Source organism: Lathyrus oleraceus, chromosome 1, assembly GCF_024323335.1.
Source record: "Lathyrus oleraceus cultivar Zhongwan6 chromosome 1, CAAS_Psat_ZW6_1.0, whole genome shotgun sequence".
NCBI classification, from domain to species: domain Eukaryota; kingdom Viridiplantae; phylum Streptophyta; class Magnoliopsida; order Fabales; family Fabaceae; genus Lathyrus; species Lathyrus oleraceus.
Window position 1 is genome coordinate 441,411,503 of NC_066579.1, and position 72,089 is coordinate 441,483,591.

The window sequence follows — 72,089 nt, forward strand, 5'->3', positions numbered from 1 at the left end:
CCCCATAGAAGGTCAAGTCTACCCCAGAATCCCTCCAAACTTAAACTGGAACACAGTTGCCGCTTTCGACCTCTTTAGGAAAATATCAGGTGTAGATGCCAACAACTGGGAAGAGCTCCTTGTTTCCCATATACATAACCCAACTATCAGGTACTTTATCCGCATCCTACAAAACACAGTTTTTGGAAGACCGAACAACAGCAAGGTCAACGCAAAGGAATTGTTCTTCCTCGAATGCGTCTTCGAACCAAATACTAAGGTAAACGCCGCCTCCTTCCTATTTCATCATATCCGCACCTTATGTGCTAGAGGCCGTCAACCTTTTGTAATTGGTGGATTAATCACCACTATAGCACTTGGCTTAAACCTAGGGGACCGACTCCAAACTTTAGAATCTTTACCTCCCCTATTCATGGATATAAGCTACTGTCGGTCCAACCGCCTAATTAAGAACAGAGTAGGCGAAAAATATTACCTTATGGTGAACAACCAGGCAGTCCCAAGCGTTGTTCTCCCCAACATTGCCCTAACAGATGTCACCAACCCCAACCGCCACCTCTATGATCTGAATGCTCCCGAAGCCACCGAGCCTTCACATGCAAACCCGTCTACAGACGAGTTCGAAGAAATGGAGCAAGGTGATCATGCTCCTGCACAACAATCAGTCCCGCTCAACCCTTCCGACAATGCAGCTGGCCCATCCTCCCGACGTCGTCGACGAAGAAGGCCTGCAACCAACGACGACATCATGGATGCTATTGATGGTATGCAAGCACAGAATCTCGAAATGATGCAAATGATGCGCCAAATGCAACAACAACAGGAAGCGAGGAATGCCATAACCGACCAGCGGTTCACTGAGTTGTTCAGCAGATTTGACGACTTAGAAATACGTCAACGATCACCAGGTCCAAGAACAAGAGGCGGAAGGCCGCACTGACTTTCGTTTCCTCTTTCTTTCTTTTTGTATTTCTTTTCCTTAAAACATTGGGGACAATGTTTCATTTAAGTATGGGGGGAAACCGTGTTCCTTCTATCCTCCTTTTTCTTTTTCTTTTTCAAGTATGTATCTTTCTTTTCATTGTTATTTTCTATTTAAAATATATATATATATATATATATATATATATATATATATATATATATATATATATATATTATAATATAGATTTATTTTAAGTTAAGTCCCAAGTGTGAAAAAAAAATTCCTATTATCTATTCCCTCAAAAATTTCCATGAGCCATAACAAAAATTTAACACACCCAATAAGTATAAAGGTCGCTTATTTTATAAAACTTGAGTGAAATCAAAACAAAAATTATTACCATAACAACGCTCTAAGAACCTCAACATGTTAGATCAGGATAAGTACCTATTATACCAATCCCTTGAACATTTAGTCTTATAGTAACCCCGAGTAGTTTATACGAGAAGTCAGCACCATCTTAATAGCAAACTACGTGGAGGGCCGATGAATATAAGTGAATGATTCCCAAAAATAAAAATATATAAAAATATATATATATATATATATATATATATATATATATATATATATATATATATATATATATATATATATATATATATATATATATATATATATATATCAGGAAATGCACTAATTAAGTTAGGTGATCCTTACCAGATCATTTAATCTAAAGGTTGCAGATCATAAAAAAGCATAATATGAAAGATCCATTATGAGTTGGTTCAGCAGGTATCTGGTACTGAACTTGGTAGGGCGGACTACGGTCCGATCCCCCGCAATTTGCAATGGACTGAATAACGAAGTTATCCGACTTATGTACCAGAACTTCTAGCAAAAAGGGGATCAGAATCACTAACCGGTTACTCCACTATGTGCGCGAAAAGATAAAGGGCTTAATGTGATTTCGCTAGAATGAAAACGGGTGAAATAAGAGTAAAGGAACTAGGATAGCTATAATGGCATTACTCGAACTGGTTTGCATAAGGTGGGCTTATCTGAGGTTGTGACGGTGGTTGTTGATGTCAAGATTAAACTCAGGTTACTTCTAAACAAGGTTTACATGCAACCTAGTACGAATTGATGTGTGTTTTGAAATTTCATATGGCTAAAAATTTAAAAACAAGTTCTATACTGTATTTTGCTTGAGGACAAGCAAAGATCTAAGTATGGGGGAGTTTGATAACATGAAATAGTATCACATTCTAGGACTCAATTTAATTAAATTATATTATTATTTACTTCAATTTATTTCATTTTATTCGACATTACGCGGTATTTTCTTTCTATTTATCTCAGGTAGTTTATTTGAAGCACAAGTGAAAAAAGGAAGAAAAGGAGGTGAAAAAGGAATGAAAAGAAGCAAATATCAAAAGCCAAAGCCCAGCCCAAAAGCACAGGCGCTGTGCCTGTGACGAGCGTCACAAAGGCTGTGACGAGCGTCACGCTTTACCCACAAGCTGTGACGAGCGTCACACATGGTGTGACGGACGTCACACCATTCTCCTATATTTTTGGCACCAGGAACGCAACAGACCACGTTGAAGCTACTTTCACGCTTGACCCTTGGAACGTGAACACCATATTACGGAAAACCCTTGGAAGCAGTTACAAAAAGTAGCAGTATAAATAGTAGCTTTTTGGAAAGCTCTCGGTTCCTCTTCTTCGTTCCGTTTTCTTCCCAGCCGTGCAAAACATATTCTACAGCATTATTTTTACAGTTTTAATTTCTTTTGCAATTCCTATTTTTTTCAGCAATTCCTTTCAGCAAATTAATTAATTTTTCGCGCAATAGTTTCTACACCGGAAACTATTGTGTACCTTTCACCGATCTAACCTTACGTTAGAATCTAGTTTTTTTATTCCTTCGCTTTTATTTTTCCGTCTGATTGAAGAATTCAAGAACAAATCCAACCGGCCTGTGGTGGAGTGTTCAAGACTGCTATTTAATTTCTCAGGTTCTTTAATTATTGTTTAAATTTATATATGCCCTGTTTTATTGTTGAATTATATTATTTGCCTGAGATGAATCTGTTTATGCATGATAATTATTTAGATCTGTTTAGTATGTCTGGCTAATTTATTTAGGTATCGGTATGTAGAGTAAGCGGAATAAGGAATCAAAACTAAGTTGGTTTAATTAAGTTTAAAATTAAAATCACTCTTTTTACGGTCTCAATTTACAGGTTTAATAACAAGGTTTTTGTACGAAAGTAAAAGACATAAAGAAGTTAAAAGCAATAGAACGAGAGTTTGAGTTTTTGACTGGACAGTGTAAATTGGACATTAATTCTAGATCAGGGCGAGAACAATTTTTAGAGTTAATTAAATTCTAATCTTTTCCAAAAAGTATTTTTAAAGGTTGAATGTGAGGACGAGAGTTAAGCATTTGAATTTAATTATATAACCTAAGTCAACAGAGCGAGAGTTTGAGATAAGGGTGTTTAAACGATTAGTGTTTTCTTAAAAAGAGTTTCTACGGATTCTGTTGTTTTCAAAAGGTGATTTTGGACTTAACCAACAAGTGACAACTGCGTTAATATAAAGTCATAGTCTATTCAACAGAGCGAGAGTTTGAGAAAAGACTTTTAATCAATAGTATTTACTGAAAAGATTTATTTTAAAACCAAGAAACCAACGAAGAATTGATTCCCTAATTACGACGAACTACATACCGATATCCGTTTAATTGATATTTAATCTAGATCTTAGTTTAGTTTTTAACTTTTCCCCCAAACAATCAAAGTATTACCCGCCTTAGCTTTACGAAGTAACCTTAGAAAACGGTATATCGATTCATAAGTCCCTGTGGGATCGATATCTTTTAAAACTACGCAATAGAATTGTGCACTTGCAGTTTGTACCCCAAATTCGACTCATAAAGTCGCGATCAGTTCCTACAAGTGTTGTCAACGGGGATGGGACACCAAAGATTAAGAGTTCATGGGATGAAGATGATAAGAAAAAAATCCTTTACAATAAGAAAGCAATCAATATACTTCAAAGTGCACGTAACATGGATGAATTCTTCCGCGTCTCTCAATGTACAATGATAAAGCAAATATATTATACATTGGTATAAACTCGTGAAGGAACCGTTGAAGTGAAGAGATCTAGATTTAATACTTTAAGTTAAGAGTACGAGATGTTTAAAATGAAGCCAGGAGAATCAATCCTCGAATTACAAAATAGATTTGTTCACTTGATCAGTCACTTGATTTCTCTCGGTAAGACTTTTACTAACAATGATCTTAATCTTAAAGTGCTTAGGTATTTAACCGGGCAATGCCAACCAAAGGTGATGGGAATATAGAAAAAGAAAAGTCTTTCTACCATGACGTCCGCATCCTTATTCAGAAAGCTTCAAAAGCATGAAATCGAACTTGGAAGACTTGAAAAGAATGAGAATAAAGAGAAGAAATCCAAAGGCATTGCTTTGAAAGTTGAAATAAGAGAAGAACAAGAAGAAGATGCTCCAGAAGAAGATGAAAACTTCATGCTCCTTGCGAAAATACTTGGTAAGTTATTTTGCAATAATAAAAAATATTTCAATTATGCAAAAATAAAGAATTTTTTCAAGAAAAATGATGTTTCCACTTCAACACCAAATGTCACTTGCTATGAATGTGGAAAGTAAGGACACATAAAGACAGATTGTCCAAAAATCACCAAGAAGAACAACTTCAAAAGTAGAAAAGAGACCAAATCCAAAAGAGTGTGCATTGCATGGGAAGACAATGAAATAAGTTCATCATCGAATCTGAAAGTGAAGAATGTGCAAATCTTGATTTGATGGCATCACACCATTCCGATGGTGAAGATGAAGAGGTTAGTAATGATTTTTCCCTTTATGATAGTGATGCACAAGGTGTTATAGATGAACTACTTAATAAGTGCAAAATTCTGTATAAAACAGTGTCAAAACAAAAGAAACAAATTTTATCTCTTGAAGAAAAGATTGACATCATGGAAAAATATTTTGAAGTTTAAAAACAAAACTTTGTCAAATAATAAAAACACGATTTTGTATGCAAAGGGTGTGAGTCACTTTCTTTCGAAATTATCCAATTGAAAAGTGGAGTTGGAGGGAGTCCTTAGTCAACAAAGGTTTTCTAATGATAAAAGTGGAGTTGGTTATTCTAAATTTGATAAACCAAGTTCTAGAAAAACTATCTTTGTTAAGGCTAGTGACCAATCCACTAAAGAGAAAGTGAACAAAGCAAAAATTGTTCATCATTATCCTAAAACTAAAAGTTGTGTTAAGAAGAAATATTATGTCCCTAGATATAAAAGTATATTTTTTCTTACTTGTTTTTATTATGGTATAGTTGGTCATACACCTAATGCTTGCTATGTAAGAAACTTTAGTGTGGCAAGTGGACACTATGTGTGTGTCAAGAAAGGAACTAATTATGAAGGACCCAAGGCAATTTTATACCTAACAAAACCTAATTTGTTTTGTAGGTATGCTTGAAAACCACTACAAATTTATGGTATCTCGATAGTGGTTGTTCTAAGCATATGACAGGAGATATCAACAAATTTTCAAAATTAGTGCTTAAAGCCAAGAGATATGTCACTTATGGAGACCACAACAAAGGAAAAATTCTTGGCATATAGGCAAAGTAGGAGCACCACCTTTCACATCCATTAAAGATGTTTTTTATGTTAAAGGACTAAAGCACACTCTTCTAAGTATAATCCAACTTTTTGACAAAGCTTTCAAGGTCAAGTTCACCGAGAATGCATGCTTGATTGAAGGTGAAGTCACTCATGTGGTAAAACTCAAAGGTAAAAGATTTAATAATATTTTCATGATTTCTTTTGATGATTTATCTTTGAAAGTAAAATGTCACATGGTAAACAACAATGACTCATGGATTTGACATAAAAGAGTTGTACATATTCATATGGAACATTTAAATAAACTAGTCAAGCATGATCTTGTCATTGGCTTACCTAAGATAAAGTTTGTCAAAGATAAATTATGTGATGATTGTCAAAAGGGAAAATAAACTAAATCAACTTTAAAACATAAGAATATGGTGTCTACTTTAAGACCACTACAATTGTTGCATATGGACTTCTTTGGTCCATCAAGAACGAGAATCTTCGAAAGTAATGTATATGCTTTAGTTATTGTTGATGATTTTTCAAGATTTTCTTGGACATTCTTTTTAGTGCAGAAAAGTGATGCATTCAAGGCGCTCAAGAGGTATGCAAAGCAAGTTCAAAATGAAAAATCACTAAAAATTGCCTCCATAAGAAGCGATCATGGTGGAGAGTTCCAAAATGCACCATTTGAATATTTTTGTGAAGAAAATGGGATCTTCCACAATTTTTCAGCACCAAGGAATCCACAACAAAATGAAGTGATGGAAAGAAAGAATCGGTCTCTAGTAGAACTTGCAAGAACTATGCTTAGTGATCCGAATCATTTTTGGACAGATGCGGTAAACACAATATGCTATGTAAGTAATCAGGTTATTATAAGACCAATATTGAAAAAAAATCCATATGAACTCTTCAAAGGAAGAAACCCAAACATTGCTCACTTTCACATCTTTGGATACAAGTGATTTGTCCTAAAAATGACAAAGACAATCTCGGTAAGTTTGACGAGAAGTACGACGAAGGTATTTTTCTTGGTTACTCACTTACTAGTAAATCTTATAGAATTTATAATAAAAGAACTTTAACAATAGAAGAGTTAATGCATGTTTCTTTTGATGAATCTAACCCCTCTAAGAAGATATAGTTGTTTGTGATGATGACGATGATGATATTTCAGAAGTTCCTATAAAAGATGCTTCCAAAGTCAACAATGATGATCAATCAGAACATAAAGAGGAACCAATTCAACAAGAGAAAAATCATAATGATCTACCTAAAGAATGGAGAACCCATCGTGATCACCCCATTAACAAAGTTATTGCCGATATAAGTCAAGGTGTAGCAACAAGACTAAATCTCAAGGATGTTTGCTTGAATATGGAATTTGTTTCTCAAATAAAACCTTCCAAAATTGATGAAGCCTTAGAAGATGACCAATGGATACTTTTCATGCAAGAAGAATTAAATCAATTTGAAAGGAATCAAGTTTGGGAACTTGTTCCTAGACTAAGTGGTAAGCACATCATAGGTGCCAAATGGGTGTTTAAGAACAAACTTGACGAGAATGATATAATTGTTCGAAACAAAGAAAGGTTGGTGGCTCAAGGTTATAATTAAGAAGAAGGAATCTACTTTGAAGAAACATTCGCTCCGGTTGCAAGGTTAGAAGCTATTAGTTTATTACTGGCTTATACTTGTTCATTAAATTTTTAGTTATTCCAAATGGATGTCAAGAGAGCCTTCTTGAATAGATACATCAATGAGGAAGTCTATGTCAAACAACCTCCTGGTATTGAAGACTTCAAGAATCTTTCACATGTCTTCAAGTTAAAAAATGCTCTTTATGGCTTAAAGCAAGCACCAAGAGCATGGTATGATAGATTTAGAAACTTTCTATGTGAAAAAGGATTTGAAAAAGGTAAAGTTGATAACACTTTGTTTATTAAGAAAATAAAAAACCATACTTTATTAATTCAAGTCTATGTTGACGATATCATATTCGATTCAACAAACAAAGAACTTTGTGAGGAATTTTTATTGATGATGCAAGAAGAGTTTGAAATGTCTATTATGGGTAAGATGAACTATTTTCTTAGACTTCAAATAATGCAACTAAAGAATGGCATCTTCATCAACCAATCCAAGAATTGCAAAGAGTTGTTAAAAAGTTTTGACATGGACAATTGCAAAGCAATGGCTAATCCAATGGGATCCGGAATATATGTAGATCAAGATGAATCCAGTGTTTCAAATGATATCATAAAATATCGAGGTATGATTGGTTCATTATTATATTTGACGGCAAGTCATCCTGACATGATATTTAGTATTTGTCTTTGTGCACGGTTTTAAGCCAATCCGAAGGAATCACATCTTGCCTCCGTGAAGAGAATCATGAAGTATATCAAAGGAACAAAAAACGTATGCTTATGGTATCCTAAAGGTAGTGTATGTGACTTAATTGGTTATTCTGACTCAGATTATACAGGCTATAAAACAGACCAGAAAAGCACAAGCGGCACATGTCATATTCTAGGAAACAATCTCGTATTGTGGTCCTACAAAAAGAAAGCATGTGTGGCTCTTAGTACGGCTAAAGCAGAATACATTGCTGCAGGAATTCGTTGCACTCAAATACTTTGGTTGAAACAACAATTTTATGACTATGGCGTAAATCTTGGATGCATTCCATTAAAGTGTGATAATACAAGTGTCATAAACATAACCAAGAATTCAGTCATGCACTCAAGAACAAAGCATATCAACATTCAACGTCATTTTCTCCGAGATCATGTGCTTAAAGGTGATGTTGAAGTTACATTCGTGGATACACATAGATAACTTGTGGATATTTTCACAAAACTGCTTGTAAAGGAATCATTCTACAAGATTCAAAGAGAACTAGGCATATTGGATGAGCATGATGTGTAATTCTCTATACAAAGGCATTCTTCAATCATCCTTAACAACATCAAGGTACATGTCATCTCAATAAATTTTATGTCAATTCACAATTCCATTTGTAAATTACTCTTGTTAGTATGATGATTCTTCATTTATAGTATGAACTATGTTCTATATGTTGCTTCTATATGACTTATGTGTGTTAGATATCTTTTGTTTTTCATTTATAAGTGTTTTTTTAGATTTCAATTAGTATGTCTTAAATTATGCAGTCACTGTTTTTTCTTGCATTTTTCAAAAAAATTCTGCATGTAATCGGTTACCTGAAATGGTGTAACAAATTACCAATTCGAAAATTTCATTTCTCAATTAAAATTTTCCTGTCTTCATGTTGTGATAAATGGTTAACAGGAATCCTGTAATTGGTTACATTGTCCAAAAATCACTTTTCAAATGAGATTTTTAATGGCTTTTATGATTTTGGTCAAAATCTATTTCAATTTTTATCTTGGTGACAAAATCCAGTAAATCCTATTACTTATTACCCACTTATAACTCAATAACTACCAACAAAATCTATTTAATCTCCACTCATCAAAATCCTTCATAAATCATTTTTACTTCTCAAACAAGCCCATATCTCTCAGAAAAGCTCAAATCCGAAAATCACTCACACAAGTCAGCAAACCCTAACTTTTCATCTTCCCTCTCAAGCTCTATCAATGGCTCCATCCAGAAAAGACAAAGGCAAGGGATAAGTTTATGAAGATTCCTCAGTTCCATATCCACTTAACCTTGGAAGATTGATTGACACTCCAAGAGAGAAGAAGTTACTACTCAATTTTAGAAATCGCCCTCTCACTTCTCCAAAGTATGGTAATATCTCAACTTTTCCATCTTTATGCTTTGACTTTCCAGCTTTATTTCATTTTCAAGGGTTGGATACTTTGATTGTTGACTCACGACCAATATACCATGATTTAGTTAGAGCATTTTATGCTAGTCTTTCTATTGGTAAGGGTTGTATTTTCTCTTCTAATGTTAAAGGAAAAGATATTATTTTAACAATGGAAGAATTTGGGAAATGCCTAAATGTTCCATCTGAAGGTGAAAGAATTTGTCATGGATACATGATCAGTCACCATTTATAGTAAGTTTTCATTACTCATCCGACGCAAAACAGAGACATTTGACACACTGTGCACGCATTTAAGGTACAATTCGAGTAATTTTACTTCCGTTATGTCATTTACACATTTTTAATCTTTATTATGTTTTATTTTGTTTATTTTGATTTTATGCGTGGAATAGCTGTGTTTTTGTCAGACAGATGCAGGTAGAAGAACCGGAGAACTCAGAACACGACAGTGCGAGAGTCTGGTATGAAAAAGAGCAGAAAATCCCAGTACAGGAGGCCTGACACGGCCACCCGTGTCAGCTGACACAGGCCGTGTCAGGGAAAGGGAGACAGAGGAAGAAAACAGTAGCCTGACACGGCCACCTGTGTCAGCTGACACGGGCCGTGTCAGGCAGAACTTCACCCCGTGTTAGGCATGCCAGGGGCGTGTCAGGATAACCAGTAGGCTGGCACAGCCACTCGTGTCAACTAACACGGGCCGTGTCAGCCCAAGCCCAATTTTTCCAATTTTTCCGGGCTTTTCATTCTTCGGGCTTTGTGGAGACATCTTTGGACCTGTCCAACTGTTGCTGGGAACTTTCACTATAAAAAGAGTTCTTCTACCAAAGGAAAGATCATCCTGGAGTACAACAAACCACAGTATTATGAAGCAATCAAGTATTACAGAGATCAAGGCATTTGGAGAGCTGAAGAGATTCATGAGCGGGAGCGATTGAAGATCAAAGTCATCCAATTACTTGTAATGTGTAATTTTTATCTTGCATTGGTTTTAAACAATATGAGTAGCTAAACCCCCCAATGTTAGGGGGGTGTCCCTGATTTATAATTGTAATGAATTTGAGTTTACATTTGCATTTATAATATTTTATTTACAATAATCTTTTGATGTGTTTATTGCTTTCTCTTTCGGACCAATCGAGATTGATCTATGGTTATCACCTATGCTGGACCGCCAGTGATAACGTTTTCATCAGGTTACTCTGCAGTAGATATCACCTAGGACTAGGGATACCCTGTATGAACCAGAGCATTCTTGATATTATACAGCTTAACTTCACCCTCATTGGCTATGGACATAGGAATGAGGGTAGATTGATTAAAGGTTTTCTCACCAAGGACTTGGGAGAAAATACCCTTGAGAACTGGTAGTAATTGATATTTGTTGATGCAGTAGTAACTCAGAGTTATTACAGGGATAAATCATACACCTTTCCCTGGCATTGTTCCTTTTTCTCCATAAACCCTTATTTTCTTATTGCTTTATTATTTTCTTTTTACACTCAAAAAACCCCAAATTAATACTTTTTGTTTAATTGAATGATAATTTAAACTCAATACTACATGCAGTCCTAGAGATCGACATTCGGGGATTTTCCCCATTATTACTATAACAGGCAAAATAGTACACTTGCTATTTTCCCGATCAAGTTTTTGGCGTCGTTGCCGGGGACTGCCAAAAATATAGAGTTTAATTTTATTTCAATTAAAATTTTGTTGCTCTGCAATAAAATTATTTTTCTGTCATTTATATTTTACTAACCAATGTATGCGAGAAAAACCCTCAGCTAAAATTCCTTTTGACGCAGAGATCGAGAGAACCCTTCACAGAAGACGCAGAGAACAAAGAGTGGATTCTACAGAAGAAAGTACCTCGGATCAACCAGAAGTCAAGGAACCAATGGCTGAAGTTCCTCCAATCCCACCTCCTCCACCTCCGGAGAGACTCCTAGGTGACTATGGAGGTGCAAACGCACCGGGTGGTCGACTGACCATAGTTAACCAACCGGTGAATGTGACAAATTTTCAACTGCATCCTAGCACGATCAATCAATTGGAAAGAAAACATTTCACCGGAAAGGTTAATGAAGATGCTAACAAACACCTGCAGAGATTTCTGACCATGAGCACCACCTTGAAAATTGATGGTCACACTAAAGAAGCAAAAAAATTAAGAATGTTCCCGTTCACTTTAGCTGAAGACGCGGAAGAATGGTTCTATTCTCTCCCTGCCGGTAGTATCACTTCCTGGGAGGAGATGGAAACTGCATTCTTAAATGAGTATTTTCCAGCATCAGTATTCCTGAGAAAAAGATATGAAATTCTGAATTTCAAACAGAAGGATGGTGAATCATTGGGAGACACTTACAAAATATTCAAAAGGATCTTAGTTGCGTCTCCCACTCATAATATGGATCAGACAGAACAAATGCAGATGTTCGTTAATGGGCTGAAAATAAAGACAAAGCAGTTGATTGATACAGCAGTCGGTGGCTCAACAAATTTCTCAACAGCCACTGGTATCAAGAGGATTATTGAAGCAATAGCTGCGAATGAGCATCTAGAGCTATATGACAAGTGTACCAGTAAACTAGATGGGGTGATTGATCTAAAATTGGAGACAAATAAAATCCGTCTGGAAGACACTGTTGCTGCCGAAATAGACAAAAAGCTGAAAGCTATGAATATAGGTATCCAACAGATAGCACAAGTTCAACCAGTTCAGGAGAGCACTTGTGAAATCTGTAATGAACCTCACCACACTGTCTATTGTTTTGCAACTCCCCAACAAATTGAAGAGATCAAAGTCTTGAAGCAGAATAATCCCTACTCTAACACTTACAACCCAGGTTGGAAGAATCATCCAAACTTCTCCTAGAAAGATCAGAGAGGAAATGTTCCGCAACAGGGTACAACGCAATATCAGACTCAGTATCAGCAACAACAACAACAACAACAACAACAACAGGCACCTAAGAAGGCAGATTGGGAGATTGCCATTGAAAACCTGGCAGCTCAAAATAGGCAATTTGAAGAAGAGACTAGAAACAATCAGAAAAACACCACCGCCTCCCTAAAGAATCTTGAAGTCCAGCTGGGGCAGATAGCACAACAACTAGCAAGTTCTCGAACACCAGGTTCCCTTCCAAGTGAAACAGTTCAAAATCCGAGAGGTCAGGAGAATGTTAACACTGTCACGACAACAGGGGAAAAGGCTGCTAAAAAGAAAAAAATTATATCACCGAGCGAGCCGACTAAAGAAGAAACTACAAAAGGAACTAAACCGGTGATTAAGTTGCCCTACCCTCAGAGAATGACAAAGAAGGAACCGAGTGAGTCAGACTTGGAGAAATTTATGACAATGTTTAAAAAGATTGAGGGTCATATGGCCTTGTTTGAATCACTTGAAAGGATGCCCATGTACAAGAAATTCGTGGAAAAGGTAATGGCTGAAAAGAAACCAACCACTGAAGAACAGGTATCCGGTAAGGAACAATGTAATGCAAACTCCCTGGAGCAGAACATTCCTAACAAACAAAAGGATCCAGGAACTGTCACAGTACCATGCACAATCAAAGAAAGGACCTTTAAAAAGGTACTGATAGATTCGGGAGCGAGTGTGAATATGATGCCCTTATCGATCTATCACAGGCTGGGTATTAAAAATATCAGTGATATAAAGACCAATCTGAAGTTTGCGGATCACTCAAGAAAAGATGCATATGGTATAGCTGAAGATGTGTTGGTAACAATAACAGGCTTGACTTTTCCAGTCGATTTTGTAATCCTAGACATACCTGAAGACAATGAGGCACCCATCATTCTGGGTCGACCTTTCATGAAGACGAGTCGATGCAAGCTCGACATGGATGAATGCATGTTAACCTTGAAAGTTCACAACAAGGAAATAACAATGAATGCTATTGAAGACCAGGAGATGGAGGAAGATACAGAATCTCAGTATCAAGTAGGCTTAATCAGGACATTGAATACTATCAAAGTCTCACCACTGCCAGTAACCATCCTGAACAGAATGATTCCTAACACCGAAAGGAAGGTTAAAAAGGAATCGTGGCACAAAGGAGCCCACCCTGAGAAAAGAGACAATGTCCGAGTTGTAGACAAAAGATGCAACAAAGTTTTGAACCTGAAATACCCCCCATGATAGAGGAAATGAACCGTCGAGCCAGGCGACGTTAAATGCAGCGCTTCGTGGGAGGCAACCCACACTTTTTATTTCTAAGCATTTTTTTATGTCTGTAGGTATACAAGAGTCCCACGAGGAGGAGCCAGAGGAACCAGCGATCGACCTAACAAGAAAACCAAAAAACGGCCAAAAGGACAGCCTGACACGGCCACCCGTGTCAGTTGACACGGGCCGTGTCAGAAGAGGAAAATTTGGAAAGGATATTTGGAAAAACAGTGGCCTGACACGGCCACCCGTGTCAGATGACACGGGCCGTGTCAGGACCATTGTAAGAAAACTGATTTTGAGGACGAAAAAAAACAGTGGCCTGACACGGCCCGTGTCAGGACCATTGTAACAGAAGGTTGGAAAATGGCAAACATTGTGGACAATGTTGAGTTCAAGTGTGGAGGAGATTTTATGTCTTTCATTTGCAATTTGTTTGTGTTTTAATTTTGTATTAAATTTGACTGCTGAAAGTAAAGATCGAACGCAACGTACACAGCTTAATCGACACAAGTATCCTGCACACTCTGAAGTAAGAAAGCAATTGCACCAAATTAAGAAGCACTGTGGATCCTGTCAAAGCTGAACCAAACCAAGTGAGTCAGAAAAGGCCAAACACATTAATCATCATGAGCGTCATTCAGGTTTGTCTTTATCACTCTTAATTTGCGTAGACTCTCTGGGACTGTCACTGCATGATCCACACACTGAGGCACATTGTTTGTAATTAACCCCGAGCCTTTCTAGCCATCCCGCATTATTATATCCTTTGTTAGCCCCATTTGAGCCTATATCCATTTTTTGTGTTTAAAACACCATGAATATAACCATTGGCCAAAAACACTTCCTCACCCTGCTCAGAGTCATGAGAATATATTCAAACTGTGTTGAAAAGCTAAGTTTGGGGTAAAAAAAACCCCAAAAGCTCTCAAAGCCCTAGAAGATGCAAAAACAATAGAAAAAGAAAGAAAAATAAAAATCAAATACTCGATGATTCAAAAGAAAGAAGCACGGAAAAGGGTAATCGGTAAAAATTCAAGAAATAAGAAAAGAAAACCGAGGAAATAAAAGAAGCCAACACATGATGTAACATCGACTCTGAGCCAAAAGCCCCTTGTTGTCCTTTTTTGTGAATCCATACCCTAACCCAAGCCAAGCTACAACCTTAAAGACCTCAAAAGTGTGTGTGTTATGTGTAGGTGATGAGAAAAGAGAGACTATTCAAACTTGTGAGTGATATTGTATACTTTGAATTATGAGTGTAAATAGTTAACCCCGAGAGAATTGGTGAGAATCTGAAATAAGCTGACAGGTGAAATGGTGCTTTAAAGTGGAAGTGTGAATGATGACTTACGAAGATGGGTAGGACTTGTGGAAGAAAAGGGGAAGACGTTTGCGAATGATCTCAGCAGTGGTGGAAAGCATAAAGAATTATGGGGAGTGATACCGAAACATTACATGGGATAAGCAATGAGCTAAGTTTGGGGTTGTGATTAGTCACCATTTATAGTAAGTTTTCATTACTGATCCGACGCAAAACAGAGACATTTGACACATTGTGCACGCATTTAAGGTACAATTCGAGTAGTTTTACTTCTGTTATGTCATTTACGCATTTTTAATCTTTATTATGTTTTATTTTGTTTATTTTGATTTTATGCGTGGAATAGCTGTGTTTTTGTCAGACAGATCCAGGTAGAAGAACCGGAGAACTCAGAACACGACAGTGCGAGAGTCCGGTATGAAAAAGAGCAGAAAATCCCAGTACAGGAGGCCTGACACGGCCACCCGTGTCAGCTGACACGGGCCGTGTCAGGGAAAGGGAGACAGAGGAAGAAAACAGCACCCTGACACGGCCACCCGTGTCAGCTGACACGGGCCGTGTCAGGCAGAACTTCACCCCGTGTTAGGCATGCCAGGGGCGTGTCAGGATAACCAGTAGGCTGACACAGCCACCCGTGTCAACTGACACGGGCCGTGTCAGCCCAAGCCCAATATTTCCAATTTTTCCGGGCTTTTCATTCTTCGGGCTTTGTGGAGACATCTTTGGACCTGTCCAACTGCTGCTGGGAACTTTCACTAAAAAAAGAGTTCTTCTACCAAAGGAAAGATCATCCTGGAGCACAATAAACCACAGTATTGTGAAGCAATCAAGTATTACAGAGATCAAGGCATTTGGAGAGCTGAAGAGATTCATGAGCGGGAGCGATTGAAGATCAAAGTCATCCAATTACTTGTAATGTGTAATTTTTATCTTGCATTGGTTTTAAACAATATGAGTAGCTAAACCCCCCAATGCTAGGGGGTGTCCCTGATTTAGAATTGTAATGAATTTGAGTTTACATTTGCATTTATAATATTTTATTTACGGTAACCTTTTGATGTGTTTATTGCTTTCTCTTTCGGGCCAATCGAGATTGATCTATGGTTATCACCTAGGCTGGACCGCTAGTGATAAGGTTTTCATCAGGTTACTCTGCAGTAGATATCACCTAGGACTAGGGATACCCTGTATGAACCAGAGCATTCTTGATATTATACAGCTTAACTTCACCCTAATTGGCTATGGACATAGGAATGAGGGTTGATTGATTAAAGGTTTTCTCACCAAGGACTTGGGAGAAAATACCCTTGAGAACTTGTAGTAATTGACATTTGTTGATGCAATAGTAACTCAGAGTTATTACAGGGATAAATCATACACCTTCCCCTGGCATTGTTCCTTTTTCTCCATAAACCCTTATTTTCTTATTGCTTTATTATTTTCTTTTTACACTCAAAAAACCCCAAATTAATACTCTTTGTTTAATTGAATGATAATTTAAACTCAATACTACATGCAGTCCTTGAGATCGACATTCGGGGATTTTCCCCATTATTACTATAACAGGAAAAATAGTACACTTGCTATTTTCCCGATCAATACACTAATGATTGACCTGGTTATAATAAGGTTAACTATTATTTAAGTATTAGCAGGTTAACTGAGCATGAGATTAACAACAAGAGAGCTCGTAACACTGCCTCAAACCGGCTGATTTTGTTCACCAATAACTTGTCCATTAGTGATAGGATGCTCCATTAATTCATAACTTATATCCTCATGCCCAAGCACTCCAACCACTCACAAATTAATGATACCAAGATGCAAATCATTTATGCGGTAAAGAATCGTTTGAAGGTAAACTGGACATATATCATCATGCACCATCAAAGAGGCCTAAGTGGTGGACTCCCTTATGCTATATTGGTAACAATGATTATGGATTATTGAGGTATCGACTTAAGAGGTGAATCTAAGAAGAAGATGAGTTCAAAAGAGTGTGAAATCCACGTTGGGGCAGTAGGGAAAAATATGGGAATTTACAAAGACAATGGTAGAATTTTTAAGCATAAAGATGTTGCTCCATCGGCTCCACCCAAACCCTATGGCGGCTACACAAATGACCCCATCTACAATAAAATGTGTTATTTGTAAACTCTTGTGTCAACCGACTTCTGTGAACTCTGACTTGAGATAGACTCTTTTAAAAACCAAAACCAAGCGGAAGATAATGAGGAAAGTGAGGAAGAAGAGATGGACGAAGACGAAAGTGATTAAAGGAAATGACATTGATATATGTTGGTGTGATGTTTTTTTATGTCTTTCTTTATGTTGTAGAACTATCTTTATGTTATGTCGTTTCCGTTTCTATTTCACTTCCTTTTATAACGTACGATGTTGATGTTGTCTTGTTATGCTCTATGTTGTAAGACTTACTATGTTGTTGTTGTCATTATGTTCTATCATGTCTCATTTCGTTATTGTTATGTCAAACATTCTGGTTTGCATCATGTATGTCCATGAATTGTCAAGTCTTTTACCATTCTTTTTGCTCATAACAAAGGGAGAAAAGATGTTTGTGTATGTGTTTGCTTTTCTCTAACATTTGCAGCAAGCAACAAATTCTCAAAAACTCACATTCAAAGATCAAGGGGGAGTAAGGATTATCGAAGTTTCAACGGTTTGTCATCATCATAAAGGGTGAGAATGTGAAATCAAGCTTCTCCAACTATTGGTTTTGATGAAGACAACTTAGAAGACAATGCTCATAGCCAAAGAATGGAAAAAGTCTCATGGTCAAAGCTAAAGCATCAAGTGTCTATCACATTAAACATTATGAAGACTAGCTTTGAAACTTAATGTTTGATCACATCTTTTTGAGGTATAAGTTGCAAATACATTATGTTATACTATAGTGCTAAAAAATCATGTCACTTATTTCATTTTAACATCATGTAGAGCTTATTAGAAACTTAATTTTTAAGTATTTTTCAAAATCAAGTCAGGTGTAACCGGTTACACAGTTTCTGGTAACCGGTTACACAAACAAATTTCTAAATTCTTCTTTATCTTCTTCCCACTTTTCTTTCCATTTTCCCTTTCCATCACTTTCATATCCAATCAAATTAGCAAGTTCATCTTCCTTCATCTCATCATACTCATCAGAGTCATCCTCAAAAACTACTTCAAGAGCACTATCATACTGGTAGTTGTAATCCTCATTGTCATCATAATTGTACTCATCATGCACCTCACTAACATTGTTTGATCCCATTCCAACATTGACATCCTTCACTCCAACATTGTCAGATTCCACCCCAACATTGGTTGAGTTCACTCCAACATTGTCATCCTTCAAACCAACATTATCTTCTTCCATACCATCATTAACATCATTAAACTTATCTACAATGTCATCATGTCGTTTATTAAGCAACTCTTCCACACCATCTAAAATTTTATCAGGCCCCTCATCAACAATTTTATTGCACCAAACAAACTCTAAGTAGAATAAAATTTAATAAACAAAAATTTATTAATATAGCAATAAAAAAACATTATTTTTAATTACAGTTTTGATCTCGGTAACTTATTCAAAAATAATTTTTCATTTTGTTCCTCTTGTTACATTATACATCTATATTTTTAATTAATATGTAGCATATATTATATTTTATTTTCCAAGGTCCACAAAATATTTTTTTTATTCCTTCTCAATTATTTACAAATGAAAATTAATGATATGTTTATTTTTATAATGAAAAAAAGGAATATGCACTTACACTGTCAACCATAGAGACTCATGTATCCCGTCACATCACACTTTTATTTTTAAAATACTGTTATGATTTGACAATTTAAAATATTTTGATTGGATGTCAGTGTAATATTTATTTACACTGACAGTACACTACCTTTAACCTCTTTTATAATATTATATATCTTAAAAAATTTATGTTTGACATTTTATAAAAGAATCTATATAATATAATAATTTGTCGTAGTTTACTATTGACGCAATATTTAAAATAGCGAGATCGTTGGTGGATGCAATATGTCATATTTAATTAAACTCTCTTATATTATTTATTACATAACCTTATGCCAATAACAACAGAGTTGTACTTGAGGAAAGAAAATGGAAACATTGATTTTATGTAATGTCCTTATTGGATGGCTATGTGGACAAAGACAAAGTATATTATAAGAAATTTAAAGCCTCTAAAGTGGAACAAGTTGGATATCTTTTTGGTTGTAACTTGTAATGTGAACACTAATAATCCAAGTGGTCATTTTTTAACTTTGTTCAAAAAATGTTGGCAAAAGGATGGGGTCAAACCTATTAATTTTTACGAGAAATCCTCAATCCTTAGTATTACAAGACTACTTGTGTGTGTAAGTTGTAATTAAATACATCTATCAGACACTTTATCTGTTGATTGATATGCTTTTGTGAGAAATATTCATGTTCCTAAACACATCATTTAGAATTTTGATGAAACAATTAATGGAAAAAGTTGAATAATTCTCAAACAGATTTCTCAAATCCTAATATTGATCGTGACATACGTATTATTGTTAGTGGTAAAGATATTAGACCATGTGATTAATTTGATTTCTATGCATTATAATATTATTCGTGATATGAAAGTACTTTGTTTTCCATAACTAAAAAATAGTTGCAAAGATAGAGATAGAGACGACCTAGAGAATGAGTCTCTCTCATTAGGTAGCTTTTAAAAATGATAATATATAGGCCTTTGTTGGGTTGGATTATGATATATTCAGAGATCATTATATGAGCAACCACAATAATGAAAAATACTGCAAACTAACCCAAAACTTTAAAATATTGGGTTTATGAATCGTCTCACTTGTAAAATGTTTTTACATTAACTTTTCCATCTGATGTGAGACTCATACTCACACTTTATATACTAACAATCCCTCCTCAAGTGTGGACCCATTCATTCTTATGGATATGCCCCTCTTGAAATGAAAACTTTTTTTCATTCATATTTATCTGCACCACCCTTGGATGACCTCAATGGAACATTGCACCTGAACACCTTTACCAATAAGATTTTCGATACATGAAGCCCTAGTCAAACTAGACTTTGATACTACTGTTGGATCATGGGGGGAGGGGAGGGGGGGGGGATAAATCGGCCTTTTAGGAGCAACCATACAAATGAGAGAGAGACCGCATATTAACCCAAAACTTTAAGGCATTGGGTTTATGAGTCTCCTCACTTGTAAAATATTCAACATTCACTTTATCATTCGATGTGAGACTCATACTCACACTTGATATACCAGTAATCTCTCCCTTAAGTGTGAATCCATTCATTCTTATGGGTATACTCCCCTTCAAATGGAAGCTTTTTTCATCCATATCTATCTGCACCGTTGTTGGATGGCCTCAACGGAACGCGCCGCCTGAACACCCTTATTAAGAAGACTTTCGATACAAGGAGCCCTAGTCAAACTAGGCTTTGATACCACTATTGGGTCATGAGGGGATTCATGGATCATCACATTGGACTTTAGGAGCAAGCACACAAGTGAGAGAGACACCACATATTAATCCAAAATCTTAATGCAATAAGGGTATGAGTCATCTCTCTTATAAATCCAATATTTTCTCCATTCATAGTCGATGTGAGACTTTAATACTTTCACACTTGAAATTTAACCGTCTCATAATAATAATAATAATAACACGTGAAAGAATAAAATTTAAACATTTCATTTTATTTTATTTCTATATGGTTTTTAGTTTATGTTACTCTCATGATTGAGAGATAGAGAGTGAGTTGAACATCCTCATATTCATTACTGATGAATTGTTGAGAAAATGGAGTAATTCAAGTTGGTGTAGCTAGTCACAACAAAAGTGTAACCGATTACCACCATTTCAACAGGGTTCAAAATCAAAAAGAAATATTATGTAACCGGTTAGAGGTTTTGTGTAACTGGTTACCACCCCCAAGTTTTTAGTTTTAAGAAGTCAGCAGATTCCTACAGGTTTTGTGTAACCTGTTAAAGTTTGTAAAGTTTATATTTCTCATTAGTTGGTTAGCCATATTGTTTTGTATAATTGCTTAAATACCTATGTCGAGTCATTAATGAAATAACACCATATTTTCACCTTAATTCTCTCTATTTCAGTCATTCTCTCCATCTCTCCATTATTAATCATTATCTTGTGATTGAGTTTTCCTCATCATTTGGTATCAAGAGCCTGATTCGTTGATCAAATACTTAGAGTGCGAAAATGATTTCCATCACTAATGAATGTATCTCTACAAATCTCTCATCCTCGACGCGAAGAATTATGATAAGTGGTGCAAACAGATGAATGTACTATTTAGTTATCAATATGTTCTTGAAGTAATCAAGAACGATGTTAGTCTACTTGTAGAAGGTGCAACGACATCACAAAGAACTTTGCACAAAGAAGAGAAAAGATTTCAAAGCTTTGTATCTCATTCATCAACGTGTTGATGCTGGCAACTTTGAGAAAGTTGGTGATTGTATATCTTTAAAGGAAGCTTGAGAAATCTTGGAGAAAAGTTATGTAGGAGGTGTAACACCCCAAATTCAATTAATTAATTTAATTTAATTATTTATAATTTTATTTGATTAATTCGTGTTTTAAATTATTTGTTGTGTGATTGTAGGGGTAAGTATCCTTGAAGTAGATGTTTAGATAGAGTAAGAGCTTGTCATATTTGTTTAGAATTAATTATAATTTTAATTAATTATTAGAATAAATAGTATTTTATTTGAATTAATTAAATAAATAATAAAATGATAGAATTGAGCCATTTGTGAGAATTGGAGGAAATAGGCGGTGGAAATAGAGAAGCTAGTATTGAGTTGGACAAAATTCATAATTAAACAAAGTGGTGGGCGAATATATATTCTAAAAATAGGGAGAAAGTTAGGTTTTAGAGGAAACATCTGACATACGTAGAAAAGAGGCAAAAGTGAGAAAGAGCAAAAATTAGGTGTATTGCATGATGGTGTAGATGAGGAGAAAAGCTAGGAACCATAGAGATTGCTTGATTCATCATCAATTGCTGGAAATATAAGGTAAATGGGGAGAAATAGAATTTAATCTAGGTGTATTGTATGATGGGGTAGAGATAAGAAGTCTTTAATCTCATTAGGGTTCTAGATTTTTGTTTGATAATATGTTATATGATGAAATTCTGAAAATTGGTTGGTTGATTTGTGTTTATATGCGTTGTTATACTTGACTCCATGTTTGAATGATCATGAGTATGTATGTATGAGGTTATGCCATTTATGAGAATGTCGAAGCTTGATTTTATTCATGACTGATGATGAATTTGATGTTGAAATTATTGATGAGACTGTTATGGATTATAGTGAGATAAGTGTTGTTTATATTAATGATTATGATAACATGAATCTCTGTCAAATTCGTTTTTGAATCAATGGATTTTGGGGAAAATTAGTTGGAGATATGTGTGAAGGTTTAAAGGCAAGAGGGGTGGAGATCGTATGATGAAAACTGGAATTTTTAAAAAAAATATGCAGTACAATCGATTGCAAGGGGATTACAATCAATTGCATGCCTTAAAAAAGTGGCAAAAAAAAGCAGTGCAATCGATTGTAGGGGGATTACAATCGATTGCAATGTCTAGAAGTGTGATTTTTACGAAGTCAGTAGCGAAACTTGTTTCTGTGACAATCGGTTGCACCAGATGACAATCGATTGTCATAGGCCAAATAGTGAAAAAAAATGCTTTTGTTTTTATTGCATTGTCCGACGAGTTTGGCCATATCGTTTGATTCGTAGGTCCAAGTGACGCGTCATTTGAAGCATCAGAAAGCTAACACACTGAGCTACCTCATGGTAGTACTTGGTAAAATGTTTGAGATGTAGTCAATTAACTACTGTAGGGATGTTTATGATGACTTGTATGATTGATTAGCGAATCGTTATGTTTATACAATGATGTGTTGTTGTCTTGGTGAAGTAACATGCATGAATGCTTATGAAGTCATGTTTGATGAGTTGTTGTTGTTTGTTATTGTTTATTGATGTTATAACATAAATTGATTATTGTGTATAATGAATGATGTGATGCATAAATTGTGAGATTTGTATGAGGATCCTTTTGGTGAACCTTTTTGTGATAATGCATGTTGTTGAGAGTCATGCATCATGGTGTACGGGCTTCAGTCCAGTTTTGGTGTGCTATGATCTTATGGTGGGGATTGAGAGTGAGTAGACGGTGTCAGGTGGGACTTGGTGAAGTGTTACCTATGGTGATAGTAAAGATTTGGTGCGCTTTGGTCCTATGGTGGGGATCAGGAGCGAGATGAACCTGAGTGTTCATGAATGGTACCACATGCATAATGAGTCAGTTGTGGAGTACATTTACATATATGATTGCATATGTTGTTGATTGTTCATGATATTGATGATTGGGAGTGATTATGTAATTGTTGTCATGAATTGGGTGTGAGAATATGTTGTTGATGGTTGTGTAATGAATGTATGCTTAATGTGTACTCTCTACCTTAGCATTCTTTATACTGTTTATATTAGTTTGTTATTTCTCACCCCCTTTTCTTTCATGTTGTCCACCATGGACATCTTGCAGATATTCAGGAGTAGAGTTTTCTTTTATAAGTGAAAGCTAGCTTCTAGAGTTGGTTTATTTAGTTTCATCGTTGTTTTAGAAGTCTTGCTCTGATCCTGTAACATCGGGGTTGAGAATGTTTGTTTGCTTATTATATTTTTTGGAGTTTAACTATTTTTTTAGTTTATGTTGGAGTTATTCAAGATTTGAATATGATAACTCTTTACTATGAAAATAGTTTATTATGATATGAAGATTGAGACTAAAAGTCTAAGTTGCAATATTTTGTTATTTGAAATAAATTAATATCGTCGCAATGATACCCTAAGTAAAGGTGAGCACGCGATGACAACTGTTGTATGACGTTAATATTTTCTGCTACATGGTTGTTACAAGTTTGATTTATTATAGGTTTTGTTGGTGGTGGAACCTTAGATGGTCGCGTAAAGCTTAATATATAAGTTTCGGGGTTTAGAGTGTTACATGAGTTGACAAGGCAAAGGTGGTGAGGTTACAAACTCACAAAAGGCAGCTGAGATTAATTCAAATGGTGGATAAGGAAACCATTAGTGAATTTAATACAACAATCACAAGATTGGTGAATGAAGTGAAAACTTGTGGAGAGACAATCACTGATCAATATGTGGTTGATAAAATTTTAAGATCGTTGACATCAAGATTAGATAATGTAGTGGTTGCTATTGAAGAGTCCAAGGATCTTTCAACAATGAGAAAAAAAGAGTTGTAAAGTTCTCTTGAAGCTCATGAACAGAGAATGAAGGAGAGGAATATTGACAAAGCAAAGGCTGAAATTGCTTTGCAAGTCCGTTTCATTGGAAAAGACAAGAAGGTGAAAGGAAAGTGGTCCATGAGTAGATGTGGAGGAAACTACCACAACAATGGTGGAAATGGCTACCAAATTTCCAACAATTCAGATGGTGGATCAAGCAATTACAGAGGTGGCAACAATAGAGGAATAAGAGGAAGGTGGAAAAATGACAAGAGCAACATCCAATGCTATAATATTCAAAAGCTTGGACATTCTTCTCGCGAATGTAATGCCAATAAGAATGATCCTCAAGAAGCTAAAGCAAAGTTTGCAAGGCGGAAAGATGATGAAAGTACAATGTTAATGATGATTGTTGAAGCAAAAAACAACACAGAAAAATGCAGTTAAATTCGGGTACACTCGCTTGAAAATGCGATAGTGACTATGCGAGAAGATGCAAAATACAACGATCAATAGTACCATGACTCAAGGTGTTCAATGCACATGATAGGAAAAAAGGATTGGTTTGTTAAAATCAATCAAGCGTTGAAAAGCAAGGTGAAATTTACGAATAATATCACACTTGCAACATAGGGGATTGGTAATGTCTCAATCAAGAGGATGAATGGTGAGCATTTCTTGATTGAATATGTGTTGTATATTTCGAGAATCATTTGTAATCATTTAAACATTGGTCAATTGCTTGAAAGGAATTACAAGATTCACATGGAGAATAAAGCGCTGAAAGTTATGGATGCAAATGAGAATTTGATCCTACGGGCTCATATGGCTCAAAACATAACCTTCAAGGTTGAATTGAAGGTAATGGAGCATAAATATCTTGCAACGGAGGCTAGTAGATAAGAATGGATATGGAACTAGGCTTTTTTTTTGTGTTGCTCTCCTCACATTTTATGTAACATTCGGCGCATGATACTACCTTTACCATGGAAGGTGCATGCCTCTGGGCCAAGGATTCATAAAAATATATGATCCTTAGTTTGTTTTGGAAAGCTCCAACAAACATATCCTAATTCGGGTGGACGACCTTGATATTTACCTCATTGAACCATGCGAGATACTTTTTTAAGGATTCTAAATGACCCTGACGAATAATCAACAGACTGGTGGTTGACATCTTCCTGTGCCTGTTCACTAAGGATTTGTGGATCAACTTCTTTACCATGTCCTGATAGTTGGTGACTTACAATCGTGGCAGACTCATATAAAAACCTCAGTGCAGTGTCCCTGAAGATGCTGGATAGGAACTTGCATTTTAAAGAGTCTGAAGCTCCGATAATCACCATATGTGTTTTAATGGAGGCGACATGCTCTTGGGGATCGCTTATACCACTGAACTCGGCAAGTGAAGGTTGCTTGAAACTTTCTTGTACACCCCCCATAAATCTCGTTAGAGAGAGGTTAGAGATTCAAAAGTTTTGCCTCCTCATTGGGATCTTCCTTTTCTTAGCGTTGCTGGAGGTTAATGATGTTGTCCTCCAAAGTCTGGTGTGATGACATAAGTCCTCCATAGCAGCATATCTCTGCTACGGTCTCATGGTTGTCGCTGAAGCTATTATCGACCGAAGTAGCTGCTTGTCTGTTCACCATATTTAAGAGGATCAGTGAGGGGGCAGTGCATTGATCGTTTATTAATAGAGTGGCCCATGTCCGTTTTACTATGGATCCACGGTGGACGACAATTGTACTTGCTAAAAAGCATAATAAGGATAACCCCTTGTATACCGACTTAACCTACCAACAACATATGCTATATCAGGTCTAGTACATGTCATAGCATACATCAAGCATCCAATTACCTTTGAATATTCAAGTTGTGCCACTGGACACCCTTTATGTGGTTGCAAATTAACATTTTGATCAAATGGGGTAGAAACGGATTTGCAATCCAAATGATCAAATTTCTTAAGCACCTTTTCAATATAGTGAGATTGGGATAAGCCAATATGTTCACCATCTCTTATGATTTTAATCCCTAAAATCACATCTGCTTCACCTAAGTCTTTCATATCAAAAATTTTGGATAAGAAAACTTTATCATCCACATATAAACATATCATCCACATATAAACAAATCATAACTCCTTTTTCATTGTTGAATTTACTATAAATACATTTGTCAGATTCATTTATTTTGTATCCATTGGCCAACATAACTTGGTCAAATTTTTGATGCCATTGTTTGGACGCTTGTTTTAACCCATATAAAGACTTAGTTAATTTACACACTTTATGTTCTTGGCCTTTGATAACAAACCCTTCAGGTTGTTTCATATACACCTCTTCATCCAATTCTCCATTTAGGAAAGCAGTTTTAACATCCATTTGATGAATGACAAATTTATAGATGAAAGCGAGTGCCATAAGCACTCTAATTGATGCAATTCTTGCAACAGGTGCATAAGTATCAAAATAATCAATTCCTTCTTTTTGTGTGTTTTTCCCACCGTGACCATAACCTGTAATTTATATTAAAAATCACGTCTGTTATGAAACAGTAACAACTCTTAGAAAAGGCATGGCATTATTCCAATTGCAACTTAGTAACAACGTTTCGCATAAGAATAGCAAATATTTATTTATACGTTGCAACTACTCCTAAAAGAAAGGAAACCAATTAAATGGCACTTTAGACCAGTAATAATTACTATAGACCATGCAATTGAAATATGAAAACTTTGAATATAATATTTATATTTATATTATTAATTCAAATAATATAATCATACAATTAATTATTATTTTGGAAATTTTCTCACAATCCCCCACCATTTTCAAAATAACTAAATCTCACAATTCTGGAAAAATCATGGTTTCAGATATCTCACGATTTGAACCAATACTTAGTAAGATATGGGTTTCACTCATCCCGAATAGACATTGGTAGACAAGATTTGAACCAACTACTCATTAGAACAAGTGTGCAAAACTTACACATGAAATCTCGATACTATCAAAAGAATTGTAAATATGACACATTTGATAAGACCCTATGTCATGTATCCTATATGAGAATGAAGTAGGCTGCTTCATAGAGTTCAAGGGCTTGACTCTTAAATTCTCATGAAAAGGATACATGACATAGGGCCTTATCAAATGTGTCATATTTACAATTCTTTTGATAGTATCGAGATTTCATGTGTAAGTTTTGCACACTTGTTCTAATGAGTAGTTGGTTCAAAGCTTGTCTACCAATGTCTATTCGGGATGAGTGAAACTCATATCTTACTAAGTATTGGTTCAAATCGTGAGATACCAATATCTGAAACCATGATTTTTCCAGAATTATGAGATTTAGTTATTTTGAAAATGGTGGGGGATTGTGAGAAAATTTCCAAAATAATAATTAATTGTATGATTATATCATTTGAATTAATAATATAAATATAAATATTATATTCAAAGTTTTCATATTTCAATTGCATGGTGTAACACCCCGAATTAAATAAGAGAATTATTTAAATTAAGTTAATAATATATTTATTAATTTAATTAAAATAAATTGAATTATTGGATTATTATTATTTTATTATTATTTGGAATAATAATTAGTGGAAAATATATAAGTTGGAATATGGAAAAAAGGGTTCATTGTTGGTAAAGAGTTTTCACGTGAAATAGAGAAAGCGGCTGAAAGGTGAAAAGTGGAGAAAGAGCAAAGGTTGAAGAACGGAAAAGCTTGAAGCTTAGAGACTGCCGGATTATCTCAGGTAAGGGGGGGTTTATCGTCGTTTAATGGGTATTATAGATTAACATGTCATGGGTAGTGATAAACCGTTGAATTGACCCTAATTGGGATTTAGAATGCTGAGAAAATTGTGATGAATAAGTTGTATGAAAACTGAAATTGAATCGATAATTGTATGTGTCGTGATTTCCCGATAGTGTAGCTTTTTACGGAAGTTGAATCGGAGGTCCGGAAGTCCTCCAACGGCGGAAAATGCGGAAACTCTGCATTCTGCCTTGTGTTAGCGCAGGAACTGCTGTTTGGTCTGCGTTAACCGGTTAACCCAGGGCGTTAACCGGTTAACACTGTTATATTTGGTGAAAATGTGCTGTTTTGCCTGCGTTAACCGGTTAACCCAGGGCGTTAACCGGTTAACACTGTTGCGTTTTGCCAGAAAATGTATTTTGTCCTGCGTTAACCGGTTAACCCAGGGCGTTAACCGGTTAACACTGTTGGAAATTAGAAAAATTGATATTTTAAAGTTGTGAATATAATTGGCGATTGGCCTATTACCGTTAATTCTGATGAGTAATTTGGTTGGATTATGTTATGGAGTGTTGATACAAATATGTTGATAAGTTGTGTTGAAGTTGTTGAAATACTGAGTTGTAGGCTTGGTGAGCCAAAGTTGATTTTTAAGTTGATTTTTGGTTGGAAACGTTGTTGTGTTGATATTATTATTATGTTGTCGACAGTTTAGAGTCGTGTATGCCATGTACATTCATATGCATTAAGTCGGAGCTTTGCTCACACCACGTTGGCCTGGATTGGCAAATTTTAAGTTGAAAGTTGAAGGCTTATGCCTTGATGCCCACTAGAATGGCAATGATTTAAGTTGGGAGTTTTACTCCGAATGGTACCACATGCATGACGAGTCGAGTCTCATTTGAGTTGCATTTTATGTTGTTCTTGAGTATGATATTGAGTTGATAACTGCCGTTGCTGTATGTGTAATCTGATTTGGGTGATGAAACGTGTTAAATTACTTAGCATTACGTGATGAATTATAATGCTTATTATATTGATTGAGAGACTCACCCTTACAATTATTTTTCAGGTAACGAACAATGAGTTGAGTAGAAGCTAGTGCTTGGAGTCTAGTGTAGTCTCCGTTATGGGTCATGCTCTGATAGATGTAACATCGGGACGGGACGTTTTAATTGTTTAGTGTCGGTTGTTGAACTATTTTTCATGTAATATGTTATACGTTTTAATTGGTTGACATAATTTCTATCCGCTGCGTATTTTTGAAATGTTTTATGGTTGATATAATAAAAGAGCATGACAGATGTTATTTTCGAAGATGTGACGCCCTTGTTTTGTGTAATTACTCTGATATATACCTGTTGTTGTTATTAAATATTTGGGGTATTTTAGAAGGGTGTTACATTAGTGGTATCAGAGCAGGTCGGTCTGTCCGGCCAGTTGTCGTGTCGTTACTGTCTAACAATTGTGTATTGTTACTAATCTAACTTTAAGTTGTGTTGTATTGATAAGTTGAAATGGCTGGAAGGAATGACGCTGCAATGGCTGCCGCAATGCAAGCAATGGCACAAGCTGTGCAGAACTTGCCAAATGCTGGTGGAGATGCTGGATCACGTAGTTTGGCGACGTTTCAAAGAGAGAATCCGCCGGTGTTTAAAGGGAAGCATGATCCAGATGCAGCCTTGGGATGGTTGAAAGAAATTGAGAGAATCTTCCGTGTTATGGATTGCACTCCAGCTCAGAAGGTTCGGTATGGTACTCACATGCTAGCAGTCGAAGCTGATGACTGGTGGCTAGAGACTCACGAGAAGTTGACCGTGGCAGGTGAAGACATTACTTGGGATGTATTCCGTAGGGAATTCCTGAGAAAGTATTATCCGGAAGATGTCCGTGGTAAGAAGGAAATCGAGTTCCTTGAGCTGAAGCAAGGAAACATGTCTGTCACTGATTATGCTGCGAAATTTGTGGAGCTGTCCAAATTTTATCCTCATTACACTGGTGCTGGTGCTGAATTTTCAAAGTGCATCAAGTTCGAGAACGGATTGCGCTCTGAAATTAAGAAGGCTGTTGGGTATCAGAAGATACGCATTTTTACTGAACTGGTTGATAGCTGCAGGATATTTGAAGAGGACAATAATGCTCATTACAAGATTGTCAGTGACCGCAAGGGAAAGCAGCATCAAAACCGTGGCAAGCCGTATGATGCTCCAGTGGGAAAAGGGAAACAAGGAGCTGCTCCGGCTCAGAGGACTAGTAGGGGAGGTGCTCCTGCTGGTATAGTTTGCTTCAAATGTGGTCAGGCTGGTCATAAGAGTAATGTATGCACTGCTGAAGTAAAGAGGTGTTTTCGCTGTGGTAAGACTGGTCATGCAATGGCTGATTGCAAGCACAAGGAAATGATTTGTTTTAATTGTGGCGAAGAAGGGCATATTGGAAGTCAGTGTCAGAAGCCAAAGAAATCTCAGACTGGGAAGGTGTTCGCACTGACCGGAACTCAAACCTCCTGTGAGGACAGACTTATCCGAGGTACATGTTTCATAAATAGTACTCCTTTAATTACTATTATTGATACCGGTGCTACCCACTGTTTTATTTCTGCTAACTGTGCTCGAAGACTGGGTTTAAAATTGTCCGCTTTGGACGGTGAATTGATTGTTGAGACCCCAGCTAAAGGATCAATAACTACTTCTTTGGTATGTTTAAAATGTCCTTTGTCGATCTTCGATAAAGATTTCTGTGTTGATTTAGTATGTTTGCAGTTGGATGGGATGGATATAATTCTTGGTATGAACTGGTTAGAGTATAATTATGTTCATATAAATTGTCATCATAAGTCGGTGAGGTTTTCCACTCCTGAAGAGGAAGGAGTTGACTTATTACCTTTCAGAGAATTGCGAAAATTGATGAAAGAGGGAGCTCAGATGTTTTCTTTGATGGCGACGTTGTCGGTTGAAAGTAAAGCTAAGATAGAGGAACTGTTAGTGGTGAAAGAATTCCCTGAAGTTTTTCCTGATGAAATTCCTAGTGTGCCGCCAGAGAGGGAAGTTGAATTTACTATTGATCTGGTACCTGGTACGAGGCCTGTTTCGATGGCACCGTATAGAATGTCGGCATCTGAATTGTATGAATTGAAGAAGCAATTGGAAGACTTACTTGAGAAGAAGTTTATAAGACCAAGTGTGTCGCCGTGGGGAGCTCCAGTGTTGCTAGTAAAGAAGAAAGAGGGTAGTATGAGGCTTTGTATTGATTATAGACAATTGAATAAAGTAACGATCAAGAATAAGTATCCACTACCGAGGATAGATGATTTGATGGACCAATTAGTGGGTGCTTGTGTGTTCAGTAAAATTGATTTGAGATCGGGCTATCATCAGATCAGAGTGAAAGATGAAGACATCCAGAAGACAGCGTTCAGAACTCGGTATGGGCATTATGAGTATTCTGTGATGCCTTTCGGTGTGACTAACGCGCCGGGAGTATTTATGGAGTACATGAATCGTATTTTCCATACTTATCTGGATCATTTTGTGGTAGTATTTATTGATGATATTTTGATTTACTCTAAGTCCGAAGGAGAGCACCAGGAACATTTGAGATTAGTATTGGAGGTTTTGAAAGATAAGAAATTGTATGCGAAGTTGTCCAAGTGTGAGTTTTGGTTAAGAGAAGTCAGTTTTCTCGGCCATGTAATTTCAGGAAAAGGTATTGCTGTAGATCCTTCCAAGGTAGAAGCTGTATTGCAATGGGAAACTCCTAAGTCGGTTACCGAGATTAGAAGCTTTTTGGGATTAGCTGGATATTATAGAAGATTTATTGAAGGATTTTCTAAGTTAGCACTTCCGTTAACTAAATTAACTTGCAAAGGTAAAGCTTTCGTGTGGGATGTTCAGTGCGAAGAGAGTTTTAATGAATTAAAGAGGAGATTGACGTCGGCGTCGGTTTTGACTTTGCCAAATCCGGGGGAACCGTTTATAATTTACTGTGATGCTTCGTTGATGGGTTTGGGAGGTGTGCTCATGCAAAATAATAAAGTAATTGCTTATGCGTCGCGACAGTTGAGAATTCATGAAAAGAACTATCCTACGCATGATCTTGAACTTGCTGCTGTAGTGTTTGCGCTAAAACTTTGGAGGCATTACCTTTATGGTTCCAGATTCGAAGTTTTCAGCGATCATAAAAGTTTAAAGTATCTATTTGATCAGAAAGAGCTGAACATGAGACAACGTAGGTGGTTCGAATTGCTTAAGGATTATGATTTCGGTTTGAATTATCATCCAGGAAAAGCAAATGTTGTGGTCGATGCTTTAAGTAGAAAGACCTTGCATGTGTCTGCAATGATGATTAAGGAGTTGGAATTAATTGAGCAATTTCGGGATATGAGTTTGGTTTGCGAAGTAACACCGCAGAGTGTGATGCTAGGAATGCTAAAGATTAATAATGATTTTATGGATAGTATCCGAGAGGCACAGAAATTGGATGTGAAATTAGTAGATATCCTTAATCGTTGTGGTCAATCAGAGAAAAGTGACTTTACGGTTGATGCGAGAGGTGTGTTGAAATTAGGGGAAAGAATTTGTATTCCTGACGACGCAATTTTGAAGAGAAGTATTCTAGAGGAGGGTCATAGAAGCAGCTTGAGTATTCATCCAGGAGCTACTAAAATGTATCAGGATTTAAAGAAATTATTTTGGTGGCCCGGAATGAAAGAAGATGTTGCTCGCTTTGTGTATGCGTGCTTAACTTGTCAGAAGTCGAAGATTGAGCATCAGAAGCCTGCTGGGCTGATGCAACCGTTAGACGTTCCAGAATGGAAATGGGATAGCATTTCTATGGACTTTGTAACGGGGTTGCCTGCTACCTTACGAGGGTATGATTCGATTTGGGTGATCGTTGATAGGCTCACGAAGTCGGCTCACTTCATACCTATTAACATCACTTACCCAATTGAGAAGTTGGCAGAGATTTACATCCGAGTAGTTGTAAAGTTGCATGGTGTTCCTCTGTGTATTGTGTCGGACAGAGATCCGAGGTTTACATCGGGATTTTGGAAAAGTTTGCAAGATTCGTTGGGATCTAAGTTGAGGTTGAGTTCGGCATATCATCCTCAAACTGATGGCCAAACTGAGAGAACTATTCAGTCATTGGAAGATTTACTGAGGGCTTGTGTTCTTGAACAAGGAGGTTCGTGGGACACTTATCTTCCATTGATCGAGTTCACATACAATAATAGTTACCATTCTAGTATCGGAATGGCGCCTTTCGAAGCATTATATGGTCGTAGGTGTAGAACTCCGTTGTGTTGGCACGAATCTGGTGAGGGTGTAGTACTTGGACCAGAGTTAGTTCGAGAAACTACCGAGAAAGTGAAGTTTATCCGGGAGAAGATGAAAGCTTCTCAGAGTAGGCAGAAGAGTTACCATGACAAGCGGAAGAAGGATTTAGAATTTCAAGCTGGTGACCATGTGTTTTTGAGAGTCACGCCTGTGACCGGAATTGGGAGGGCTTTGAAGTCTAAAAAGCTCACTCCTCGCTTCATTGGTCCGTATCAAATCTTAGAACGGGTTGGAAGAGTTGCTTATCGGATGGCATTACCACCTAATCTTTCGAATTTGCATGATGTATTCCATGTGTCGCAGCTTCGGAAGTATATCTCAGATCCGTCTCATGTGGTTAGTATGGATGATGTGCAAGTGCGAGATAATTTAACAGTAGAGACAAAGCCTGTACGAGTTGAAGATCGTGAAACAAAGACTCTTCGAGGAAAAGAGATTGTGTTGGTTAAAGTCGTTTGGTTGGGAGCTGCGGGCGAAAGCATGACATGGGAACTTGAGAGTCGGATGAAGGAGTCTTATCCAGAGTTATTTGTTTGAGGTATGTTTTTGAGGACGAAAACTCTTTTAGTAGGGGAGAGTTGTAACACCCCGAATTAAATAAGAGAATTATTTAAATTAAGTTAATAATATATTTATTAATTTAATTAAAATAAATTGAATTATTGGATTATTATTATTTTATTATTATTTGGAATAATAATTAGTGGAAAATATATAAGTTGGAATATGGAAAAAAGGGTTCATTGTTGGTAAAGAGTTTTCACGTGAAACAGAGAAAGCGGCTGAAAGGTGAAAAGTGGAGAAAGAGCAAAGGTTGAAGAACGGAAAAGCTTGAAGCTTAGAGACTGCCGGATTATCTCAGGTAAGGGGGGGTTTATCGTCGTTTAATGGGTATTATAGATTAACATGTCATGGGTAGTGATAAACCGTTGAATTGACCCTAATTGGGATTTAGAATGCGGGGAAATTGTGATGAATAAGTTGTATGAAAACTGAAATTGAATCGATAATTGTATGTGTCGTGATTTCCCGATAGTGTAGCTTTTTACGGAAGTTGAATCGGAGGTCCGGAAGTCCTCCAACGGCGGAAAATGCGGAAACTCTGCATTCTGCCTTGTGTTAGCGCAGGAACTGCTGTTTGGTCTGCGTTAACCGGTTAACCCAGGGCGTTAACCGGTTAACACTGTTATATTTGGTGAAAATGTGCTGTTTTGCCTGCGTTAACCGGTTAACCCAGGGCGTTAACCGGTTAACACTGTTGCGTTTTGCCAGAAAATGTATTTTGTCCTGCGTTAACCGGTTAACCCAGGGCGTTAACCGGTTAACACTGTTGGAAATTAGAAAAATTGATATTTTAAAGTTGTGAATATAATTGGCGATTGGCCTATTACCGTTAATTCTGATGAGTAATTTGGTTGGATTATGTTATGGAGTGTTGATACAAATATGTTGATAAGTTGTGTTGAAGTTGTTGAAATACTGAGTTGTAGGCTTGGTGAGCCAAAGTTGATTTTTAAGTTGATTTTTGGTTGGAAACGTTGTTGTGTTGATATTATTATTATGTTGTCGACAGTTTAGAGTCGTGTATGCCATGTACATTCATATGCATTAAGTCGGAGCTTTGCTCACACCACGTTGGCCTGGATTGGCAAATTTTAAGTTGAAAGTTGAAGGCTTATGCCTTGATGCCCACTAGAATGGCAATGATTTAAGTTGGGAGTTTTACTCCGAATGGTACCACATGCATGACGAGTCGAGTCTCATTTGAGTTGCATTTTATGTTGTTCTTGAGTATGATATTGAGTTGATAACTGCCGTTGCTGTATGTGTAATCTGATTTGGGTGATGAAACGTGTTAAATTACTTAGCATTACGTGATGAATTATAATGCTTATTATATTGATTGAGAGACTCACCCTTACAATTATTTTTCAGGTAACGAACAATGAGTTGAGTAGAAGCTAGTGCTTGGAGTCTAGTGTAGTCTCCGTTATGGGTCATGCTCTGATAGATGTAACATCGGGACGGGACGTTTTAATTGTTTAGTGTCGGTTGTTGAACTATTTTTCATGTAATATGTTATACGTTTTAATTGGTTGACATAATTTCTATCCGCTGCGTATTTTTGAAATGTTTTATGGTTGATATAATAAAAGAGCATGACAGATGTTATTTTCGAAGATGTGACGCCCTTGTTTTGTGTAATTACTCTGATATATACCTGTTGTTGTTATTAAATATTTGGGGTATTTTAGAAGGGTGTTACACATGGTCTATAGTAATTATTACTGGTCTAAAGTGTCATTTAATTGGTTTCCTTTCTTTTAGGAGTAGTTGCAACGTATAAACAAATATTTGCTATTCTTATGCGAAACGTTGTTACTAAGTTGCAATTGGAATAGTGCCATGTCTTTTCTAAGAGTTGCTACTGTTTCATAACAGACGTGATTTTCAATATAAATTACAGGTTATGGTCATGGTGGGAAAAACACAAAAAAAAACCAATCTCAATTAATTTCTCATTCTAAATCATCTTTCTCTTCTCTAATGCATGAGAGCAATGGAAAGAAACATTCTTCTGTAAAATATTATCAACAGATACGCTTAGAGAAATTGTGCAATTCTCTTTAAGGATTCCAAAGTATCCTGCAGGAAACTCGCCGGTAACTCCTTTTGCATCCAACATAGAAAGATTGGTGGGGGTGAATTGTTCCTTAAGCTTAGTGTAAAACTACACGCTTTGGAAGTTTATCGTGCAAACTAATTTCTCTGTTTCAACTCCATTTGTTCTTAGTTTTGCAGCAACACCAAAATTCAAAGGCGGTAACAATTTTAATTTACTAAAATTAACATGTCCTAGTCGCATATGCCATAAATCACAAGACTCAACAGTATATTTCCCCACAAACATTCCCCCTTTGGAGAGAATAAATTTATCTCCCTCAAATACAGATTTGAAACCATACTTATTAAGTAAAGGTACAGAAATCAAGTTTAATTTCTAATTTTGATATAAACTTAAATTCTTGTACCACATGCATGTTAACTAAAATTACAAGACAACCTTTTAAGAGAGTTGAAAGAAATTCTAAAGTATTAGATTTAATTCATTCTGATGTATGTGATTTACATGGTTGGCCTACTATTGGTGGTAAAAAATATTTTGTCACTTTCATTGATGATTGCACTAGATTTTGTTGTGTTTATTTAATGCACTCTAAAGATGAAGTTTTAGAAAAATTCAAAAATTTTAAAGCTCAAGTAGAACTCCAACATGAAACTTTTATTAAATGTTTTAGGAGTGATAGAGGGGGAGAATTCTATCATCCTAATTATTTTGAGTCCACTGGTATTATACATCAAATAACTGCACCTTATTCCCCACAACAAAATGGGATGGCAGAAAGGAAAAATAGGGTGTTGGAAGAAATGGTGAATGCTATGTTATCATATTCTGGTTTATCCAAAGGATATTGGGGTGAAGCCATGCTAACTGCATGTTATATACTTTATAGAGTTCCTAATAAAAGGAACAAGATATCCCCATATGAACTCTGGAAGAAAAGAAAACCAAATCTTAAATATTTAAAAGTTTGGGGTTGTAGAGCAATTGTTAAGGTGCCTGAACTAAAAAGAAAGAAATTGGGAGAAAGAGGAATTGCATGTGTATTTCTGGGCTATGCTGAAAACAGCAAAGCATATAGATTCATGGTTATTGAATCCAATGACTCATATCCTATTAATACCGTGATTGAGTCATGAGATGCAATTTTTCAAGAAAGTAGATTTACCTCAATTCAAAATTGCAAAGACAATGTTCATTATGATGTTCAAAGTCTAGAAAATAATGTATCAAATAATGATATGTTGGGATGTTCAGAACCTAGAAAAAGTAAAAGAATCTGAAAAGTAAAAAATTATGGATCAGACCTCTTCATGTTCCTTGTAGAAGGAAATAATGATTCTATAAATCGTTATGGACCAATTTGCTATAACCTAGAGAATGATCCAGAAACATTTGAAGAGGCAATAAAATCTCAAGATTCAGCCTTTTGGAAAGAAGCCATCCAAGAGAAAATGGACTCGATTATGGGTAATAAAACCTGGAAATTAGTAGATCTCCCACCAGGGTCAAAACCCATAGGTTGTAAATGGATCTTTAAAAGGAAAATGAAAGTTGATGGTACCATTGAAAAATTCAAAATTGTTACCGCCTTTGAATTTTTGGTGTTGCTGCAAAACTAAGAACAAATGGAGTTGAAACAGAGAAATTAATTTGCACGATAAACTTCCAAAGCGTGTAGTTTTACACTAAGCTTAAGGAACAATTCACCCCACCAATCTTTCTATGTTGGATGCAAAAGGAGTTACCAGCGAATTTCCTGCAGGATACTTTGGAATCCTTAAAGAGAATTGCACAATCTCTCTAAACATATCTGTTGATAATATTTTACAAAAGAATGTTTCTTTCAATTGCTCTCATGTATTAGAGAAGAGAAAGATGATTTAGAATGAGAAATTAATTGAGATTGGTTTTTTTTTTCCACCGTGATCATACCCTGTAATTTATATTGAAAATAACGCCTGTTATGAAAACAGTAGCAACTCTTAAAAAAGGCATGACACTATTCCAATTGCAATTTAGTAACAACGTTTCGCATAAGAATAGCAAATATTTGTTTATACATTGCAACTACTCCTACAAGAAAGGAAACCAACTAAATGGCACTTTAGACCAGTAATAATTACTATAGACCATGCAATTGAAATAGAAAAACTTTGAATATAATATTTATATTTATATTATTAATTCAAATAATATAATCATACAATTAATTATTATTTTGAAAATTTTCTCACATATTATTTCTTCTCAGAGCTTAATAAAACTATCCCAGTTCAGATCTCTTTTTAAATATTTTCTTTTTAGTGAGAGCAAGGGATCACGAGAGGTCATTGAGTTCATTGGAATAGCATTTGTTTAGAATGTGATAAAAGGTTGGGTATGGAGGCATCATCATTTCTTCTATTGGAAGGAGGAAATATTGACAGATTGATGTTTTTGCTGAATCACGTTGTTTTCCATGATAATGTTTTGGATAGGTAGTCGTAAAAGCTCGAACATAGCGAAACCTATTCAACTAAAGGAGTATGGAGGATTTGGTTGTTCACTATAAACCTGTTTGAAATACATTGGTTTTTGGCAATAATCGGTCGACCTTCGTACCAGGCCCAAATCTACTTGAGAGTAAGCTGAGAGTTTCATGTGCAATCATACAATTAATGAGACTATGATTGCATATCACAACAAGCTCCCAGTATTTTTGTTATAGCCGCGAGGAGATAAAACCAGAATAGTATTGCATGTTCATCACTGGTTACACTAGAGAAAAAACCAGTAACCAGTCGTAGTGAAGAAACTAGTAAATATTTCAAGGGATAAACAACACTTAACTGTTCCCAGACTTAATGTAAAGAAAACTGTTTATTTAATTAAGATTTCAAGTCACATGATGCTGGAATAATTGCATTACAAATTACCAACACAGAATGGGATCACTGTAAGATCCATTATAAAGATCAATGGATACAATATTTATGAGTAGTGAGAGTATACATTCATCCTATTAATTGGAATAAGGTTAGGCCGCACGACATTCACTTGCGTACTTCGGCCTTCTTCAGTTCTTTAGCTGAAACAGATTTACTTAATAATCAGTTTCATGCTTTTAGATGTTTGAATAGAACAAGCAGAACAAACAGTATCTTAGAGCTTACCAGCTTTCTCTTCATCTCTCTTTTTAGCAGCTTCTGCTCTTTGTTGACGTATAAGAGCTAATCGTTCTGCATAACATGTCAACAAAGAAATTAAACATTAATCATTGAAGGAAAACTTTTCAGCAAAGCGTGTTGATTTTGGTTTAACTCATGCAGCTTATGCTTTTTTCTATTCAATCAATAGTTTATAATATGTAGTAATATCAAACATACCGGAGAAAATAAATAATCGATGTTGAAAAAGCAAAACTTATTACTAGTACCTAAATCTTTCTTTGATTGGTCTGTTTTTCCTTGCTCTTGCAGCCTCATATAGCGTTCATGAGCTTTCTGTTTCTCTATCTCCTCTCTACAAACAGGAGGCAAAATTTGGATATATTCAGATCAGAAGCAATACCCTCTTTAAGAGAATGATTGTATTTGTATAACCCCTTTTACAGAAACAAATTAAAAGTAAAAACCTTTCACGCCTTGAAAGTTCGGTTGTCTTGTCAACCTGCAAGCGCACGAAAACTAACATTATTCTTCCAAAATCCTATGATAATGTCTATGAAATGGCCAAAAATGAAAAGTTGAACTCACATCAACATCTCTAGCTCTCAAGTTCTTTGGCTTTACCAAGTTAGGATTTTCAATCTCAATAATCCCTTGAGTTCCTTTTTTCTTCTGTATACATTAAGTAGCAGCAAATTCAGACAATTGATCATAGAATTAGAAACAGATAAAGTTAGTATGTAATTTTTTTCCAAAAAAGTGCAAAGATTATGAGATACTAACTCTAGTTTCTTCATCAGATTGTTCTCCAGCATCATCCCCAGATACTTGTTCAGGTTCCTCTTCATTCTCAGCTTCTTTCTAATAAAGTTGTGAAGAGAATGACCATGTAAAATAAAGTAACAAATGTAAACAAAATGTAAAGCAATTTAAAATGTGTCGTGTCCATATAAAAGTTAATTGTCATTATAGATTATATGAACAAAAACATCTATATGTGAGTGATCACATGCATGCTTCATGAGAGAGGAGCAAAAGGAGGCTGAAGGAAACCTGTCTAAAACTTCGAGGACGGGTAGTGGTTCCAGCAACTACAACAATCAAAAACAACATTAAGTTTTCAGAGATTCTTTCTATGATTAAGAAATGTCATTTTTCCATTTGTTTTCTTAAGAGAAGGGAGCCAAAAGGGTTCTGGTATGTCTTAGTAAGAAATTATAACTTATAAGTTGTTTTTATAACTTATGACATATTCATAATTTAATAAAAACAACTTATAGTTTATAAGAAAACAATTTAAATTTAATTCATCTTTTGATATAGAAATAGCTTATATTATACTCAAACTAAGTTGTTTATCTAAATAGAGCTTAATCATGGCATCAAAAACTGTACCACAGCAGCCACACTACTCTATAATACTACTGCTACAACAAAGCATTAAAAGAAACAACTTATAGCTCATAAAACAAATTTTCAACGAAAAAGTGAATGGATTTAGCATAAAGGTGATGAAAGAAAGCAAAAAATGGAGGATAATGAGAAAAGGAGAGGCTTACGGAGGTCTTCCTGGGTGGAGAACTGGCGGCGACCGGTGGGTTTGCTCTTGAATTTTCCTCTTCCCATTCTCAATTCACAATTCAAATTCGATTCCACAAACAACGCTACCTATGAAATGAAGGATCTTGGAATCAAATTTTGCTTGTTTCTGTTCAAGTTTGCGTTTTATTGTTTGTAATAGCGTAGTAACCATGCAAGTATATAATAGCTTTTAAACTTTATTATGTTTCTATATTTTGTCACTCTTGCCACAATGGATTCTCTTTATTCTACATTCCAAATTCGAAAATTTGTTATCCTCACTTATCATATTTTTTTGCAATTATTAATTGAGACTATCGCACGGGTCTTTTAAAAATTTTAATATAACATTTATATTAGTACAATAATATAACTTATCAAAAAAATTATATAGTTTTACTATAAATTATATTTTCAATTACATTTAAATTTTCACCTTCATCGTCAGAAATTAATATTTTTAACTCTTTTTTTGAAATAATCTTTAATAGTGCAACATATAGTTGTCCATGAGAAAAAAATATGGAGGAAGATACACTTCAACATGTTTGAGTGACTGACCTTAACTTTTGTTGATAGTCATAGCGAATGAAACAATCAATAAAAATATATGACGCTGAAATTTGAAAGGAAGTCTTTTATCTGAAGGAGTTAATGATAAACTTGGAATAAAAACTTTCTCACCGATATTGCTACTAGATATAATTTTTTCTTCAAGCACATATCTTTCAATTTTTGTAATTATCAATTGTTGGAATAATTAGGATTTTCAAGGAGGAGGATGAGAGCCTGAATTGTAAAAAAGAAGAATTTTTATCGAGTGAAGTTGATGTTTATTTACATTATACAATGTCTTTATATAGGCAACCGATACAAAAAACAAAATCATACAAGTTACAATATTTTATATTCAATTATGTCGAATACAAACTTACACATAGACACCAATTATATGTTGTATTCTACTCTGTCGAGTACAACTCACTCTTCAGCTAATTCGACTAGGTCACACAACCAAGTCGAACACTTACTATTTACTGAAACCATGAATTACACCTTCTAACACCCCCCACCCCCAATTCATGTTTTCAAGACTTCTCAACTTGACGCTTCTCTTCAACTCATCGAACATGGCTTTCTTCAGGAGCTTTATGAGTATATCAGCTAGTTGCAGTTCTGACTTGGAATGCTCAAGTTCAAGTTTACTTTTATTTACTTGATCCCTAATAAAATGATACCTCCTCTTTATGTGTTTAATTCAACCATGACACATTGGATGATTGCTTAGGTCGCTAGCTGACTTGTTATCTACAAACACCTTCATTCTCTTAGGTTTCATGATCTTGAGCTCTTCTATAAGCATCTCTATGATATGCTGCATATGATGCAACCACGTACTCAACTTCACACGATGACAAAGTAACAATACTTTGCTTCCTTGAGCTCCAAGAGACTAGAACACCTTCGATCATGAATATGTATAGCCTGTAATACTCTTCTTCTCGTCTTGATATCCACTGAAATCTGAATTAGTGTAGCCATATATCTCTACATCTATGCTGGTATTCTTTTGCTCTGACATCAACACACCATGATCAATCATACCTTTAATGTATCTTAACACTCTCTTAACTGTAATGAGATGACACTCATGGGGTTTCTCCATGAATCTGGTCTACAATCCGACTCTGTGACAAATGGATGGACTGGTATTGCAAAGATACCTCAAGGGTCCAATGATTTTTTGTATAGTGTCGCACTTACAAACTTATTGTTTGTATCTTTCTTCAACTTTGCTCCTGTTTCTAATGGTGTTGCAGTTGCATTACAGTTACTCGTCTTGAACCTCTTCAAGATGTCTTAAGCATATTTCTTTTGGTGCAAGAACACTCATTCACTTGTATATTTGTATTCCATCCCTGAGAAATATGACAAATTACTTTGGTCGGACATTTCAAACTCCGGCATCAGCTTTGACTTGACTCGTCTCATCTCTATTTCATCTAGACATGTGATCAACAAATCATCTACGTACATGCATAAAATGATTTGACGGACCCTATCACCGTCATCTACATATACTCAATGTTTTGAGAAACACTTTGTGAAACCTGTTTAGATCACGAAACTATTTATTCTCTTATTCCAAGCCCTTGGGACTTGTTTCAAGCCATATAGAGCCTTCCTTAATCTGTACACCTTTTGCTCATTCCCTTTGATTTTGAATCCTGGTGGTTAAGTGACACGGACCTCTTCTTTCAATGGTCCATTCATAAATGTTGATTTTACATCTAATTGATGTATCTTCCATCCTCCATTTGATGCAGTCGACACAACAATCCTAATTGTCTTCAACCTTGCAACATGTGCGTAGACTGCATCAAAATTAATACCAGGTTTTTGCATAAAACTCGTCGCCACTAGTCTTGCCTTACGCTTGTAAACTTCACCTTTTGGCCTTCATTTCACCTTTTAAACCCATTTCACATCAATTGGCTTCTTATTATATCTTTCAACAAGTTCCCAGGCCTTGTTCTTTTTTATTACCCTAGGTTCTTATTTTATGGTTTCCAACAAATTTGAATCACTCATGGCTTGTTCCAAATTAATTGGTTCTGCTTCAGCCATCATCATCGCTTCTTCTATGAGACCAATGTATGCATCAATTGCTTGATTTGGAATTCTCTCATATCCAGCTAGCCTTGTCGACTCATTTCTCCTTCTTGTAGATCTTCTAACATTTTGCTCAAATAGTTCTCCTTCTCGAGTTGTTGTGGCTTCATTCTATTAATCTTCTTCTTCAAATACAGTTATGATTGTAACTTTGCTCATGTTGAACTAACTCCTGAGTCCAATTCCACCATTTGCTTTCATCCACAAGAACATCTCTATTGATTACTAGTTTATCATCATTTGGAAAATACAACTTGTATGCACTAGTCAAATGATAACCTATGAGCACCATGGTCTGACTTTGATCACCTAGCTTCTTCCTCAATTGCTCAGGTACATTCCTGGAGCACATTGATCTAAATATTCTAAGATGAATAACATTCGGCTTTGATTCTGTCCAAGCTCCATAAGGTGTCTTGTCAGCCATCTTCTTGGTTGGGAATCTATTAAGTAAGTAAAGTCTTGTCGAAACCGCTTCTCCCTAAAATCTCTTTGGCATTTCTTTAGCTTTCAACATACCTATGTCCATGTTTAGTATACTTTTGTTCTTTCGTTTAGCTATTCCATTGTGCTAAGGTGTATGGGGTGCAATGACTTCATGCTCTATACCTTCCTTATTGCAAAATCTAGCAAATTCTCGAGAAGTGTATTCACCTCCACCATCATTTCTCAGTTTCTTTAATTTGTATTCACTCTGTTTTTTGACATGCAATTTAAACTTCTTGAATTGTGTGAATACCTCACTCTTCTTTTCAATTAGATAAATCCACATATATATGGTGAATTCATATATGAAAGTTAGTAAATAGTAGTTACCTTTATTCGACCGGACTTCAAAAGGCCCACAAACATTAGAATGAACTAGCTCTAGTTTTCTCTTCGACCTCATGGAAAAGTCATGCTTGAATGCTTTCCTATCCTATTTTGCTTTAAAACATTCCTCACACACTTGACTTGGTTCCTTCACCTGAGGTAAACCATACATCCTCTTCTTCTGGTTGATCATATTTAAACTTCTGAAGTTTAGATGTTCATACTTGTGATGCCATATCCAATTCTTGTCTTCTTCTGTAGTCGAAGCAAGACACTTGTGATCAATCGTGTTGATCTCTACTTTGAAGGTCTTGTTGTCTGCCAATGGTGCTTTCATAATCTATCTTTCATCATCATCATGCACTTTCATATGATTCTTTTCTAGTTTCACATTGTACCCTTTTGCAAGTAATTGACATATGCTTATCTTTCCGGCCATCCTTTCTAATCATATATATGTTTCATTTTCCACCTTATGTGACGTGCCTTCCATCTGCAAGCTTGATCACTTTCTTAAGTGATCCATTTAACTTTGTGAACTAGTTTTTTTACCAGTCATGTGACTACTGCATCTTGAATCTATGTATCACATATTGTCACGTTCAATGCTCGACTGAGTATTGGCCATGAGTAGTGTAACACCCCAAACTGCTTTCAGGATTACCGACTGACCCCACAAACCAACACGGGTCTTTTCAGCATGTTTTGTCCTCACTCACACGCTTTTCGGGAAACTTCCCAGAAGGTCACCCATCCAAATACTACTCCAAGTCAAGCACGCTTAACTATGGAGTTCTTATCTGTTAGGCTATCAAAAAGAAGATGCATCTTGTTGTTATAGGTAGTACCAATTAATTCTTATAAGCCTCCATTCAACCATGTAGTTCCATACCTGCATAACCTCAGGATCCCTCTCATTCCGATGTGAATTCGGTTTTTCCCTAGAAGTTGCTAGGAGTGTCTCATTGTCATGCCTCGTGCACCAACAACCACTCCTTCGCCCTCGGGTGCAACATGTAACCACTCTCTGTCCTCTCCGACCTCGGGTGTTACATGCCCACCAGCTTCTGCTTGGTTCGTCCCCGAACCACATCGTACTGGGAGAGGTTTGTCTCTAATAGCATTTTAACACCCCAAACTACTTTCAGGATTATCGACTGACCCCACAAACCAACACGGGTCTTTTCAGCATGTTTTGTCCTCACTCACACGCTTTCCAGGAAACTTCCCAGAAGGTCACCCATCCAAATACTACTCCAAGTCAAGCACGCTTAACTATGGAGTTCTTATCTGTTAGGCTACAAAAAACAAGATGCATCTTCTTTTCGGTAGCCTAACAGATAAGAACTCCATAGTTAAATGTGATTGACTTGGAGTAGTATTTGGATGGGTGACCTCCTGGAAAGTTTCCTGGAAAGCGTGTGAGTGGGGATAAAACATGCTGAAAAGACCCGTGTTGGTTTGTGGGTTTAGTCGGTAGTCCTGAAAGCAGTTTGGGGTGTTACAAGTAGCACATCATCAGAGTCACTACCTCCAGCATGTGCATATTTCACTTCTTCATTATCTTTTGCTCTTGGCTTCTTCTTCCTTCAACAATCTCGAGCATAATGACCAAGTCCTTGATAGTTGTAACATTACACCTCCTTCATGTCAACTTTCTTTCCAGAATACTTGTCGCACATGCATTTCTTGATTGAATCAGAGTGATTCTTTGAATTATTTCTTGACTTCTCTTCATTAGCAAGATTATTTCCTTGTTTCGCCTTCTCTTTTCCAAATTTCTTGATGAATCTTGCTTGCAATTCCTATTCAGCCACCTTCTCCTTTTGTGTGGTTCTTTGCTTTAGTCTCATGTCATGAGCCCTCATGAAGCTTGAATTTATTCTAACTTCATCTCAGCTAGGTTCTTGGACTCTTCAATAGACATGACAATGTAAACAAAATTTGAAGTCCGAGATCTCAATATTTTCTCTATCTTTTGTAAATCATTGATTGATTCACTGCATACCTTCATCTAGTTCGTAAGTAACACTAATTTTGAGAAGAAATCAGCAACTGATTCATCTTCTTTCATTTGTGTTATCTCAAACTATTTTCTCCCCATCTGCAACTTCACCCTTTTTAGTTTTTCATCTTTGTTGTACAAGTTCTTCAACTTGTCCCACACTCTTTTGGACGATTCTTCTTCAATAATCTTCTCGAATACGTTAGGATCCACACACTAGTGAATCAAGAAAAGAGTTTTTCCATATTTCTATCTTTGATCCTTGTGTGCAGCTTTCTGAACCTTGTCTGCAGTCGCTTCAAATGACGGTAGTCCATCATTCATGATTGAATCAACAAACTCCTTGTCATAGTCTAGCAAGCCCAATGCAAAACATGTATCTTTAAAAGTGTTGTATTTTACATTATTAATTATTTTAATATCATCATAATATGTATAACCTTTCACATAATTCAACAAAGTCCTCAAATAGAACATTTGATCAGACCCAGATGCCACGTAATGTAGTCTTCAATTGAAAAAACCCTTTTATATGGAGCCCATTAATGCTTTCTTTCCATAAAAACTTTGTAGGGAACTCAAGGTACGTAAGATTCCGTGCATCGACATTTGTTTGTTAGCATCCATCCATGCCAAAAATTTAGTGCTCTCAATATATGGTTTATTTACAACCTTCTCAATTGAAGCATCATCAGAAAAAACCACGTGATACTCGTCCTCAAGATGAAAATTCAACCTTTCAACGAATGGCTCTCTGTAATTAATATAAACACAAATATCCTCCGAGCAGCTTCACTATCTAAAATCATAATACACCTTTATTTGATAAAAAAAATCTTAGAATTCTCTCTATCATCAGCGCCCTTGTTTAATCCAGCAGTAACACGATCGTGCCTTTGTTGACATATTTAAAAAGATACTTTATAGATCATGATTCATTGAACCACTCCATATTAACATGAGCATTATATCTCAACAACAAATGTTTGTTATATGGAACCATAAATCTATTATCAATAAATGATTCTCCTTTTTTAATAACACGTCATTGTCTCTTCTTCTATAACTGCACCATCAACAAACGTTTTTGGAAAGTGTTTGGTCTACCTACCTTTTTACATGCATGGGGATTTTTTATTTTGATCACCGCATGGACCATGTATCATAAGTGAAGATACAATCTTAAACAACTCAGGATCTATATCTTTATCCAGAATCCCAATAGATATTATTTTGTCTATATCATGAGGATGGACAAATCTATAACTTGGTCGTAAGAAAACCAATATGTGAGTGAGCATACAAAAGCCCACGCTTTTGAAATTCAATAGTAAAGATCACTACAAAATAATTATAAGCAAATAATTAATTAAAAATAATAATATCATCTATTAGTACGATATATTTTTTATTCTTTTTCTTGTTGTTGTTGCATCAATTTTTCCTCTGGGAATGACCTCAATTAATCCTTTGTACATGTCAACTCTTAAATATTTTTGATAATCTCTCGTATATTTCAAACGAGCAGACTCTATTGTACTAAAAGAGTCCACCAAAAATTGTTGAAACCACCTTCTAGAAAACACTATTGTAGATATAGAGAATTGTAGAAAATGCGGGAATCAAAAGTCATTTTGCACAGATGGCGCCACTATTCTGTTCTGGAACCAGAAATAAAGAGAGATGTGGAAGCTGCGACAAAATAGAACTTCTGGTGCGCCGAAGAAGGGGGTGTACCTCCAAAGTTAGTACTCTGACACTCAAGTTAGTATGTGAAAGAATAGGGAGTATTCAAATTGTGTTTGAAACTTGTTACCTGAATTAGCGCTATTCCATATATATATATATATATATATATATATATATATATATATATATATATATATATATATATATATATATATATATATATATATATATATATATATAGGGGAGAGAAATAATGACTTTGCTATCTTTCAGGCATGAAATGCGGAGGACTGTCGGATGCGCATGAGATGTAAATTTCCTATAGCATGGTATAATATAGTCCTAGGGTAAGGATAAGATTCTAGGAACTTAATTGTGTAGCCGGTCAAGAGATTTTATCCTGGAACGGATTATCTCAAGGTGGTTGATCCAAGACAAATATGATCCGCCCATAAGAGTTATAATATTGACACACGTTCTCTATCCAAGATGAGGTTGTTGGGTCGAAAAAGGACCTTGTTGAATGTATGCCTTACATGGGGATGAAGTATCAAAAGTAACTACTTATATTATATCCATAGGGAGTCGGGGACTAGTGTTTTTAAGTGAAAATGATTTGTAGTTTTCTTTTGAAATAATTATGAAACTATAAAAAGCAGTCAAATAAAAGATGAAATTAATAATGATAAAATGATGTTGGAATTAGACTGCATTAACCCTAACCAAACATATTCTCATAATCAATACATATATCAGCAATTAACATTCAGTATTATCACTTGCCACTCTGCAAATATTTCTCAGCTAAATAATCATTACGATCACATTAGATATTGATGTTACCTATAAATATTAAATCTAAAATAATTTTTAGAATTTAGTGTTTAATAGATGACTATTTTTTATCTAGACCTAAAAGGTATTCTCAATAAAGATTTAATTCATATATCAAGTTTTAATGATCAAATTATAACCGACATTAAACGCAATAATAAATATCAATATGAATGAATAATCAAAATATATAATAAAACGATCAAGACTACTACATGAGAGTTATGATTAGTTACATCTAATTCTAACAAGAGAGTGCTTAGGTACACATTGTCATGGTAGCAGTATAGAAGAAATTAGTGAAAGGAAACATCAGGAAAGACTCCTCAAACTTTTGCTTGTACCCATTTCGATCCGCTTCAATACTCTCCATGAAGAATATACGTTGGTCAAGTGACTTCAAATGCAAGAAATGGGGTGAGTTGTGATATAATTTTTTTCTGCGACTTTAAAAACAAAACAACTTTAAGGTTAATTTCAAGAAGATGGGCAAGATATGAAGATATGTACAAGAAAGTAAAGACAAAAAAAGTAAGTAGACGAGAGACTAGAAAGAACACACCAGATTTTGTCTCCGTTTAGCCCAAAATTATGAGGCATGCATCCACTCCTCAAGGAGTGACCCTTTAAATTTCCATTATCACACATTTTTACAACAAAATCAACCCACAACTTTCTTTTTATATTTTGTTTGGATACGAAGAGAAATGAAAGAAAAGAAAAAAAAAGATGAAAGAATGAAAGTGAGTAGAAAGTGAACGAAAAAAATAGTTTATAGACTATTTGGTATAACCGAAAGTGAGTAGAAAGTAGGCATGACAATAAGGCAGGATGGGGGCGGGTTTAAGCATGGGGTAATAATTGATCATTCACCCCACCCCCATTGAGGGACGTGTTTCCTCGCCCCACACACAAAAATTATAGATATATTTTCGAAGAAAAAAAATTCATAGCAACAAAAATCAATAAGTAAACTAAAAATTTGGTTATTTTAATAATAACCATAATAACTAACCTAAGTGCATATATATTTTATTAAATTCATGTTTTTTTCATAGCAATAAAAATCAATAATTAAACAAAATATTTAGTTATTTTAATAATAACCATAATATTTGGTCAATTTTATTTAATCTATATTTTAAAAACTAATAATAATTTTAATAAACTTGTTCTCGTAAGATTTTAAAACGTAAATGCTAGTAAAATTATTAAAATAAAGATGATAAAATAAATTTAATAAGCCAAGGCAGTACTAGCATCCCCTGCTCCATAATTAAGAATCGAGTTTTTTTGGCACTCACCTCCGTCACCAATTAAATCAATTTTGTATCGTTACATTTGGGGTGGAGCGGCCGAGTTCGGTGGAGTTCAAATTTTTTTTCATGCCTAGTAGAAAGTAAGACCGGGAGGTCTCGACTAGTGTAGTAAGCATGGTTTGGAAGAATCTCAAGAACATATCCACAAGATTAAGATCACTTTCTCTTATAAACATGCACATAAGGGTTACACCAAATCAGCATCTCGATTGAGAGATATTAGTATCGGAGTCGATACGTTTATTAGATACAAAGGACTTAGCATATTTTTAGTATAAGAGTCTAATGATTAGACAACTCTTTGGAAGTAGGTCAAGAGCTTTCGACGCGAGGCAGTTATAAGGTTTTCAAGGTAGTTATCATATTGATAGTTGGGCAATCAACAATTTAAACACTAAAGGCGCATAGAAGCATTTTAGAGGATGAAAACCTACATATTAGGACATGTATCGAACATGTGATAAACGACTGTTGTCGACGGTTATTTAGGACTAGTATATAAAGCAGACTCGGATCTTGAAATTGGGGTCGCAAAAAATTCTCATTGACTCTATAGAACTAAAGTACCCAAGCAAAAGAACGAATCAGTTTGTAAGAAATGTGAGTCTGCCTCCATTCTTTAAACTTTATGCAAATCAAGTTGGTTATTATTCAAACATTTTAAATTCAAATAACACATTTTTCATTATATCTTTACTTTACACAAATTATTCTTTGAGATTTTTCGAATTAATCTCTTAAGTGAATTAAACGTGTGATTCTTTACTAAAAACATCTGTAAAGAGAATGATAGATGGAATATTACCTCTTAAAGATAAATTATTAAGATGTTGCGGGTTGGAACTCGCTATGTGAGATGTTCATGCACACTTATTAGTTGAGTTGAATTATGAGACAATATTTTTATTATTTGTATTATAAAGATAAAATATAGTTTTGGCTTAAATGCATTTTTGGTCCTTTAATTTGAGTATTTTAAACAATTAGTCCCCACTACAAAATCAACGATTTTGATCCCTTAATTTTGATGACATTTGAATTTTTGTGATCCCTATCCACTTTTGGATATGTGACAATGATTATTAGGATAAATTAATAATTTTAATTTAATTATTTTAGAATTTTAAAAATTAATTAATTAAAATTAATTAAAAAAATATTTCACATATATAATTCATTTCTTTTCAGTCTCATTCCGATACATAAGATTGCATTATGTCGAATATGAATGAAGTATATAATGTGAATAAATCGATGTGAGATCTTATGATTTTTTTTAATGAGTATGCTGCTAAAATTTGATAGACACAAGGTTTATAACTAGCATCTTTATAGTTGGGTTTCAATTTCAGCTCATAAACGGTTAGTTACTTATATTAATCATTAGTTACTTATATTTTTTTCATATTTCAAAATCATTAGCAGTTTTGTAATCTTTCACTTTTATTGAATTTTATGCGGTGTCTTCTCATAGTTCTTTGGGTTTATCATTATTGCTTAATTATATATAGAACTGAGAAATTAGTTGGATATGATTTACGATGATAACCGTGTTGTTGAATTTTTGTTATATCTCATCTTAAAGTTATTACAATTTATTCTCTTAGAATTGTGGATGGCTCTCTTTTTAGTGTCTCACCTAAAACTAATCCTAATGATGTTGGAAGGTGAGTTTTAGCTTTTGTAAACTATAATATAGATTCATTATAGCTGTTATATCATATTGACATGAATTCAGCAATAAATATACTAGTGGTTAAGATAGTAGTTTGATGTAAGTAAAGTATCATTATTTTCAGCAATTCAATTTTTGCTAAGTGTTGTAATTTCACAAGTGATGTTCATATTTTGATGTTCTTCTATGTAGGTGTAATGAGCAGACCAAGATAAACCAACTGTAAACTGGCTCTCGAAGGCAGAGGAGAATTTTATAGAGAAACATAGTCGGTTGGAAGAGGAAGATAAGGAACAGGATGAAATTTTACAAGTTTGTAGGACCGACTCAATCAATCTGAAGTCTTGTTATAATTTAAAAAATATATTTAAAAATATTAATTTATATTGAGTTATTTAAAAAAATCGATAAAAATGCATAAATTTTAAAAATAAATTATGATTTTACACGTTATTTTAAAATTTTGGTGTAAAATAGATTTTCAAAACATAGGTGTAAAATATATATTTTTTATTAATAAAAAAGTGGACCCTCCAAAATTTGAGACTAAGTGTTGTAGCACATGCTGCTCTTGTACTGAACCGTCCCTGCAAGTTTGTAACTGCACTAGAGTCATACATCGTTTTTTTCATAACCAATTTTAGTGTCTACAAAAGTCAACAATATATTATTCAATGTCTTCTTGGACACAAACTTGAAATGAATGTTTTTATGAATTTGACTTACACCCGATAATTCTTTTCAAAATTTTAAATAATTAATTTTTAAAAATATTGATTAAAATAATTAATTATTAATTTATTTTATAAAAAATATTAATTAATAAATTATCTTAATCATCAATGATATAACATTAAAAATTAGTTTTCGATGATATCTCATTAAAAATTATTTTTAATTTCAATCATCAATATTACGTATGCAAAAGTAGATGAGTTATGTTTTAAGTGCTTCAGTATGAAGAGTTATATTTTTTTTACACATTATTAACGATTTGTAAAGAATTTTTAACCTTCGAAAATAAAACCCCGCAATTTAAATCATATTTTTAATACACATACTGAGAGTCTCATATGTCTTATTGTCCATCCAGACCACTATAACTTAATGAACTAACTTTTAATGTTTTTAATTAAGGAATTAAAACAAAATATTAAATTAAGTTAATGGACTTGAAATTAAATATATCTAAAAAAATAATACAATATTTTAGCTTAATACAAGTTTTAATCCTTTAATTTCATTTAATGTTCCATTTTAGTCTCTTAACTAAAAAACATTACAACTTAGTCTCTTAATTTCACTTCTATTATTCAATTTGATCATTTCCGTCAATTTTTGGCAAAAACCGTTAAGTTCTGGTGACATGGCGTAACAAAAAAGCCATTGGTACAAATTTGAGTCAACATATGTAGTTAAAGACTGATATAATGTTTAAACTCTGAGGTTCCCCGAAAATAAAACATATGTCATTTAAATAGTGTATCAATTTTTAACTACATATGCTAATTCAAATTTGTAACAATGACCTTGTTGTCACGTTACGTAGAGCTGTCAAAATAGGCTAGCCCATATGGGTCGGTCCGCCCGACTCAAAAAATCATATGACTTGTGCCTTAAAATTAGAGCCTATATTTTGTAGGCTTTTTTAGTTCAGTCCTAAAAAACTTGTTACCCATTAGAGATAGCTCGTATGGACTGTGAGTAGCCCATTAGACCCGCATAATTATAAATTTTATAAAATATGTATTTATATTTATATTGTTTTAACCCAAAATAACACTATGATTTTTCTCACCTCCCTAAATTTTTCTCTATTCTATTCAATTTTTCTATTTTAAATCCTGTACATTAATATAATTGATACTATTTCATCGTATTTTATTGGTTTTTCTTATGATAAATTTTCGAGTATTATTTTATACAATTTAGACATGTGTTGTATTTAAAAACACATTATAATATTTATAAAAGATAATATAATACTTTAAAATGTATTATATTTAAAATAATATAATTTTTGATTTCATTTATAATAAATATTATTGGGATTTTAATTTAATTTTTTATTTTAAAAAAAACTCCTTTAGGGTCGGGTAGCCCGAAACTCATATAGGGATGGGTTCGAGTAGTAATTTTCGAGCCCATATTACAACAAGGTTTTTTTTGCCCAACCCTAAAACTCGAGGCCTACTAGGGTCAGCTCGTTTAGGGTCGGGTAGCCCATTTTGACAGCTCTAACGTTACGCCATCCGAACATAATATTTTTTTGTCATAAGTTGACGGAAGTGACCAAATAGAGTAACAGAAGTGAAGTTGAATACTATCTTGTAATATTTTCTAGTTAATGGACTAAATGTGAACATTAAATTAAGTTAAGGAATTTTGTGACTAATTATCCCAATTTTTTTATGCGCATGGGCACTTAAAGAAGCGACTAGTTTCATTAAATGTAAAAAAAGAAAAAGTAGTTGTACCATTAAAAAAATGGCATAATTAGTCACCAAATCCCTTAATTTAATTTTGAGTTCCGCTTTAGTCCCTTAATAAAGAAATATTACAGTTTGATCCCTTAATATTAATTCAATTAGCATTATTGGTCTCTTTCGTTAATTTAGCTGGAAAAAACGTTAGTATTTGCAAATGTGGCGTGCCAACTATGTAATGACTCAGCAAAAGGATAAAAAATCATTATTTAAGGGTTTCACTTGTATCAGACATGCTTATTATTTCTTTCTTGATATTCAAACGTGATTCCGTAAAGTCTTCATCGTGTATTTGATTCAAGCTATGTTAGTATGTTTTCTTTCTTTCTCAATCTCATCATTTTTCTTGTCCGCATTTCCAGAAAGGATTTCATCGTTTTTCTTTCATTTCATCTTGTCTCCGTTTCTAAGATTTTAATCTTCTCCAATGTCAAAGTTGTCAAGCAGTGCTTCCATTGGAACAACTTGATCGATTATTCGTATAAACAAGAGAAGGGAGTGTTGCCAAGATGAATGTGCCATTTGTATTGTGGATGACATGAACAATGTAAATTTTAGGAAAATTTTTGGGGTTGTAGAAATTACAGAAATCATATGAATAAGGGTTATAATTTCTTCAAATGGTTAGATGACGATATTGTTGATGAAAGGGATTTGAAGATTCAAAGACAAAAAAAGAAAATTTACAAATTGAAGAATCATATCATCCATATTAGAGGATGGTTGAAAGTGCCCATTCTGGTTGGAATATTGAGCTTAGCGTTTAACGTTGCATTTATGTTGGGTGTCTATTGAGCTTAGTGTTGAAAGGTATTTTTAGATTGGGATTTTGTTTGTTTCTTGAGCTTAGTGTTGAAATGTATCTGTCAACATTGTTATTTATGTTGGGTGACATTGGTTTACAAATGCACATTTGTGTAATGAGTTTATTAGTGAAATGTATTTGTCATGATGTTATTAGTGAAATGTTATTTCTGTCTCCCATGAACATATCAGAATAAATGTACTTTTGTGTAATGAGTTTATGAGTGAAATGTAGTTGTCATAATTTAGAATTGTGTAACATAACCATAACATTTCATATCATTCCAATAATAATCCATAACCATGACAAAAGTTACATTAAAAGTCATAACAAAAGTTACATTATAAGTCATAACAAAAGTTTTATTATAAGTCATAAGTCATAAACTACAAAATAGGCATTGTAAGTCATATGTTACAGAATAGAAATTGTCATTATAAGAACCAACAAAAGTGACATGATAAGCCATAAGTCATAAACTACAAAATAGGCCAAAAGTGGCATAACTGGTACACATCAAAACAACAAAGCATAACTATTAGGGATGACTCAGAAGATATTTTATGCCTTTTTGAAGTCTCCTTTTCTTTTTGGGTGGTTGTTGAGTTGAAACTTTAGTTGGTGTTGACTGAGTTAAAACTCCAGTTGGTGTTAACTGAGTTGAAGCAATAGGCAATGATGGATGAGTTGAAGTAGCAGACAGTGTTGGCTTACTTGAAGCAGCAAGTAGTGATGGATGAGTTGAAGCAGAAGTTGGGGTTGGCTGAGTTGAAGTAGCAGTTGGGGTTGAAGTTGTAGGTAGCTTGCAAGTGGCCTTGTTGTGACCATCTTTATGGCATTGACTGCATTTGATATCAAATTTTGCTAGTTTGAGTTGTGGCTCATTTCTCACTTGTTCTCCATCCAAATTAACATCCTAACATGAAGATTCTTGGTCAACTGCATCTTTATCTTCTATCTCAATGGTCCCTCCTTCATCAAACTTGTCACCTAGATTATTCAAATTTTCAAAAGTACCAAAATCATCAAAAGTTCATTTTACACCATTATTCAAATCATCCAAGGTGTCATCTCCTAAACTATTCATAGTACTTAAATCTTCAAAAGTGCATTTCACACCATTATTCAAATCTTCCAAATTGTCTTCTTCTACACCATTGGGTCCTACATTATTAGAGACAATATTTGTTATTTTCCATGAACTGGGTGCATGAAATATAAATGCACGCTCCCATTAATCAGTGCTATCAATTTCATTCTATTTGTTCTTGCATCATCTTTCAACAAAACTAGCTCATTAATATTCATTGCGTCATAATACCACAAACTTTCCACTTTTTGGTACCCTAAATCCTTTAAACCACCCAGAACCTCAAAATAACTCCAGAAATCGGGGTTAACTTGTCAAACCTTCTATAACTCTTTATAATCTAATCTATTAAACTCAACAAACACACTTCCATGATGGATAACACACTCAAACTTATCATTCATGGCCTAATCACACCTAATAATGCATAAATAAGTCTTTGAAGAAGGAGAAAACGTTAAAGATTTACTTTTTAATATAACAAATGCATAATCGTGCCTTAGACTAGAAATGAATAATGGTGAAAGTAGATAAAAATCGTCTTCTTCGTCGCTCCAACTATCGTCGTCTTCGTCGCTCCAAATCTCTTCGCAGCTAGGATTTTCGACTATGAGAGAGTAGAACAATGATCTAGGGTTCGAAACTAAAGAGTTTAGATGAAGAAAACTACTTTTGTTGGTATGTGAAAAATTCAAACTATGATATTTCTAAAGTTGGAACTGATATTTCATATTTTAAATTAAAATAAGTTTATTAATAGATACAAAAACAAAAACAATATACAATGTCAATATTTTCAATATGTCACGTGGGTATTTGTTAATGTTTTTTCAATAAAATTTAACAGAATAAACTTCTAAGAGTAACAGGGATATTTTAAAAGACTAAATTGTACCATTTTTAAATTAAAAAATTAAATAAAAATAATAAATTAAATTAAGGATCTTGGGCGTAAAAGCAAAGTAAAGGCAAAATGTGCATTTATATATTAATTAAAAACAAGCTATTGGGAGTAAAAAAATTATATTCTAACGTCAACAGAAATTCTTTTGGTCTCTTCAATTGTGTATACACTCTTGCATTCCTAGAAGAATTGAAATTCAGTGATTAAATCGAATCTCTCCGCTAGAAATTCACATATTGCTACCGGTAAGTGTACAAATCTCTTTTCTGTTTAATCATAAGTTGTAATTTTAATCCAAAGCCCGGTTTTTCGTTTTAATCTATCTTCTTTTAATTTTTGAAAACTTGGGTTAATAATTTTGTGTTCAATTTTGGTATGAACATGCATAGCCTACTAAGTGTTTGATGAAATGTATGTGTTGGTGATGGGGTTTCAAATTGGCAGGAAATGAAGAAAGGAGTGCACCCACAAAAGCAATGGATATCGTATGTTACTCAAACTGGTAGATTGATGAATGTGATGATGACAAAGATACATCCTGTTGGTAAAGTCTACCACTTTCGTGCTAAGCGTCAAATGGCGGAGAGTTTGGGACAGATTGCCAAGTTCAGGCGTCGTTTCGGGTTGGAAAATCCAGAGGCGGGTGAAAAGAAATGACTTTTCCTGACTCTACAAGTAGGTTTGGTTTTGTATTTCATGCAAGTTATTTTGTGGAAAATCCCAAAGAAAAGGTCAATTTTTTGTGAATTTTCTTAGCACTACTACATCATGTTATGCACTGATATTTATGGTGAAAGAGCAAATAACCGCTTTCGGTTGAATTACCATATCTAGTTATTATTTCAGCCTTTGTATTTCTTTATTTCATTTGGAAACACAATATATATTCTATGATTGAGATATGATAAAAGTATGCAAATTTTGCGTGTCAACGAACAATTATAGCTTTTAAATAAGATATCACATTCATCTATGTGATTATCGTCAATATGTGTCTTGAATCAAGACTTGAGCAGATTGTGCAATTTCTGAACTAAATCATCTATGTAGGAGTTTTCCAGCCCCTGACTGAGCAAGAACTCCCTCCATTGAGCATGATTCTTTCTCACTATATGACCCAATTTACTCTCACTGTCTATTACGGTTCTCACTGCCTTGCACACAGCTTCCCTGGTAAAAAGTCCATCTTCAGTTTTTTCTACCTCTATTCCTACTTTTAAATCTCCGCTCATTATTCTTGCATTGATGAATTGATCTCCTGCGTGGGGCAGTAGTACTAATTGACAATCATTTACCATGGCCTCTGTTAATGATCCGGATCCACAATGAGTCACAAAGCAACCCACAGATGGGTGGCTCAGGATCAATTGTTGTTGAACCCAATCTCCTTCAACTACCCCTCTTCCCTTTATTCTCTCACCAAATCCTTCAGGTAGAGCTAATTCCATTGTTTCAGCTCCTATTGGTGGTTTTAAGGCAGCTAGAAAAGGCATTCCTGTAAGTTCAAAACCCAATAACAGTTCCTTAAATTGATGACTCTTCAAAATGCATTCACTTCCAAAGGCACAAAAAATCACTGTTTTGGGTCTGAAACTTCCTAGCCAAGTCACCCATTTTTCTTCTAAACTAGAGGTTGGTGGATCCGGCAAAACTGGCCCTGCCAAAAACACCTGCTTTCTCATTTGCTTTTCAAGATAATCACAATAAGGGCCTTCCATTTCTCTGCTAGTTTTGAAAATTATAGCGTCACAGCTGGTGAGAGAGATCAACTGTCGCTCCATAAATGAAATATCTTTGCCATAATCCTTTAAAGTGGACGTGGCTAACCCTCTTGCTTCATGAAGTTGCAGCTTGATAGATGACGGTGGAAAATCTGGTGGAGGGTCAAGCAAATCATCTTCTGTTAATGGCTTCTCATGAAGTTTTCTTTCGGGGCTTATCAGATACCCCACAGTGGCAGGGCTGATTGTGCAGTAATGTAAAGCCTTAATGCCAGACCGGACCGCTAATGCAGGTAACCAATATGTGAAATCATAGAAAACCATATGTGGTTTAAGCTCTCTTAGAGAATCTTCAATGATAGGCTCAGTAAGGTCCATTGCAGTCATGAGAAGGGAATGCAATGAGAAAGGAATGTCTGCAGTTGTTTCAGATCCATGAGGAAGACCATCCACGTTCGGTATGGTGATTGGAATGAAGGAGACCCGATCTGGGTGGAGATTGAAATGCTCCAATTTAGATATAGTATTTCTAGGCATAAGGAATGAAATCTTGTGGCCCCTCTCAGCAAGTTTGTTGGATATATGAAGATATGAGGTAAGATGGCCTAATGCAAACCATGGATACATTGCAACATGAAATTTGTTGGCATCCATTGTTGATAAAAAGGAATTAAGGATATGTAACCAATCTAAAATCACATAAATGTGGCACACTTGCTAAGTTAAGAGCTAATATGATATGTATTGCATGAATAATTTGTTTGAAAAATGGAACAAAGAAACTATGAGATAAGAACATCAATGATTTGTAAACAAAGCTAACATTTTAAAAATCATGAAATTTATGTGCTTATCCACTTTTCTAGAAGTGGTTTCGTCATGATCTTTCTCATGCCAAAGCTCAACTATAGAAAATTGGCAATTAACATTTTTGAGAGAAATGCTAGTTTGGACACAAATCCAAATATTTTATATTTAGACACGCGCACGTAAATAAATAATTTCATACCATTTCTTTAGATTCAAGACATAGAAAAATATATGTGTATTAGATTAGTCAATACAATTTTTATTTTTATTTTATTTTGACACTTTCACTGTTTATTTGTGTTTTCGAAAAAATTTTGAGAGATAAATTGGACATATGTCCAATGTTTATACTAATTGTTTGATGATTTGATTGTATCTCTCCTTTTTGTTTTTTATTCAATAATATTTCTTTATTAAAAAAGTGTGTGGGTGTCAAATTTGTTGCAACTTTTTGAATTATTATTGAAAAAATGTTGTGCACAATACATCACTTCCATCTTCACAAACCCAAATATTTAGTATTTAGGCGCGCGCGCACACAAAATCCAACAAAGAAAAATAGTTTCATCATATTATTTTTATATTATTTTAACTTTTTGTTTTTCTAATTTTTTTATTTATGTGAGTGAGTCTAGATATAAAATATTTGAGTTTGTGTCCAAGCTAGCATTTCTCTTCTTCCATTTAATTAAAAGATGTCAATGAATAATATTCACGTTAGATAATGTACCTAATATCATTTCTTGTGTCCCAAGTTTTTTAAAGAATTATTATGATGAGTCATGATTAGATTCTGAATTTGAGAGTCCCAACTTCTACCTGGAAGTTTGAATAAGTTTTCGTAACTAATTATATCAATGTTAATGTCGAACGATCGCACCATCCAATTCCAAAAAAGTAAGGTATACATGCATATAAGAAATAAGTGGTATACATTTTCCACATCATGATTGAAAAGAGAGCACTTAAAATCCATATGCATTTCTCTTTCAATTAGGTTGTCTTCTATTGCAAGAACATTATGCATTAGCTTCCAAGTCACTAATGACTTAGGAAAAGGTATGTAGGAATGTTAAATGAACTTTGTCTAAGAAGGCTCAATGTGATCCATCTTGATACAGTTGTGGGAATCTTTAAAAGATAGATCATCATTTGCACATTCTTTTCAAATGAGTTCATCAGCAGTAGTATTAGCAAATGACAAGTTGATCTTGGAAATGTCTTCAACAATTTAAGAAGCCAAAAATGGGCAAGTCATGAGGAATCTTCCAATTGGTGTCTTGGATAATTGAATTGGCCTTAGTAGTTTGCATCAATTAAATATTCATTAGCACTTAGGGGTGTTCGTGTTGCGGTTTGGACAGTTTTGAGGATGAAAATCATTCGAACCACAAGAGAAAAAAGCATACGGTCCGGTTTGATTCGGTTGGTTTTTAGAAATAAAACCAAACCAAATCAAATCAAACCAATGCGGTTTGGATTGGTTCGGTTGGTTCGGTTTTTTACAATATTTTTATTTAGCCATACCTACACCTATAGAGAACAACATAACTTTCTGTTTAGTCATTCATAGTTACTAAATGTTAGGGACCAATTTGTACTACTTTTTATACCTTTTTATTGGTCCCTTTTACCAAGTTTTGATGTAATTACACACTTTTATCTTCATTAATTTGTATAAATGCAATTAGGTTTAATTTATTTTGTTTTGAATAGTTATTTCACATTTTTTGTTAGTTGTGTAGAATTTTGGATAAGCAAGACCTTGGTTTCAACATGGCATTTTGGAGGAAGCTTGCCAAACAAGGAAGCTGGGAAAGCTACAGTTCGCGCCGCGAACTCCCTTCGCGCCGCGAAGGCTGCGAATCCAGCAAGCTGACCAAGGGTCAAATGTGCTGTTGTGCAGAAAAAGTAATTGCCATTTTGATGTCTGCCTGGAAAGTGCTTTTCTGCTGCTGATGACAATGTCCAAATGGGGAAATGTCAACCTTTTTGGTAGAGACAAAATAGTTTAACCTAGGGTATTGAGACATTATTCCATTCATTCACACATTGTGCTGTAGAACTTTTGTAATAGAGAAAACCAGAGTTTTTCTTCTAAATCCTTCTGTTTGATAACAATGGTGATGAGGAGCTAAACTCCCTTTTTGTCAAGATTGGAGGTAGTAGCTATTCTCATCTATCTATGTATTCACTTTGATTTATATATGAGATAAAGATTGTTGATGTATTGGAACTGTTTTTGCTTTACTTTGAAAACCAGATTTGAGTAGTTGTCGAGAGAGATTACTTGAGTTTAGACATAAAACAGATTTTCAAGTAGTGAATAAGTTGTAGAGATAGATTTATCCATTACTATTCATTGATATTGAACATTCAAGGTTACTATATTGATAGTTAGGTGGAGAGATCGTCTAAGGATCAATATAGTAACTATCACGATATCATTTAGACATAAATGACTTTGAGAGGATATTTGAACATCATCAATAATCTTGAATCTAATTATTTATCATAGTGAATCATAGATATTTGAAATAGTGAACTCCAATCTTGCCAAGCTTTTATATTTGTCTAAAACCACTTAATAGTTTATGTTAAAATTGATTAACAAGATATTTTTCCAAACAAAACAAACCTGTTACTTTCTAAACTTAAAACATTTGAATTATCGAACGGCGGTAATATCACCTAATCTCTGTGGATACGATACAAAAATATTTGCCAAAGATATACTCTTTCAACAAATTGGCGCCGTTGCCGGGGATTGGTGTCGATATTACAAGCATTGCAATAATTCTTTGTTTTTAAGTTTTGTTACTTTTATTGTTATTCCTCTTTTGTTTCACTTGGTTTGTTAGTTTTGTAGATTCTAGTGTATGCGAGGAAAAGTAACCGAGGAGCAACTTCAATTCGATCCTGAAATTGAAAGAACACTTCGGAAGATCAATAGCAAAACACGAAGAAGAAGGAAACTAGCCGAAGAGAGGAACCGGAGAGAAGAAGCATCTACTTCCGCACTTGTTCCAATCGAAGAAGTGGTTGTAGAAGCTTGTGAAGGAAACATGGCGGAGGATAATCGTACTGAAATGTCCGCTAATAGTCCAAGAAGGAATGCTCAATTTGCCCGTGGAGGAAGAAATACGGAGATGAAGACCGGAATCCTCCAACTTCTCTATGCAACTCCATTCACCGGAATGGATCACGAAGATCCGTATACCCATCTCATCAAATTCTATGAGATTGCGGGTTCTACGGGAATAGACGAGGCGGGTGAAGAGACGTTATTCAAGAGGATGTTCCCACACTCATTAGTGGGAAAAGCAAAGGAGTGGTACCTTGATCAAGAATCAAGAGTGATGACGGATTGGAATCTATTAGAAGAAAAGTTCTTAGAAAGATACTTCCCTCAATCCCGATTCATGGAAGCCAAGACGGCTATAGCTGTATTTACTCAAGGAGGAAACGAATCTCTAAATGAAGCTTGGGAGAGATTCAAATCAATGTTGAGGAAGTGTAAGGGACATGGTTTTGATGAGCTTACTCAAATCCACATCTTTTTAAATGGTCTCCAATCAACCCATAAGACACTTCTGGACGCCACCGCGGGTGGTTCGCTTATATCAAAAACTGCGGAGGAAGCTAAAGTCATTATTGAACGGATGGCCCGTAATGATCATCAAGGTCAACATGATCGTAGCCCTTCACAACGTAAGCCCGGAGTTTTGGAGTTGAATACCAATGATGCCATCCTTGCACAGAATAAGCTACTCTCTCAGCAAGTGGAGCTTCTTACTCAACAAATGGCCAAGCTTCCACAGCAAATAAAAGAGATTCAAGGTTTTCAAGTTCAGCATCAAGTCGCATGTTGTGAGTTGTGTCAAGGGGATCATCCTACTGGTTTTTGTCCTCCACCTCAAGAAGAAGTCAGTTATGTGAACAACCAAAACCAGGGATATCAAAGACAACAGCCTAACAATCAAGGCTATCAACCAAGAAACAATCAAGGGTATCAACCGTCAAGGTTCAACAATCAGAATTATCAACAGCAAAGCCCTTACCAACAACCAAACTCTCAAGGTCAGCAGCCGCAAGGAGGAAATTCCAAGCTAGAAGACACTCTTCAACAATTCATGCAAGCTTCTATGGCAAATCAGAAGAGTAACGAGGCGGCAATTAAAAATCTGGAAACTCAAGTAGGCCAACTTGCAAAGCAACTGTCGGAACAAAACGCAGGATCTTCTTTCTCCGCTAACACTCAACCCAACCCAAGGGAGCATTGTAAAGCAATTTTTACTAGAAGCGGTAGAGAGTTGATAAGTAGAAAAAGTGAGGAAATTACAGTTGAGAATGATATGGATGATGTGCTGGAAAATGAGGATGTGGCTTGTGGGAAGGAGAAAGTGGCAGAAACTGCTCAGTTCGCGCCGCGATCTTCCTTCGCGCCGCGAAAAAAACAGAACCAGCAATTGATGGAAGAGCAGCAGTGTGAAGCGGAAATGAATAAGGAAATCGAACCAAGGAAGAAGAAGAAAGGAGAGAAAGGAGTGAAGGTCAGTCCAGTTCAACATTTACCATATCCGCACGCACCTTCAAAGAAGGATAATGCTAGGTATTATGCACGGTTCATGGACATCTTCAAGCAACTCCAAATCAACATTCCATTTGCTGATGCATTAGAACAAATGCCGCGATATGCTAAATTCATGAAGGACATTCTTACCAAGAAAAGGCGACACGTGGAAGATGAGACCATATTGCTTGATGCACGGTGTAGCGCCATCATCCAAAAGACTCTCCCAAGGAAGGAGTCCGATCCGGGCCGGGTTGTTCTGCCGGTGACCATTGGAAGCACATACACTGGAAATGGTTTAATTGACTTGGGCTCTAGTATAAATTTAATCCCTCTCTCCATTGTTAAAAGATTAGGGAATGTTGAGATTAAATCGACGAGAATGACTTTACAACTAGCCGACAAGTCTACCACTTTACCATACGGAATTGCTAAAGACATGTTAGTGAAGGTGGACAAATTCTTGTTTCCGGTAGATTTCGTAATAGTGGAGATGGATGAGGATCGTGATGTGCCCCTAATTCTTGGAAGACCTTTTATGAAAACAGCTCGGATGATGATTGACGTAGATGATGGACTAATGAAGGTGAGAGTGCAAGACGAAGAGGTGACCTTTAATCTTTTTAAAGCTGTGAAGCATCCACATGACAAACATGATTCATTCCGAAATGATGCAATTGAAGAAAAATACCATGATGGAAAGGCTCGTCGCAAGGAGTTTCATGTCGGACAAATGGTACTGCTTTTCAAATCAAGGTTCAAGTTATTCCCGAGTAAGCTGAAGTCAAAAGGGTCAGGACCGTTTGTAGTCAAAGAGGTGCGCAATGATGGAGCCATTGTGATCGAGGACCCAAAGTCTCAAGAAAGTTGGACTGTCAATGGGCAAAGACTGAAGGTCTATCATAGCGGTGACATAACCCGTGATGTGTGTGTCCTTTCCTTATCTGGATCAAGCTAATTGAGGTACCGTCGAGCTCCTAACGACGTTAAACAAAGCGCTGGTTGGGAGGCAACCCAATGTTGTTTGTGTGCAATTTAAATTTCTCTGTTGTGTGATTCTTAGCTTTGATTGAAGTTTTAAAAAAAATTTTTTTTTTTTTTTTTGAAGTTCTGTTTTTTGCAGTTCGCGCCGCGATCTCCTGTTCGCGCCGCGAACTGAATGAAAAAATTTGAGTGCTTTCTGTTTTTTGCAGTTCGCGCCGCGACCCCCTGTTCGCGCCGCGAACTGAATGAAAAAATTTTAATTGGTTCTGTTTTCTGAAGTTCGCGCCGCGACCCCTTGTTCGCGCCGCGAACTTTGCGTGACAGAATTCATTTAAATACTGTTTAGGTCAATTCAGTTTCATTTCAAACTTCCTCTTTTCAAACCCTTTTGCCGCGCTTTCATCCCAACCCCCAAATTCCACCATTTCTCAACGTTTTTCAGTATTTCACTCTTCCAATCTTCTTCTTTCTGCAAGTGTAGAGATTCTAAAGGTATGTAATCTTCATTTCCTCTTTTCCAATCCCTTTTTGGGGTTTTTCAATTTAGGGTTGGTTAGAGATGTATTTTTCTGTGAATGCTGTTTGGAATTGCTATGCTTGTGTAAAATAGAATAGGATTAGGTTAGGGTTATGCATTTTGACTGTTTGGGTATGTTAAATCCCTCTTTGGTGAAACCCTAGAAAGCAATGGGGGATCTCCTGAAATCGCAGGGTTCGCGCCGCGAACTGTGAATTCCAGCAGCCATTTTCTTTTTGATTATTGACTAATGCTGTAATGTTTGTTTTGTGGTTGTGCTGGTTTTGATTGCAGATGTCTAAGAGAACTAAGACCACAGCACCTCCTCAGGCCCGTGCGCCCCGAAGGTTCATCAGTGAGGAGCACGAAGCACGCTTTGAGAGTCTTGTCAAGAGGACTATTCTACCGGAAAGGTTTATCCGCCTGGCTCCAATTGGAGTGTATCACAGAGTGGTTGAGGTTTTCGAGCAAAGAAAATGGATGAAGTTGTGTGAGCCGGAAGCCGCAATCAACTACGACCTTGTCCGAGAATTCTACGCGAATGCGATGCATCGTGAGGAAGGTACGACCTTCATTCACCAGTCCAGGGTAAGGGGAAAGATTGTGTCATTTGGAAGGGATGACATTAATTCTTATCTAGGTCATCCCTTAACTCTTGGAGAGGGGGAGAGTTGTGAGTACAATACCATGGTAGCAGCTGACAGATGGAACCTAGAAGCAGTCAATGCCACCCTTTGTCTCAGAGGAAAATCTTATGAAGTGAACGACCAAGGGCATCCGAAATTATGGAAGAGGGAGAATTTCAATTTGGACGCTAGAGCTTTTTTGGTGCTACTGTTAACCAATATCAGACCAAGAAGCCACACTACCACAATTCCTATGGATGTCGGGTGTCTCTTGTACTGCATCATGATTGGGAAGACGGTGGATGTTGCAGCCCTCATTTCATGCGAGATGAGAAAGATTGTGTTAAGCGGAACAAATTTCGGGGGCAAAGCTGGTGTGCTAGCTTATCCAGGACTCATCATGGGATTGTGCCGTAGGGCCAATGTTCACATTCCTGAGGAAGTGCACTACTCGATTACCAGTGTGATCAGTGACGCTTATTTGAACAGGTTTCTGCAGAACCCGAATGAGAAGACTGATGCATCTGGTACTTCTTCCTCTCGGTCCCGAGCCAGGTCCCGTTCTCAACCTCAACCTCAGAGTACCCCAGGTTTTGATCAGATGGCTTTTGCCAACTACTGCTGTGAGAACTTTGAGGCCTCCAGGAGGTCTCAATCATTTCTTTTTGATGCCATGCAGCAGCAGTTCCAGAACACGTTTCTGGCACCAGAGGCCCGTACTTTTCCATCGCAAGCTGACTATGCAGCTTATGCTAATTGGCCTGTGGGCAGGCCAAATTTTATGGGGGGTGCAGGAGGTAGTGCTGACCCAAATGAGGAGATGGAAGATGTTCTCGGAGGTGTAGGTGGTGATGAAGAGGAAGAGAATTGAATTTGTGGAGTTTTGAAGAGAATTGTTTGTTTGAATTTCGTTTGACTAATTCTGTTTTTGTTTTGGGAATTTTGTAATGTACTTTTTGGTGGCTCTAGTTCACCGTGACTTTATCTTAGCACTTTAATTTTTCTTTAGTCTTTTTATAATTGCATGAGTACCTTGTGAAATTTAAGTGTGTTTTTAATCAAATTGGTTTACCAACAGCTCTAGTTAATTGTTCTTACGCTTAAGTCAAGCCTAAAGCAACCAAGAGTTGTTCGCAAAGAAAGAAGCATAGGATACTTCGAGTGGTGATGATAAGAATTAGTGTCGGCAATTTCAAGGTACACTTTATCGCTTTCTAGACTTAACATGAGTAGGTTGATGTTGTGTGCAAATTCCATTTCATAAATTCATTGAAGTATATGTCAGTTTTGAATCAAAATAGGACTTAACCATTTGTGAGGAAACTTTCCATTGTGCACTAAAAAGCGGGAAACCGAGCATTATTTTGACTCATTCTTATCATGCTAAATCATGCATCAATCTAATGTTGTGTGAAAGTTTTGAAAATGATAGAGGCAATTTTTGTGAGAAAAACCACTTGACCAAAAAGCTTAAATCAACGAACCTTGTGAGGAGTAATCCTTAGTTAACCCCCTTTGAGCTTGTTAGGATTCATTTGATTGATCATTGTAAAATCAATTGAAAATTGTGGAATAAATGAATCCTAATTTCTTTCGTATCAGTTGAAACCTCAAACCGAGTTGTTTGCAAAAATTTTGCCTTTTGCTTATTCTTAAGTAGGGAGCATTATTGAATAAATCGGTTGTGGAATCTAAAGTTGGGGAGAGTAAAGTGAAGAGTTGATAGGGAACTTGGAATAGTGAGTTTCTTTGGAAGGGTAAGAATATGAAAAGAAACAAGAAAAAGAAATCACCCTTGAAACCATAGAGCATATAAAAAAAAAAAAAAAAAAAAAAAAAAAAAAAAAAAATTATATGCTCATGGTTGTGTGGATTTGAAAAGAAAAGATAGGAACCAAGGAAAAGGAAATTGGTAGAGTTGAATCTTTGGGAATGCTCCCTTAGGATAGGCAACCTTTTTGAATTCTCTTAATCATATCCTTTCTTGCAACCTAAGCCAAATTACAACCTTTGAAAGACCTCTTGATTCTCATTTTTCACATGATTTGGTACTTGTTGTGATAGCCGCATGATTCGATTTGTTGTTGATTTAACTGCTTGGATGAGTGAAAGTAACCCTTCATGTTATTCATCAACATTGATGTGTGCGTAAGTTTGATTCAATTTTGACATGTATAGCTTTGAGATACTTGGAATGATTTTTGCACTTTACCATTTCCCTTATTCATGTTTGTCTAGAATTGAGAGAGGTGAATTGAGAAGAGGCCAAACACTTTTGAACCATTTGAATGTCCTTGATAAATGCTTGTTTAAATCTTTTGTGTCATGATCTTGGTTGTGAGGGTGGAAACTTTTGTTTAGGGACAAACAAAATGCTAAGTTGGGGAGAGTTGTTAGGGACCAATTTGTACTACTTTTTATACCTTTTTATTGGTCCCTTTTACCAAGTTTTAATGTAATTACACACTTTTATCTTCATTAATTTGTATAAATGCAATTAGGTTTAATTTATTTTGTTTTGAATAGTTATTTCACATTTTTTGTTAGTTGTGTAGAATTTTGGATAAGCAAGACCTTGGTTTCAACATGGCATTTTGGAGGAAGCTTGCCAAACAAGGAAGCTGGGAAAGCTACCGTTCGCGCCGCGAACTCCCTTCGCGCCGCGAAGGCTGCGAATCCAGCAAGCTGACCAAGGGTCAAATGTGCTGCTGTGCAGAAAAAGTAATTGCCATTTTGATGTCTGCCTGGAAAGTGCTTTTCTGCTGCTGATGACAATGTCCAAATGGGGAAATGTCAACCTTTTTGGTAGAGACAAAATAGTTTAACCTAGGGTATTGAGACATTATTCCATTCATTCACACATTGTGCTGTAGAACTTTTGTAATAGAGAAAACCAGAGTTTTTCTTCTAAATCCTTCTGTTTGATAACAATGGTGATGAGGAGCTAAACTCCCTTTTTGTCAAGATTGGAGGTAGTAGCTATTCTCATCTATCTATGTATTCACTTTGATTTATATATGAGATAAAGATTGTTGATGTATTGGAACTGTTTTTGCTTTACTTTGAAAACCAGATTTGAGTAGTTGTCGAGAGAGATTACTTGAGTTTAGACATAAAACAGATTTTCAAGTAGTGAATAAGTTGTAGAGATAGATTTATCCATTACTATTCATTGATATTGAACATTCAAGGTTACTATATTGATAGTTAGGTGGAGAGATCGTCTAAGGATCAATATAGTAACTATCACGATATCATTTAGACATAAATGACTTTGAGAGGATATTTGAACATCATCAATAATCTTGAATCTAATTATTTATCATAGTGAATCATAGATATTTGAAATAGTGAACTCCAATCTTGCCAAGCTTTTATATTTGTCTAAAACCACTTAATAGTTTATGTTAAAATTGATTAACAAGATATTTTTCCAAACAAAACAAACCTGTTACTTTCTAAACTTAAAACATTTGAATTATCGAACGGCGGTAATATCACCTAATCTCTGTGGATACGATACAAAAATATTTGCCAAAGATATACTCTTTCAACACTAAATAACATCAAAACTCATCATATTTAGACAAAAACTTCTCATTCAATATACAAAAAATTAGATTAGAAAAAAGTGGAATAAAAAACATATATATAATAATATCAAAGATATTAAATAAAACATAAAAAAAAGATATGAGATGAGAGATTAGAGAAGATGAAAAAAAGAACATAAGAGATGCGAGATTGAGAAGAAAGGTGCGATAAAAATGTAATTGGAAGAGAAAACAGTAATATAAAAGATGAAAAAGAAAGAACATAAGAGAGGATATATTAGAGTAGAAAATGTGAAATGTACATGGCAAAAAAGACGAGAAGAATGCACGATACTACTAGGAGAGGTTTAAGAAGGTTGAAATTGAAACCCTAAGTGTGAGTAAGAGAAAATCGTTTGTAATTGTAAGATTAAGGCATACTAGGTTTGAGTTTTGGATTTGATGTAGGATAAGTGAAGTTTGGGTTGTAACATAATGCAGTTTGGTTTGGTTTAGTTCGGTTTGCGAAATACAAACCGCAAACCAAACCAAACCGTACGGTTTTGTTAAAAAATGGCCCAAACGCATCCGAAACAAATACGATTTTTTGCGGTTTCGGTTTGGTTTGGTTTGATTTGCGGTTTTCTATTGGGTTGGTTTGGTTTTGAACACCCCTATTAGCAATACTAGGTGTTAATCTTTAATTTTGCATCTCAATCAATTGTCAGTCCACAAATCAATTTCTCATTACCAACATACCATCTGATATATTCCTCTAGAGAGAAATATGAATGCTTTGAAGGGAAATTGTGATATAATACGCAGCGGAAAATAAAATTTTGCCTTTAATTGATCCTTACAAATGATGCATGATCAATGGTAGAAAAATTATCTCCTGTGGTGATTAACACCTTTGATGCATAATCGAAGGAATGATCACGAGCATTAAATGAACAACAACGCCTCAACTCAGTCCACACAAACATAGTGCCTTCAATATCAATGCTAGCTGCTACAGATGAAGACTTTGAGTGAGATAGAAAGAGAGAAGTTAAGGCCAGGGTTTCACAAACTGAATTTTATCAAGTGTAAATGCTTTTCTGCACAAGGGTTCTATTTATAGAACCACTTGTGTGGGTTGTAAGCTAAAAAATACACTTAAATGCATCAGGTGTTACATGCCACCAGTTTTCACTTGGTTCGTCCTCGAACCACATTGTACTGAGAGACGTCTTCTCTGATACCATTTCTAACTCTCAGACTGCTTTCAATATTATCGACTGACCCCACAAACCAACACGGGTCTTTTTAGCATGTTTTGTCTTCACTCACACGATTTCCAGAAAACTTCCCAGAAGGTCACTCATTCAAATGTTACTCCAAGTCAAGCATACTTAAATATGGAGTTCTTATTTGTCAGACTATCGAAAAGAAGATACATCTTCTTGGTATAGGTAGTATCAATCAATCTTTATAAGCCTTCCTTCAACCATGCAGCCCCATACCCTGCACAACCTCAAGATCCCTCTTATTTCAATGTGAATTTGGTTTTTTTCCTCAAAGTTGCCAGAAGTCGCTCATTGTCATGCCTTGTACAGCGGCGACCATTCCCCGCCCTCGTCGACCTTGGGTGTTACACACCGTAGCTTACAGTGTTCTATAATTCTCTTAAGTACATCATACCTTATGGTGTTCCTTGTGTATTCTATCTTTCATCAATATGTTCTTATGTGTGTGACTCTATAGCTTCTCGTGACATTGACAATTATATTAAATCACATATTTAATGTAATAAATAGTGAACAGTATCTAGCAACACAATATTTCTACCCTAGTCACGAAAATGTCATGTGATCTAACAAATCATTTTCACGGTAATGTTAGTGTGTACAATTAACTTTTACCCCCCATGTTTATATTGAACACAAGTTATAGACCAAGTCACCTTTGTCCAGTTCAATATTGGGTCCTTAGACATTTAGCCTATTACAAGAGATGGACAAATTCCATCTAGGCCACTCATGTACCTCAACGTGATTTGTGGAGTATCCATCAACTATCTTTATGGTCATCCATTTACTGATAACATTTGATCAGCAATAAAGTACTTAAATCTACATTTAAGATCCATAGTGGTTTCAGGTTGAAGGGTGGTATACACCATTATCACCATGAGAGTAACTTATGACACTTTGCATAATATTCTATGTAGTATTCTCATAGTACGTCAATCCAGTATAAATATTACTCATAATATCCATGCCCATATGCAGACTTGATAACTC

At 35.4% G+C, this 72,089-nt stretch overlaps 4 protein-coding genes across 4 annotated transcripts; 2 read left to right on the forward strand and 2 right to left on the reverse strand.

Moving 5' to 3' along the window:
* Nucleotides 1-24,334: 24,334 nt before the first annotated feature.
* LOC127115204 (uncharacterized) lies at nucleotides 24,335-31,213 on the forward strand (the record flags this gene model as incomplete). The annotated part of the gene is made up of 3 exons (XM_051046801.1): nucleotides 24,335-24,687; nucleotides 29,680-29,850; nucleotides 29,917-31,213. Coding segments are annotated over exons 1-3 (1,821 nt in total), but the record flags the coding sequence as incomplete, so codon positions are not given.
* A 7,647-nt stretch (nucleotides 31,214-38,860) lies between these two features.
* LOC127081404 (uncharacterized) lies at nucleotides 38,861-40,923 on the reverse strand. The gene is made up of 8 exons (XM_051021663.1): nucleotides 40,726-40,923; nucleotides 40,220-40,257; nucleotides 39,950-40,027; nucleotides 39,755-39,838; nucleotides 39,634-39,668; nucleotides 39,436-39,521; nucleotides 39,173-39,238; nucleotides 38,861-39,087 (listed from the first exon to the last, which is right to left on the reverse strand). Exons 1-8 carry the CDS (start codon nucleotides 40,790-40,792, stop codon nucleotides 39,053-39,055), a joined length of 489 nt encoding a protein of 162 aa, XP_050877620.1. The 5' UTR covers nucleotides 40,793-40,923; the 3' UTR covers nucleotides 38,861-39,052.
* A 16,193-nt stretch (nucleotides 40,924-57,116) lies between these two features.
* LOC127081421 (uncharacterized) lies at nucleotides 57,117-57,861 on the forward strand. The gene is made up of 2 exons (XM_051021675.1): nucleotides 57,117-57,285; nucleotides 57,485-57,861. Exon 2 carries the CDS (start codon nucleotides 57,488-57,490, stop codon nucleotides 57,695-57,697), a length of 210 nt encoding a protein of 69 aa, XP_050877632.1. The 5' UTR covers nucleotides 57,117-57,285; nucleotides 57,485-57,487; the 3' UTR covers nucleotides 57,698-57,861.
* Nucleotides 57,862-58,041: 180 nt separating this feature from the next.
* On the reverse strand, nucleotides 58,042-59,415 carry LOC127081413 (cyanidin 3-O-galactoside 2''-O-xylosyltransferase FGGT1-like). Its single transcript, XM_051021670.1, has one exon. The coding sequence runs from the start codon at nucleotides 59,413-59,415 to the stop codon at nucleotides 58,042-58,044; it is 1,374 nt and encodes a 457-aa protein (XP_050877627.1).
* Between the last annotated feature and the right edge of the window lie 12,674 nt (nucleotides 59,416-72,089).

What these genes read in the sequence shown, in the direction of transcription:
- LOC127081404 (XM_051021663.1), bottom strand. Translation starts at nt 40,792, where the DNA reads ATGGGAAGAGGAAAATTCAAGAGCAAACCCACCGGTCGCCGCCAGTTC. An exon ending in TGAGAGCTAGAGATGTTGAT is followed by an intron (nt 39,669 to 39,754) that starts GTGAGTTCAACT and finishes GTGCGCTTGCAG; the next exon opens with GTTGACAAGACAACCGAACT. An exon ending in GAACTTTCAAGGCGTGAAAG is followed by an intron (nt 39,522 to 39,633) that starts GTTTTTACTTTT and finishes TCCTGTTTGTAG; the next exon opens with AGAGGAGATAGAGAAACAGA.
- LOC127081413 (XM_051021670.1), bottom strand. Translation starts at nt 59,415, where the DNA reads ATGGATGCCAACAAATTTCATGTTGCAATGTATCCATGGTTTGCATTA.
- LOC127081421 (XM_051021675.1), top strand. Translation starts at nt 57,488, where the DNA reads ATGAAGAAAGGAGTGCACCCACAAAAGCAATGGATATCGTATGTTACT.